The 71,448-nt window shown below is 44.1% G+C and overlaps 2 protein-coding genes across 3 annotated transcripts; both read left to right on the forward strand.

The window, feature by feature from the left end:
* The first annotated feature begins 5,641 nt into the window (after positions 1 to 5,641).
* Positions 5,642 to 35,358, forward strand: IYD (iodotyrosine deiodinase). The gene is made up of 5 exons (XM_027551837.1): positions 5,642 to 5,883; positions 23,165 to 23,356; positions 26,367 to 26,526; positions 32,229 to 32,385; positions 34,903 to 35,358. The coding sequence occupies exons 1-5, from the start codon at positions 5,712 to 5,714 to the stop codon at positions 35,083 to 35,085; spliced, it is 864 nt and encodes a 287-aa protein (XP_027407638.1). The 5' UTR covers positions 5,642 to 5,711; the 3' UTR covers positions 35,086 to 35,358.
* Positions 35,359 to 60,010: 24,652 nt separating this feature from the next.
* On the forward strand, positions 60,011 to 67,050 carry LOC113898576 (retinoic acid early transcript 1E-like). Of its 2 annotated transcripts, none has more exons than XM_027551839.1 (6): positions 60,011 to 60,626; positions 61,475 to 61,655; positions 62,402 to 62,665; positions 62,906 to 63,187; positions 64,028 to 64,167; positions 64,569 to 64,857. In XM_027551839.1, exons 1-5 carry the CDS (start codon positions 60,543 to 60,545, stop codon positions 64,135 to 64,137), a joined length of 921 nt encoding a protein of 306 aa, XP_027407640.1. In that variant the 5' UTR covers positions 60,011 to 60,542; the 3' UTR covers positions 64,138 to 64,167; positions 64,569 to 64,857. The 2 variants fall into 2 exon arrangements, with proteins under 2 accessions (XP_027407640.1, XP_027407639.1); XM_027551838.1 differs by lacking the exon at positions 64,569 to 64,857 and adding an exon at positions 66,595 to 67,050 and having other exon boundaries at positions 60,012 to 60,626.
* The last annotated feature ends 4,398 nt before the right edge of the window (positions 67,051 to 71,448 follow it).

The following is a 71,448-nucleotide window of genomic DNA, read 5'->3' on the forward strand; positions in this document are numbered from 1 at the left end:
GATTTCAGACTTCTGACCTCCAGAACTGAGAGACAACACATTTCTGTTCTTTCAAGTCACCCAGTTTGCAGGGCTTTGTTACAGCTGCCTTAGGGCTGCCCTGGTGGCTCAGACAGTAAAAAATCTGCCTGCAGTGCAGGAGACCCAGATTCGACCTGGATCAGGAAGATCCCCTCGAGAAGGGAATGGCAACCCAGTCCAGCCTTCTTGCCTTGAGAATTCCACGGACAGAGGAGCCTGGTGGGCTACAGTCAGTGGAGTTACAAAGAGTTGGATATGACTGAGTGACACACACACACACTAGGAAAGGAACACACCAGACATTCTCTTACATGCCAAGCAATCAGCGCATCTCCTACAAGTCACCTTGTTTTGTTAACATTCTGCCTCGTAATTTCTTCTTAGAGGAGAAATAAGATGGCGATGATAATTCCATCATCAGATGATAATTTTTTTATTGTGTAGAAAAGCAATAATGAATCTCTACTGGAAGCAAATACAGTATCACTAAATGCTAAGGAATGTTGCTCTGGAACATAACTTTTTTCTATTAAAAACTGTTTCTGACTAATATCACCACAGGGTTTTTGTCTTCTTGTCTAGAATGGATGCCATATCGTTTGTGGCTAAGCTCTTTCATAAAAAGGCATTGTTTTCAAAAGATAACATAATACAGAGGTTGAGGAATTGCTGTCATTTGTCATCAACGGGCCCCAACCCATAACCAGAAAGTACTGTTTGGCTATTGGCTTGAGTGAGAAAAGAAGCACTGAGGAAATCGCCCAGTCTCAGAAGTCGTGTTTTGATAGAGGCAGAGCCAGTCTCACTTGATGAATCACGTTCCGGAACAATCCCCAGTTTTGTGAGCGGTGTGTTGTCGTTTCAGCTTTTTCCCTGAGAGCTCTTTATAGAAGTCTCTCCACTTACATGCTCATTGGGTTAAATAACACGAAGTCCATGAAATCCCAAAGTCTTTTCCCAAACGAATGAGACAAAGTACAGACTGGAATATGCTGGGAGAAGGAGGGATGTCATTTCTGATTCCCGCTCTGTAATATCCCCACATCTGGACCCGGTCACTTCTACCACCTCCAAACTTTATGCCATCATTTCCTCCTCCTCCTCCCCCAGTTTTCTTCCCCGAAGAGTTGAGTCTTCAGTTAGCTCTCCTCTGGGTGGCTGCAATGGTTCTTTTTAGATTGTAGTTGATTTACAATGTTGTGTTACTTTCAAGTGTACAGCAAAGTGATTCATATACATGTATGTGACACACACACATATCCTTTTAAGATTCTCATTCCATATATAATATTACAGAATATTGAGTATAGTTCCCAGGGCTATGGCTTCCCATAGCAGAGTCATTACTTTGCCAACAAAGGTCCATCTAGCCAAAGGTATTTTTCCAGTAGTCATGTATGGATGTGAGAGTTGGACTATAAAGGAAACTGAGTGCCAAAGAATTGATACTTTTGAACTGTGGTGTTGGAGAAGACTCTTGAGAGTCCCTTGGACTGCAAGGAGATCCAACCAGTCAATACTAAAGGAAATCAGTCCTGAATATTCATTGGAAGGACTGATGCTGAACCTGAAACTCCAATACTTTGGCCATCTGATGGGAAGAGCTGACTCATTGGAAAAGACCCTGGTACTGTGAAAGATTGAAGGCAGGAGGAGAAGGGGATGACAGAGGATGAGATGGCTGGATGGTATCACCGACTCAATGAACACGAGTTTGAGTAAGCTCCAGGAGTTGGTGATAGACAGGGAAGCCTGGTGTGCCTGTGTCCATGGGATACAAAGAGTTGAACATGACTGAGTGAGTGAATTGAACTGAACTGATGGTGGCTCAGTGGTAAAGAATAGGTCTGCCAAGCAGACCAAACAGGAGATGTGGGTTGGATCCCTGGATCTGGAAGATGCCCTGGAGAAGGAAATGGCAACCCACTCTAGTATTCTTGCCTGGAGAATTCCATGGACACAGGACCCTGAAGGGCTACAGTTCATGGGGTCACAAAAGAGCCAGACATGACTGAGCAACTAAACAACAACAACAAGGGAATATGAGGAGAGAGCCTTTCTTGAGTCCAGTGGTTCTCAGACCTCAACAAGTGTCGGCACCACCACCTGGAGTGCTTCTTGAAAGCGAATGCTGGTCCCACCTCCAGAGTTTCTGATTCAGTGCATCTGAAGTAGGGCCCGAGAGTTTTTATTTCTAACAAATCTTCTGGGGATGTGGATGATGGGGATCTAGGACTACACTTTAAGGACCTTGCTTCCACTCATTCATGGTGCTTTAGGCACTGTTGTACAAGCTCTTCATTTTTCCTTCAGGGCAGAGATTTTTTTTTTTTTATTAAAATATTTTTGGTACAATATATACAACATTCAGGGCTTTTCTGGTGGCTCAGATGATAAAGAATCGGCCTGCAATGCGGGAAACCTGGATTCCATCTGGGGTCAGGAAGATCCCCTGGAAGAGGGCATGGCAACCCACTCCAGTCTTCTTGCCTGGAGAATCCCCATGGAAGAGGAGCCTGGTGGGCAACAGTCCATGGGGTCATGCAGAGTCAGACACGACTGAGTGACTAAGCACAGCACAGCACACAACATTAAATGTACCATCTTTGCTTTTTTTCAGTGTACTGTTCAACAGTATAAGTCCATTCTCTCTGTTGTGTAACCATCACCACTATCTACCACAATCCAGAACTCTTTTGGTCTTGCAAAACTGGAACTCTGCACACATTAGATAATAACTCTCCTTTTCCCCTCCCCCAGCCACAGTGAACAATCAGTTTATTTTCTATCTTTATGAATTTGGCTACATTAGATCTCATACATGTGATTTATACAAGGTCTATCTTTTTGTGACTGGATGTTTTTCCACTTAGCAGATGTCTTCAAAATTCACTGATGCTGCACCATGGGTCAGAATTTCCCTCTTTTTTAGGGTTGAATAATATTGTAGTGTCTCTACTATATTGTTTATCCATTCATCTGTCCATGGACACTTGGGTTGCTCCCATCTCTTGGCTATGGTGGAAAATAGTACTGTGAATATAAATGTGCAAATATCTCTTTGAGACCTTGCTTTCAATTCTTGTATGTAGTGGAATGGCTAGAGCAATGGAGTTTCTTATCAAGTGACTCATCCTGTGGATTATATGGGATAATCTAGATAAAGAATCAACATAGTGATCACACACAGAAATATAAACTTCTGCATCACACAGTCCTCTGGTCATTAGATCTATATAAACTAAATATCCTTTGATGGTGTTAAAGTTATTTGTGAGTATGGACTGTGTATAGGTGAGGTCAGTTAGGTTTAAAAGCATTCTGAATTTTTTCCTCTAACTTCACACTTGAACTGAGATAAGATTTTGGTGCAGACATAGGCACACCCTATTGTTTTTGTTATTTTAGCCATAAGGTTCTTCTTTAAAAAAAAAAAAAAACTTTTTATTTTGTGTTGGAGTATAGCTGATTAACAATGTTATAACAATTTCAGGTGGGCAGCAAAGGGACTCAGTGTGTACATGTCCATCCCAAACTTTCTAACTATCCCTTCCCCCACTCCTCTCCATCCTTCCTCCTGGCACCCACAAGTTCATTCTCTAAATCTGTGAGTCTGTTTATGTTTTGGCCACAACACGTGGCATGTGGGATCTTAGTTTCCCAACCAGGGGTTGAACATTTCCCTGGTAGTGGAAGTGCAGAGCTGTAACCAGTGTATCACCAGGGAAGTCCCAAGCACGTCCTATTTTAAGCCTTTAGTGTGAATACTTGATATAACACTTGTTAAATAAGTACTTAATAGAAATGCTTGTGACAGGTTGGTTGTGTGAATCATTAGAAATGGTGTTGCCTCACTCAATGCCGGGAAGTCTCTTTCCTGGAAAGTTCTCTTTCACCTCATTTCACTTACCCTGCAAATACACTTGCAGAATGTTACTAAAGCAGAAGGATTCAAGGACAGGGATAATTAGATTCACCACCAGCACTGGAAGTAAAGACTCGTATGTGTGTCTTGGGAAAATATGTTCTCTAAAGTAAGGATGTTCCCAGTGCGGTTTGCAGACTGACCAATCCATCCACTCTTGATCACCAGTCATGAAGTGAGACATGAGCACACAGCAGAATGGAAATCCAGGCAAAGCAACCATGTCACTACACAACACACTGCCTAGGTCAGCTGATCTTTTTTTTTTTTTTTTTGCAGCAAGAGTTTCTCAAGGGAGAGTGTATAGATTAGATTCTGGCGCAAGCTCCCTCAATTGCACTGTCCCAGGTCACACTGAGTTTGTTGAGACAGTAGAAGCTATGTCCTCTGTGGGGTCTTTCCTGTCTCAGATGGAATAAGGGACCAGGCATACTTGTCTAGTATAGCACTTATTGCACTGTATTGTAATGGTCTTCTTGTAAATGTAACATTTATTTAGTGTCTATTTTTTAAGTATAAAAATACATGTGCTGTGCCGAGTGCTCAGTTGTGTCTGACTCTTTGCAACCCCATAGACTGTAGCCATCCAGGCTCCGCTGTCCATGGGATTTTTCAGGCAAGGATGATGGCATGGATTACCATTTCCTTCTCCAGAGGATCTTCCTGATCCAGGGATCAAACCTGCATCTGCTGCATTGCAAGCAGACTTGTTACCTGCTGAGCCATTGGGGAAGCCCCCATAAAAATATATAGTACGAGCTAGCGATTCATGGGGTCGCAAAGAGTCGGACACGACTGAGCGACTGAACCATGAAAAAGAACGACATTCTGATCTGTATTAAAACATGGATGAATCTTGAAGACTTTCAGCTGAGTGAAAGTCATTACAGCCATTCACAAAAAGACAAATACTGTATGAGTCCACTTACAGAAGGCTCCTAGGACAGTCAGAATCATAATGTAGGAAGTGGGTTTGAGGTTACCAGGGCCTGTGGGAAGAGAAAGTGGGGAATTACTGCTTCACGGTTAGAGGGTTCCTGTTTGGGGTGATGAAGCAGTTTTTAGAAGCGTGGTGGTGGGTTTACAACACTGTGAATGTACTTAATGTCATTGAACTGGAGCCTTAAAAAGAGCTAGGATAGTAAACTTTATATTATTATATCTTATCACACAAAAAAAGTAGAAATAGTAAAAACTAGTACATGCTGGTTGAAAAGAATTGAAATAATATAGATATATATAAGACAAAATGTGCACGAGAGGCCTGAGATAGCCAATCCTTTGCCCAGTCTCTAAAACTGCAGGAAAACACCCCAGATTTGGGAACCGCTCAAAACAGGCATGGAGGTTGGTTCGAAGGGGCCAACACTAAGCGACTCCTAGCATCAGGCCAGTTGAGGACACACTGCTCTCAGAGAAAATCTACAGGAGAAAGATGAAATACCACCATGGCTGGCAAGATCTAGTGCTTTAAAGTATATCCTCAAATCCTGGCAGTGATTGTCTAAGAATATATTGATTGAGCACACAGTTTAAGAAAGTGCGCTCACCCATGCATTGCCAGACCCGAAACACACCCTGACTCACACAGCTGTGATATTTGCTCCTTGGCAAAGTCCTCGTGGAGTCAGCAGGTTCACTGTCCCTTCCCCGAGCAAACCCCTCCCTCTCTTCACTCATCTCCCAGCATTCCCCACACCTGTCCCTGTTTGTTTAAACCCCAGCCTGGGAAGTATGGACACCCTTCAGGATCAGTCTCACCACCATGTTTCTTCTGACTCCAGTCTTGGTAGCTGTCATCTGCATTTGGATGGTGTGGATCTTTAAAAATGCTGATGGAAGCACTGAGAGAAGGAAGGGGGAGCCTGGGGCTGAGGCTCGACCCTGGGTGGATGAAGACTTGAAAGACAGCACCGATGTCCACCAGGAGGAAGCAGGTAAAGACGCTGGCTCTGCTGCTCGGTTCCCACCTTCTGTATTTTTACGATGAGGGCAAGTGGCTGGGGGGACTCATGGAGAGAAATAAGTGCAGGCAGGTCAGTTTCATCGTCAACTTCTATCATGCAAACAAATTAGTGTGTGACAGAGACATCATTTATCTTGGGTGTCAGCTTGTCATTTACTGTGACCAAGTAAAAAGCTGGATCATCAGTAAAAAACTGTTGAAGGGCTGGCTTTCCCCAGCTCCTGTCCTGACTGGCTGCTAAAATCTTTCTGCAGGGGGCACATCACAGGCTGGTGCGGCCATGAGTTAAGTAGTCAGGTTTTGATCAAAATTTTGAAATAAAAAAGGGCAGCTGTGTAGGAGCTCACTACTACTCATTATAGCAGCCCTGTGGGTTACAGACAGGAGTGGCTGTGGCCCTCAAAGCCGAGTGTCTGATTCAATAGACAAGGCAATGAATGGACAACTGAAAGAGAGTAAAAAAAGAGACAGGCGGAACTGATTATAAGGTGTTTTGAGAAGGCTCAGGATCTTGGCAAGGCAGTTACAGAAGGCTGAACCAGGCCTGGTGGATTACTAGGATATGAATAGTAAGGGTGAGGAGGTTAAGAGGAACAGAAGGAGCCTGAATACAGAACCGCTAGGAAAGATGCTAAGAAGATGGAAGGACTATGCTGACCAGGGAAGGGGCAAAAATGAAGTTGAGGATGGGTGGGGGCATGGTTGACCTGAGAAAGACAAGGTGATGAAGGAGGCAGGCAGGCAGGGAGAGGTTTTTGGGAGCTCTGAGTGATCTGTGTTTGGGGTGGGTCTGAGGAGGTTCTGTGGGCTGGATTTGACTTGGAAGAGGCTCAGTGACTCTCAGCTGGGGTACTAATGGCCCCAGTTCAGTTCAGTCGCTCAGTCGTGTCTGACTCTTTGTGACCCCATGGACTGCAGCAGGCCAGGCCTCCCTGTCCATCACCTACTCCCAGAGTTTACTCAAACTCATGTCCCTTGAGTCGGTGATGCCATCCAACCATCTCATCCTCTGTTGTCCCCTTCTCCTCCTGCCTTCAATCTTTCCCAGCATCTGAGTCTTTTCAAATGAGTCAGTTCTTCGCATCAGGTGGCCAAAGTATTGGCATTTCAGCTTCAACATCAATCCTTCCAATGAATATTCAGGACTGATTTCCTTTAGGATGGACTGGTTGGATCTCCTTGCTGTCCAAGGGACTCTCAAGAGTCTTCTCCAACACCACAGTTCAAAAGCATCAATTCTTCAGCGCTCAGCTTTCTTTATAGTCCAACTCTCACATCCATACATGACTACTGGAAAAACCAAAGCTTTGACTAGATGGACCTTTGTTGGCAAAGTAAAGTCTCTGCTTTTTAATATGCTGTCTAGGTTGGTCATAACTTTTCTTCCAAGGAGCAAGTATCTTTTCATTTCATGGCTACAGTTACCATCTGCAGTGATTTTGGAGCCCCCCCCCCAAAAAAAATAAAGCTCCACCTTCCCTCCAAAAGAGGCCACCTGGAAGTATATGTGTGCATGTGTGTGGAAGGGTGTGTGTGTGTTCTGAGTTGTCCTAACCTTAGGATTTGGGAGTGGGGTACACAGCTGGCACTCCATGCTGGAAGCCATGTATCACTGGCTATGCCATGTACACTGAATATACCACACAGGGTCCAAGCCCAGGCAGCCTCCTAGCCGGGCTGTCTCTTACTCTCCTCCCTGGATGCCAACTATGCCAGCTGAGAAGCACTTCCATGAATGAGGGGAGATCCACTCTGAAGCTGGGTAAGGATCTGCTCCGGTAACAATGGGCGGGGCAGTGGGGATAGCACAATGCAAGAGAAGAGGTGGATCCAAGGGACAGACAAGGAAGAACAATGGGCTCTGGCAATAAGTTAGATGTTGGGAGAGGAAGAAGAGGGCAACAATTTGCAGACTGGAAGAATCAGAACAACACTGTCATACGAAGGTGAGGGGAGGGGACCCGGTTTAAAAGGGATGCTGTTGAGTGTAGTGCAGGGCGTCTAGGGCTTGAATGAACAGTGGCACATTGAAGCAGAAAGATAGGGAGCTTTCTAGGTGAGAGATCCAGGCCACAGACACTGACTGGAGAGTCACCAGCTTAAGGTGATGCTTGGAACTTGGGAAACAAATGAACTCACTAGGGGTATTGCTAAAGAGAAGGCTGAGGAGAGAACCTGGTGGGGAGCACATTCAGATGAGAGGAACTGCCTGGGAGGAATGGACTTGGAAGAACAGGTATAGGGAAGAAGGGCAGGTTAGTAACTAGCCCTTCCAGGTATTTTCTATATCCAAGGTCATTTTTACGTAGGGTGAATCATAACAATACAGGGAGCAGGCACTATTACCATCCCTATATTACAGATAAGGAAGCTGAGCTCAGATCATCTAAATCATCTGTCCAAGCAGCTAGTGGTGGAGCCAGGACCCAGCGGGGGCTGGTTCCTGAGTTCCAGGTCTACAAAGAAGGCTTTTCCAGGCTTTTCCAAAGAATGACCCATAACAGAGAGGGCAGGAGATGGCCCACAGAGTTAAACATTTCCTGAGAGATCAGAAGTAGTGTGTGCATTGAGAAAAGCCCACTGGCTTTGAAGACCCAAGGATTGAAGGGATACAGAGGGATCAATGTGGCTGGTGGGGAACCAGGGACCTGGGATCAGGGACCTGTGCCTGATGGTTGGGACCAGATACGAGAGCTATGTGGCCCCGTTCTGCTTCTCTGCCTGTTGATTCACTTCTCATTCTCTATTCTTTACAAGGAGGAATAAAGTGAACATGTAGCCCCCCTTCCCAGCAACCATGAGCAAATTTTCCCCAAGTGTAGAGTTCACAGTCTCTTGTTGGGATTTTCCTTGTCTACATAAGAGATACTTGCTGAGGTCACACGGGCATACAGGTGGTAGGTAGGGCTAATGTTTAAACTCTGGCACCCAAGTCCCTGCTCTTAACCACTGGGTGGGTGGACACAGTCTAAGAGAGGATACACTGCCAGTACTGTGGCTCCGATGGAGGTATAATTGGAGAGGAGAAAGCTACCATTGCCAAGCAAACACGAGATGGCTTTGATAACAGCCAATAGAGACCAGGGGCAAGCCATTTTGAAAATTAACAGAGACAAAACAGTAAAATAAGTATTGTAGGCCATTCTAGTGTGAGTTGAGGGAAATATGAGCACCGATCCAACCTCTGCCAGCTCTGACTCACAAGATTCCTGTTCCACATTCACAGGTCGGGGAATCAGCCTGTGTGGGGTGGAGGGCGAGGGGAGGAGAGGTGGGGGCAGGACATAGACAGGACATGCTGACTAGATGTCAGACACAGACTTTGTCTGGGGACCAGTCACACATGGTGTCTGATGAGGATTTTCTGTTCCCTCTTTATCTGTGGCAGAGGTCTGAGGAAGAGAAATGACCCATATTTAATCTCAAACAGGAAACTTCAGATTGTTTCCCCAAAATGAACTGAAAATACTGCACAAAAGTCCTCTAGTCAGTCCCAGATTCATGAAAGCTCATGGAACTGGAAATAGGAGAAAGACAGGAAACACATTGAGATGTGTCCATTTTAACATTAGTGGGGATTTTCTTTATTTGGCTTTGCCAGCCATCCAAAAGCTAGTATTCTAACTGAATTTTCATTGTCCCAGTCACTGCTAATACAGGCTTTGCCAAAATTTGTATCTAATGTGCTCAACACCTGAGAATAAAAATGTTCCTCAGACTTAGGAACAGATAGATTTTTATGTACCCATATGCAGCTGTTTCAAACCTGTTCATTGGATCAATGACAGCTCATTTCAGTAAAAGCTTAACAAGTCAGCCAATTAGAGATGGATTCATTCCAGTTCCAGCTCCTCTGCATGCCAACTAATCAACAACAGTCTCAACCAAGTAACACTGTTCCTACAGATGATATTAACCCTCTTACATGCCTGGAAGCCAACCAATGCCTGAACTCCATGTTTTCCAACCAAGTGGTGTGCAAGAACTAGCCTGAGGAGATCTTAGAGGTTCTGAAATTTTATGGGCCATTTGTTCACTTGCTAGTAGCTTGAAGTCAGGCCATGATAGGAGTGCTGACTCTATATTATAGCACTGGAAATTGGCCAGGGCTATAATTCAGTGCTCTTTTTCTCCCTACTCTCAGAGGGCTGGTTTGCCAGCACACCCCTGACAAAAACGCTATATAAGAGCAGCACTCAAGACCTGCCTAGCTTTCCTCTGCTATAAGAAGCAAGGAATTCAGCTTCATCTTTGCATTTCATCATCTTTTGACACCCATGCATACTTCTGCATGACTAATTTTAACAGGCTGGTTTACCAGGACTCCTGTAAGACATTATGGTCCTAGGACAAAGGAGAGGTAAGTTTGAATTCAGATGAGAGAAGATTGGGGACAGGAAAGGATTTGATGGAGATGTCATCCTTGGGATCAAATCTGGGTGGGTACTGCTGGGGAGAGTAAAGGTCAGCACAGGACACTGGGGACCCCAGAAGAGGTGGAGGGGCTCAGAAAACAAGTTCTGTCCACTTCACCTGGGATAGCATTGCTCTATTCCAGATCTTTCCAGCTGAACACCCCCAGACTCCCCAACCCCCACCCACCCTTGTTGCTAGTGAGTCAGTTTACACTGCAACAAATGGCTGAGAGGCCCACACAGAAAGGAAAGCGATGGCTGAGGAAGTGGGAAGGAAAAGTTCTCTGTGCCAATGCTGAGCCCCAGAGTTGTTCCCATTGTCAACTGGAAGAGCTGTGTCACCCAGAGCCTAATTAACATGGTTGCTCAAGGCTCCTCCAAAATTGCAGGGAGGGAACAAGGATGATACAACACAAATTGGCCTTAGCGGTTTCATAGCCGGAAAACATTTGGCCCGTTTGCCAAGATTTGGAAGTGGAACTGCAAAAACACAAAAGCAGTTCACATAGATGCAGCCAGAAAAATGCCTCCAAGTTAAACATTAAAGGATAGACATGACCTAGAATTACTTGGCCATTAAACCTAATTAGGGAGCAATTTGGCTCCTTGGCATTCAAGCCACGATACAAGGCAAGTTGGTTTTGGTGTCAATAGCAAACTCCATGTGTGATAGCACAGGACTTCTGTTAAACGCAGACCACAGTGGTGTGCATTTATTTTTGAATATGTGGGCTCTACCACTTAAATGAATCTGCCAGAGTGGTTTGGCTGGTCTGGGCTGGTGGCAGAAAAGCCACAGAACAGAGGCTCTTCCCTCTCCTTTGGTAAGCCCACATTCCCTGGAGGGGATGGTTAGGAGTTCAAGAGGAAGGAGAGAGCCGTGCCTTTTGTGTCGGTTCACTGCCCTGCAGTCCCTCAGAGCTTCTCTCCATCTGGCTCAGCTGACCCCTTTCCCCAGGTCGAGTGTAGACTTTCTGTCCTGGGAGAGGCTCCAGGAACAGCAGCTCCCCCTGTGCTCTGCTTAGAAAGCCCTTCAGGACAATCCAACCCAGCGGTGGTTGGGGCCGAGTGTCTGCCCCCCTCAGAGACAAGGCTGCCCTGATAAGGCTTGAGAGGCAGCCCCTTCATTCTGCCAGAGTAGGAATGCCTACCCTGGACTTCAGTGGCTGCAGAAACTGCTGAGTCATGCCCCTCTACTGCCTTTAGTTTCTGCAAATGGTGGACGGACCTAAAGTTAAGGAGGCCTTTCATGCATTCTCTCATTTACCACTGACTGACTAAACAGGTTGCTGGACTTTGTGACACATGGGTGGGGAGTAGCATGGTGTCGAAAGTCTTTGCTGATGCATTTGATAAAGTTGACCTGATGACATCTGGGTTTGGTTCAGGGTGGAATGCTGGAAAGCTGGTAGGTGTTAGTGGCCACTCCCCCATCACATCTAGTGCCTTTTGATTTAGTAACTGGGCCATCTCATTAAATGTGTACCATGTGGGCTCCCACTGCCCCTGGCTAGTGAAGTGTAAGAAGTTGCTCATTACTAGCAATGAGCTACCATGATCCCTACTAGTACTGTAGGTGAGTTCTCAGTCTCCCCCAAATCCCCTGTTCTCCCTCTTGCCTTCTTCTCCCCATCCGCACATATCCAGGAGTGAAATGTGTGGGTGCTCCCAGGGGCAGAGGACTCTCTCCTACCTGAATTCCACCTGGAATGCCCCAGATCCTCAGGGCCAGGCCCTGGATCTTCTTGCTCTCTTCCCTCTGTTTCGATTGTCATTCTTATCTTTATCTGAGGGCTCCCTAAGTGACATCTCACCTCCTGGACATTGACTGCAGTCCCCCCTAATCCTGAGGGGAAACCATCCAAGACCCCAAGTGGATACCTGAAACCACAGATAGTACTGAACCCTACATATCCTAAGCTTCTCCTATACATACATGCCTATGGTAAAGTTTAAATTAGACACAGTAAGAGAATATCTGAATTGCCAGCATCATTACTCATGTGCTTTGAGGTCATTATTAAGTAAAATCAGGGTTACCTGAGGACAAGCAATACCTCATCAGTTGACCTGATAACTGTGCTGTGCTTAGTCGCTCAGTAGTGTCCGTCTCTTTGCAACTCCACGGACTGGCGCGCACCAGGCTCCTCTGTCAGGGGCCCACCAGGCTCCTCTTTCAGGGGTCCATCAGGCTCCTCTGTCCATGGGGATCCTCCAGGCGAAAATGCTGGAGTGGGTTTCCACACCTTCCTCCAGGGGATCTTCCCAACCTAGGGATCAAACTCAGGTCTCCCGCACTGCAGGTAGATTCTTTACCATTTGAGCCACCAAGCCCTAAAAGGCTACTAAGTGTCTAATTAGGTGGATACGTGGACAAAAGGATGATTCATGTAGGTAGGGGGACGGAGCAGAACAGGCATGAAATTTCATCATCTTGCTCAGAATGGTGCATAATTTAAAACTTCAGTTCAGTTCAGTCGCTCAGTCGTCTCCGACTCTTTGCGACCCCATGGACTACAGCATGCCAGGCTTCCCTGTCCAACACCAACTCCCAGAGATTACTCAAACTCATGTCCATTGAGTTGGTGATGCCATCCAACCATCTCATTCTCTGTCATCCCCTTCTCCTCCCGCCTTCAATCTTTCCCAGCATCAAGGTCTTTTCCAATGAGTCAATTCTTTGCATCAGGTGGCCAAAGTATTGGAGTTTCAGGGTCAGCATCAGTCCTTGCAATGAATATTCAGGACTGATTTCCTTTAGGATGGACTGGGTGGATCTCCTTGCAGTCCAAAGGACTCTCAAGAGTCTTCTCCAACACCACAGTTCAAAAGCATAAATTCTTTGACATTCAGCCTTCTTTATAGTTCAATTCTCACATCCATACATGACTACTGGTATAAATTGCTTATTTCTTGAATTTTCTGCTTAATATATTCAGAACACAGTTGACCCTGGGTAACTGAAACTTGCCTCAGAAAGCAAAACCTCTGTACTTGGGGGGCAGGAAGGGAGGAACACTGATTTAGGAGTTAAGAAACCTAAGCTATAGTTCTGGCTCCATGAAGGATTGCTGCATGTTTAGGACAAATTAACTATATCCATTCATTCCATCTCCTACTTTTGCCCCACCTTCCCCAGATGGTTCATCTCTCATCCTTCTGTCTCACTTAAGAGACTGTGAAATGTCTTAACAGTTGTGTTCAGTTGATCTACCCTTGGGGTTTTTTGCACAATTCATTTCTATGGCTTTCTTATTAAAACAAAACACACGCACAAATCCCTTAATTGTGAAACGTAAGGTAGCGGTTGGTTTAGTCACTAAGTCATGTTGAACTCTTTGCAACCTCATGGACACAGGGATCGAACCTGCATCTGCTGCATTGCAGGTGGATTCTTTATACTGAGCCACCAGAGAAGTCTGTGATATGTAATATGCTGGCTGGGAAAGCGTATAAAACATAGATGAATGGCTTAACAAATAATTTGAAAGCAAAAATCCATATAATTATCACTTAGATCAAGAAGTATAAATTTCCAGTACTCCATAAATCCATATATTCCTAGTCACACCTCTTCATCCCACAGACATAACTACTATTTTTAATTTTATGGGAATTACTTCTGTGCTTTTCTTTATAGATGTATCACCTCAATATGCATTCCTAAACACTTTCATGCATTGGAGAAGGAAATGGCAACCCACTCCAGTGTTCTTGCTTGGAGAATCCCAGGGACAGAAGAGCCTAGTGGGCTGCCGTCTATGGGGTCACACGGAGTCAGACACGACTGAAGCGACTTAGCAGCAGCAGCAGCAGCAGCAGCAAACAGTAGAGTTCTATTGCATATATTCTTTTGACTTTGCTCTTTAGCTTAACATTTTATTTGTAAAATTCATTCAGGTTAGGCATGTGACCGCAGTTCATTCATTTTTGCTGCTGTATAGTATTCTGTTTCATGAGTATATCATTATTTATTTTACTGTTGATGAAGATCTGGGCTATTTCCAGTTCAGGACTATGATCAACTATGCCTCTAATAACATTTTAATACTTATTTCTAGGATACATATGCATGACTGTCTCTGAGGTATGCATGCGATTGCTGAGTTAGAGTGTGATGGGTATGGAAATGTATCATCTGGATCACCCTTCAAGGAAAGACTTGTTGCTCCTTCTGTTGGGAGTGTTGTAAACAAAGAGCCTTCAACTGTCTGCATATTCCAGGGTTTACCTTTGCTTTGCCCAAGATTCTGCCTTTCCCAGGGTGGTTTATATGCAATGACGATTGGCTTAGGAGTATAAAGGCCCAGTCATTTGGGCCTAGTTGGGGACAACTCTGATGGGCTATTTTTCTTCCAAAGAAGCCCTATTGTTGGCTAAGCCATCATACAAGGCTTACACTGAAATATGATGTCTTCTGTCCAATCGTGTTTCTTCCCTCTCCTTTCCACAAGTTTTGTTCCCAAAGGTACTTCCTGTAAACATCCTACACACTAGTCTCAGTTTGAAGCTGCTTCATGATCTGATAACTCCAATATCTCAAGTCTTTGTAGGTCTATTTCTGATGCCTGCAGTTTCTAGTTATTATTCATGACTTCTTATTTTCTTGAACACACTGTTATTTTTTATTGTACACTGGTTATTCTTTTGGAAAATTACTCATAATTTTTTTTGAGGCCTAAGATATAGTTAGGGCTTCCCAGGTGATATAGTTAGGCTTTCCTCAGTGGTAAAGAATCCACCTGCCAAGCAGGAGACAGTGGTTCTAATCCTGGATCAGGAAGATCCCTTAGAGAAAGAAATGGCAACCCACTTCATGGCCTGCAAAATCCCATGGACAGAGGAGCCTGATGGGCTACAGTTCATGGGGTCCCAAAAGAGTCAGACAAGACTTAGCAACTAGCCACCAACAACAAGATGTTACTCCAGGGAATAGTCACATTTGCACCTACAAGTTGAGCAACTTTGTAACACTGGGACAACTTTAATATGAGATCAAGTCTTATGGTTCCTTGGATCACTCACAGGATATTATCCTAGGCTCTAAGACACGAGGGCTGGATTAATTACATTTTAGTCTTACTGTTGGAACATAAACCTTCAAGCCCTGGATGGCCTTGGGGTTTTGACTTTTGTCACCATCTCTTTGTCTGAACTCAGCCTCATGGCTGTTTCTTGGCAACTGGAAAATATTCTCCGGACATTTGATTGCTGGTCTACCTCTACTGGTACTAACCTTCACCTAGATTTTTAACTATGATGTCCTATAGTCACAGATTGGTGGTGGTGGTTTAGTTGCTCAGTGGTGTCCACCTTTTGCAACACCATGGACCATAGCCCGCCAGGCTTCTCTGTCCGTGGGATTTCCCAGGCAAGAATACTGGAGTGGGTTGCCATTTCTTTCTCCAGGGGATCTTCCCAACCCAGGGATCGAACCCAAGCCTCCTGCATTGCAGGCGGAATCTTTACCACTGAGCCACCAGGGAAATTACAGATTAGCTCATTAATATGTAGAAGAAAATGTTCTAAATTATATTTTACTAAGCATTTTGCCTTTTTTTTACTTTAGAGAGTTGGTTTAAATTATGTAAATAACCATTACTGGAAATGAGAACCCTTTAGTAAATGTCACAACAACCATAATATAATCATAACTCCAACATCAGTTAATCCTTGGCATCAAAATGGATTTGTATCTACTCAAGAAAGAAAGTCACAACTGTTTTCTGTCACACAGCTGAAGGCAGGGGATATAATATGTCTTATCAGGTAAATATTCATTGGATTTTGTGTTGTGAATGAGGAAAATATATGATAACATCATATTCAGTTTTCTAAAGACACAGTTTAGGTAGTACAGTAATAATTCAGGTAAGCCATGCACACGCACACAGATAAATTTTATGGTTTAAAACAATCTAAATCTGTTACCTTAATGAAAAAGTGCTGAGCATTTTTGGGAATTTGATCATAGTGGATTCTGATTACCTGCTGTTATCTAAGTAGGAGTTGCCTTCTACTGGTTATGTGGCTTCTCTGTACCATCCCCATCAGGCTGAAAAATATCAGATCAAGTTTAGGAAAGACTTCAGCCTTTGTATAAAAGAACTATCTACTCATTAGATTCCACTGATATTTTCAGTGTCTATTTCTTTGGGAGCCTTCTTGGTGAAGCCTTGTCTATCTGATTTAAATTTCCCTGAAAAGTCCAACTCACATCAGTTTATTCTGATTTGATGTACTGAAGTCCACTTTCTGTACTCATCTCTTTTTGGCATCTTCTGCCTCCAAGATTCTAGTAGTTGGTGAGGCCCAACAATAACCAGAAGTCCAAGACTAATTCAAGTTAAGCATATGTATACATGTAGAATATATATATATTATATGGTAGAACATGATAGAAGCAGGCAGGTGTAAAGATAAATTTAGTGTAGGTAAGCAGAACAGATTTTTTCCTTACAGATAATCACGATGGTGTGATCACTCACACTCACCTAGAGCCAGACATCCTGGAATGTGAAGTCAAGTGGGCCTTAGGAAGCATCACTATGAACAAAGCTAGTAGAGGTGATGGAATTCCAGTTGAGCTATTTCAAATCCTAAAAGATGATGCTGTGAAAGTGCTGCAAAGTGTCAGCAAATTTGGAAAACTCAGCAGTGGCCACAGGACTGGAAAAGGTCAGTTTTCATTCCAATCCTTAATAAAGGCAATACCAAAGAATGCTCAAACTACCACACAATTGCACTCACCTCACATGCTGGTAAAGTAATGCTCAAAATTCTCCAAGCCAGGCTTCAGCAATACGTGAACCTCGAACTTCCAGATGTTCAAGCTGGTTTTAGAAAAGGCAGAGGAACCAGAGATCAAATTGCCAACATCCACTGCATCATTGAAAAAGCAAGAGAGTTCCAGAAAAACATCTATTTCTGCTTTATTGACTATGCCAAAGCCTTTGACTGTGTGGATCACAATAAACTGTGGAAAATTCTTCAAGAGATGGGAATACCAGACCACCTGACCTGCCTCTTGAGAAACCTGCATGCAGGTAAGGAAGCAACAGTTAGAACTGGACATGAAACAACAGACTGGTTCCAAATAGGAAAAGGAGTCTGTCAAGGCTATATATTACCTTGCTTATTTAAAATCACCCTGCTTATTTAACTTCTATGCAGAGTACATCATGAGAAATGCTGGTCTGGAAGAAGCACAAACTGGAATCAAGATTGCCGGGAGAAATATCAATAACCTCAGATATGCAGATGACACCACCCTTATGGCAGACAGTGAAGAGGAACTCAAAAGCCTCTTGATGAAAGTGAAAGAGGAGAGTGAAAAAGTTGGCTTAAAGCTCAACATTCAGAAAACGAAGATCATGGCATTTGGTCCCATCACTTCATGGCAAATAGATGGGGAAACAGTGGAAACAGTGGCTGACTATTTTTCTGGGCTCCAAAATCACTGTAGATGGTAATTGCATCCATGAAATTAAAAGACACTTACTCCTTGGAAGGAAAGTTATGACCAACCTAGACAGCATATTAAAAAGCAGAGACATTACTTTGCCAACAAAAGTCCATCTAGTCAAATCTTTGGTTTTTACAGTAGTCATGTATGGATGTGAGAGTTGGACTGTGAAGAAAGCTGAGTGCTGAAGAATTGATGCTTTTGAACTGTGGTGTTGGAGAAGACTCTTGAGAGTCCCTTGGACTGCAAGGAGATCCAACCAGTCCATCCTAAAGGAGATCAGTCCTGGGTGTTCCTTGGAAGGACTGATGCTAAAGCTGAAACTCCAATACTTTGGCCACCTCATGTGAAGAGTTGACTCATTGGAAAAGATTCTGATGATGGGAGGGATTGGGGGCAGGAGAAGGGGACAACAGAGGATGAGATGGTTGGATGGCATCACCGACTCGATGGACGTGAGTCTGAGTGAACTCTGGGAGTTGGTGAGGGACAGGGAGGCCTGGTGTGCTGCGATTCATGGGGTCGCAAATAGTCGGACACGACTGAGCGACTGAACTGAACTGAACTGAATATTTTTGTGTCTTATTTAAGAAATTCTTCTTGTCTACAAAGTCATTAAGATAGTCTCTCACATTCTTTTCTAAAAAGCTTCAAAAATTAGTCTTTCATAATTAAAGCTCTGGTGAGAACAGGCAATATTCATTCAGTTTCAATATCTGATGAAAGAGTTTAAATGTTTCACCATTAACTATGTAGCTGGTTCTGAGGTGTTTTGATTTTGTTTGTTCCCCATAGTTAAGACTTATCAGGTTAAGAAAGTTCCTTTCTACTCCCAATTTACTAAGAGATGAATGCCTAATTATATATATATATATATATAAATTATATGTGTATATATATATATATATACATTCAAAGCATTCCTATTTTTTATAATCTTTAATTTTTGAAGACTGTATCTTAGAATTTCTTTCAGTTGGCATCTTCGTAGTTCACATGTGAATCTTTGTAATTCAGACTGAAAATACTGTCTAGTTATGGTGAAAGGAATGAAGAAACACACATGTTCAGAGGTAGAACTGTGATATTTTGGATCTATAACCAACAATTTCAAGAATGTTGGAATGAAGCATCTGGGAATTCAGCAATAAGGTCTTCTGAACTCTTTTGTTTGAAAAGCCTACCAGGAACTTCACAGTGTTATTGACTGGAAAACCTTCTAAAATGAGGTGGTTGGGTCTGCCCTTGGTGAGGCTTCTAGTTCACCAGATATATCTTCCTTTTTATCTTCTACCGTATCTGTGAGTTCGTTTTCTTCATTTTACCATTTTCAGCTCCACTTATTGAATCCTCCATTGCATCTTTATCTTCTGTGGATTTTCACAGCTCTCTGAACAGGACGGAAGCAGAGGAAACCAGAAAAACATGGTAGAAGCAGGCAGGTGTAAAGATAAATTTAGTGTAGGTAAGCAGAACAGATTTTTTCCTCATGATTAGTATTTTTGTCTCTTGTTTAAGAAATTCTTCTTCTCTACAAAGTCATGAAGATAGTCTCCTACATTCTTTCCTAAAAGCTTCAAAAATTAGTTTTTCATAATTAAAACTCTGGTGAGAATAGGCAATATTAATTCATTTTCAATATCTGATGGAGAGTTTAAATGTTTCACCATTAACTATGTAGTTGGTTCTGGGTGTTTTTCCCCATAGCTAGACTTTATCATGATAAGAAAGTTCCTTTATACTTCCAATTTACTAAGAGATGAATGCCTAATTTTATCAAACACTTTTTCCATATTACAATGATTACTAGCTTGTAAATGTAACAAACATGGTTTTGCTAACGTTGTTAACTTGCATTCCTGGGATAATTCCAACTTGATCAAAGTGCACTGTTTTTTACATATTGTTGAATTCTGTTTACTAATATTTTGGTCAGGACTCTTTGCATCTATATTTATGAGGAAGTTGAATCTGTAACCTTTCTTTCTTTTAATGTCCTAGTCAGACTTGGTAACAAGGTTGTGGGTGTCATAAAATGAGTTGGGGATGATGTTTCCTCTATTTCTATTCTTGGTAAGAGTTTGAGAAAATATAGCAATAATTGCTCTTTGTGATAAAGAACCTGCTTGCCAATGCAGGAAACTAAGAAATGAGGGTTCAGTCCCCTGGAGGGGGGCATGGTAACCCACTCCAGTATTACTCAGGCTTCCCAGCTGGTGCCAGTGGTAAAAAAATCCTGCCTGCCAATGCAGGAGACATAAGAGACAAGGGTTCGATCCCTGGGTTGGAAAGATCTCCTGGAGGACAGCATGGCAACCCACTCCAGTAGTCTTGTCTGCAGAATCCCATGGACAGAGGCGCCTGGAGAGTTGGACACGACTGAAGGGACTCAGTATGCATGCACGCATGCATGTTCTTTGAGTGTTTGATAGAACTAACTCCCTTATGAAGCCATCTGGGCCTCTTCCTAAAGGAATCTTTTTTTTCCCTCTGGCTGATTTTGAGATTTTATACTTGATTATAAAAGATGTGGGCTTCTTTTCTTTTTTACTGCTGCTGCTGCTAAGTCGCTTCAGTCATGTCCAGCTCTGTGAGATCCCATAGATGGCAGCCCACCAGGCTCCTCTGTCCCTCGGATTCTCCAGGCAAGAACACTGGAGTGGGTTGCCATTTCCTTCTCTTTTACTACCTGGGATTGACTGGGCCTCTCGAATCTGTAGATTTGGCATTTTTCATCATTTTTTTTTTTAATCAGATGCATGCATCTGTCCATGGGATTCTCCAGGCCAGAACACGAGTGGGTTGCCATGCCCTCCTCCAGAGGATCTTCCACACCCAAGGACTGAACCTGAGTCTCTTGTGTCTCCTGCACTGCAGGTGGCTTTTTTTCTGCTGAGCCACCCTGGAAGCCCTTTTAACAAATAGTCTCCTTCAAATAGGGCCTCTGCCACATCCTCTTTCCCATTTCCTGCTGAGACTATCATAAGACATATAATAGACATTCTCATTCTGCTTTATTTTTCTTGATCTTTCTTTTATGTTTTCCATCTTTTGGTCTTTCCTTGTTCTGTTCAAGATATTTTTTCTAAGTTATCTTCAGTTCATTAACTCTTTCTTTAGGTATGTCTAACCTGCTGTTAAACTCATCCACCAAGTTCTTAGTTCTATTGTTTTATTTTTCAGTTCTAATCTCTATCTTAGACTATTTTCCATGTAACTTTTCATTTTTTCCTGTACTCTACAGATTTATAAATGCTTGTCTTTTTTTTTCCCTCTAAACCTAGCCATCAAAGTTTTTCTATCTTTTGAGTCTGACGATTCCATATTTGGAGACTTCAGGTGTCTGATTCTATTTTTAAAAATCTGCTCTGCTATATTTTGTTCAAGGTGTTTTGGTTTTGTGTATGTCTGGTTGTCTTTGATGGGTTGCTGACTATTGCACTTAAAATTATCTGTATGTTGGCATTTGCTTCTGTTGGGTGATGGCGCTATTTTCAGGCAGGACCACATTGTTCCAAGTTCAGGTTTGAGGCATGACTCACAAAAATGCTGTAACCCCTTGGGGGCTGACTTATTTACATTTCTTACTTTTTCTAAGGATGTAGTCTTGGGGTCCATGCTTGTCAGACTTCCCATTGTATATGGGTCTGGGCTTTGATTTCTGTCTCTCTTGATCTCTGAAAATATAAAAATAAACATGTAAATATATAGGGATTGGCAGATACTAACAGGGCAAATGTAGCTTTTGCACTTATTTACCTTCTCAGGTTCCTAATTTCCCTTAAGTTTTGGCCTGGGGATGTCTTACTATGCTGTTAGCAATTTAATGATTTTATGATAGGTTTTAAAGTAATACTTTTTTTTCAAGATCTTAGTGATTTTCGATGATTCCTAGTGGCTCAGATGGTAAAGAAACTGCCTGCAATGCAGGAGACCCAGGTTTGATCCCTGGGCCAGGAAGATTCCCTGGAGAAGGAAATGGCTACCCACTCCAGTATTCATGCCTGGAGAACTCCATGAACAGATAGCCTGGTGGGCTACAGTTGATAAGGTCACAAAAGGGTCGGACACGGCTGAGGGACTAACACTTTGGACTTCCCTGGTGGCTCAGACGGTAAAGTGTCTGCCTACAATGTGGGAGACTCGGGTTCAATCCCTGGGTTGGGAAGATCTCTGGGAGAAGGAAATGGCAACCCACGCCAGTATTCTTGCCTGGAAAATCCCATGGATGGAGAAGCCTGGTAGGCTATAGTCCATAGGGTCGCAAAGAGTGGGACATGACTGAGCGACTTCACTTTCACTTTAGTGATTTTCAGCTGGTGGGAGATAGCTTCAATAAGCTAGTTCACCATTAACAGAAATTTATATTTCTCATCTTTGGGGAAGCAAAAATTTTCTTTTTCTTGATTTGTAACCAGTCTGGGGTTTGAAGGACAGTCAAGATCAGAGTTCAGGATTCTCAGACCCTTTTCATTTTTTTATGATGTTTTTGAGCTCATATCCTTTAGATATTTTTGCGAACTTGATTTCCCTTTCTCTAGTGGTCACCTTGTGACTCTAAAGGAGGAAAAAGAATTTTCCCTCTATTCTTCTAGGTTTTTGGCTGAGACATCTCTTCTTAGTAATAAATACAGGTTAACAAGAGAAAAACAAACAGAAATTTAACAATATGTATATTTCTTGTGTACATGGGAGAGACCCAGGAAAACTGAGTAACCCCCTTGAAATGGCTCTAGAAAGAAAGTGAAAGTCGCTCAGTCATGTCCAACTCTTTGTGACCCCATGGATTGTAGCCTGCTAGGCTCCTCTGTCCGTGGAATTCTCCAGGCAAGAATACTGAAGAATGTTGCCCTTCCCTTCTCCAGGTAATCTTTCCGAGCCAGTAATCAAACACAGGTCTCCTACATTGCAGGCAGATTCTTTACCAGCTGAGCTGCCAGGGAAATGGCCCCAGCCACCACCTTAAATATCATTTCCAGATAAAGACAAAAGAAAGGTGTTGGGGGCTCAGCAGAGTCAGTTATGGGAGGTTATCAGAAAAAGCAGAGTAAATAAGGGTAAAGTTGTTACAGAGATTTACGGCCACACCTTCTCTATTGACAAGAGTTTATTGTGATTTAGAATCATCCCTCTCTTCCTGGTGCAGAGAGGAAGATACTTCCAAATGGAGAATTCCTTTATAAATGTAAACGTCCGCTTACCAAAGGGTGACTTCTACTCTGGTTTTCAGAGTTTCTCCTGTGTCTGTTGTTTCCTAAAAATAGTCAATGCAAAAGAATTCTTATGCTAATGAGGCTTATGGGGCCGGGGAGGGGGCATTCCCTTTCAAAACCAAGAGATCATTTAATTTGCTGTCTTGTTCCTATTTGCAGAGGCTGATGAATGGCAAGAGTCAGAGGAAGAGGTGGAACACATCCCATTCTCCCACAGTCGATACCCAGAGAAGGAAATGGTTAAGAGATCCCAGGAGTTTTATGAACTTCTCAATAAGAGACGGTCTGTTAGATTCATAAGTAACGAGCAAGTCCCAATGGAGGTCATTGACAACGTCATCAAAGCAGCAGGTCTGTATATGCGCAGTGGGTCTTTGGGAATGCCCACGGCAAGTGACAGTAAGAGAGCAATGTTGAAGTTCAAACACAGCAGATAAAGCCTGGAGTGATAGGTTTACCTGCCAAGTCTTGTTAGTGCAAGTTGCTATGCCCAATGCACAGTGAGGCCAAACACACCAACATGTAGGAGTTTGGAGCACAGAAGGGTTTATTGAAGAGCTATGCAAGGAGAGGGGTGGTTCATTCCCTAAAAGCCCCCTGAGTTCAAAGCATTTTTAAACAGCAGGTGAGGGAGAGCAGTCGCAGGGTATGTGATCCGCTTAGGTACAAGTCTCTGACTGGCTGATGGTGAGGTCGCAGGGTGGTGTCATAGGAGTTAACTTCATCAGACATTAGGCTCCAGGAAGCCTGGGACTATGAGCTCATGGGGTCAAATAGTTAACATCTTCCATTTGGTGGGGGGTTTCACATCAGAGAGTAACAAGGAAACTTACATTACCATATGTAAAATACATAGCCAAGGGGAATTTGCTCTATGCCTCAGGGAACTCAAACGGGGGCTCTGTATCAACCTAGACGGGTGCGATGGGGACGGGTGCGATGGGGACGGAGATGGAGGGAGGTTCAGGAGGGAGGGGACATATGTATATCTATGGCGGATTCATGCTGATGTTTTGACAGAAAACAACAAAAGTCTGTAAAGCATTATCCTTCAATTAAAAAATAAACTTAAAAAAATTAAGTGATGTCGGGGGAAAAAAAAAACAACTCTGGAAATGTGCATCAGATACTGTTATCCAGGTACTTCAAGAGGAGCTAAAGCAGAGGATATGGGAAAAGCCCATCCTAGGGTCCTTCTTGGTCACAGTCTTACCCAGATGTTGACTGACTGCTGGGGACATAACGACTTCCATTTTCTACAAACTTTTAACTATTACAGACTTCTTGGGAGCAGATGTGACAACAGTTCAAAACGTCTAAAATTATTCAACATTATAAACTTTTATGAAAAATGAAAATTTCTGAACATATTATTACACCTTGCAAGAGAAAAAACATCCTCTTACTTTCCCCTCCCCTTAAAACACATGCATACATGCATGAGTGCGCATACACACAGACACACACTCATACAGACACACACTCACATTTATATATTTCTCTTTTGGGGACTAAATTTCTTGTATTACACACCATGATGCTCTGTTCCAATGAACTAGCAAACTTCATGTGAATTCACAAAGTAAATCGAGGCAAGGTAAACCCATTTTTAATGTAAAGTAATAAATATCTCCTTAGAAGAAGAGATGAGAATTACAGACAAGAGGAAGGAGATAGAAAGGCCCCTATTTGAGAGCCTCCTCTGATTGGGTTCTTATTCTTATACAAAATCACATTTAAGTTAATTTTCAGAAATTATTGCATGACTATTATAAATCCATTGCCCGAATTAAAAGGAAGAAAGAATAAAACATTTTATTTCAGTTAAGAACACAAATGAACTAAATTGGTGAGTCCTTTATCTAACTAATAGAGGTTACTAAATATCTTCTGTGTGTTTATCTGTATTTAAATATGTGTGCACATGACATTCAAAGAAATTTGGCATAGTTTAAAACATTAGGGGGCAATTTATTTCTTGTGTTCAATGGCACCAATATTTAGTGAACAGACAACATGTACAAAGTGAACTGGAATCTCTCTGTTCAGAAATTTGGGCTTTATTTTGATTTGACTTGCATTTTACAATTCAGTATGCCCTCTCTACCACAGGGACTGGTGGATGGTGAACTCATGAAGGCTGGCAAGCTTGAGACCCCTTCTATAGAGTTTATGCCATTGAATTACTCACTAGGAAGAAAAAAAAATACTTCTGAAATATCCCACACTGTGGTCTGCTTCTAGAAACAGTGAGCGATTTCTAGGAGAGAGTGGTGACATCCAGACCAGAACCTGGCTCGCTCCTTAGCTGAAATCTTAAGGAGAACTGAAGCTCCTTGAGTCCACGATGCAGTGTGAAGCTTTGTCAGGGATAGCGGGACTGATCCAAGTGTGGTCTGAGGTTTCCCAAAGCCTGTGAGAGCTGAAAGACACACTGTTGTATGTCTGAGCGCCCTGGGCCAAGAAGTTCTCATGTATCCACACAGGACCACAACCCCACACTGCCATCCTCAGAACTGTGATATAGGCACTAAACGATTTATAGTTCAGTTGCCTTTCGGAGAGTGCTCTTTTAAAAATCTGTTAATTGATTTAGTGTCTGTGCTGGGTCTTCGTTGCTGTGTGTGCTTTTCTCTAGTTGTGATGCCCAGCCTTCTTGTTGAGTGGCTTCTCTTGTGGCGCACAGGCTCCAGGCACAGGGGCTCCAGTACTTGTGGCAAATGTGCTCAGTTGTTGCGGTTCCTGGGCTCTTGAGCACAGGCTCAATAGTTGTGGCACATGGGTTTAGTTGCTTCTTCATATGTGGGATCTTCCTGGATCAGGGATCAAACCCATGTCCTCTGCAATGCCAGGAGGATTCTTATCCACTGAGCCACCAGGGAAGCCCTGGAGAGTGCTTTTTACCATTTAAAAATTTTAAATGCTTTTTACCATTTACATTTTTCGAGTTCCAATAACCTTCACGACTTGACACTTTTTCAAGAATACCAAAACAAATATTTACCAAAACAAATAATGGATTTTGGGGGATTTTGACTGACAGAGCTTCCCCTCTGAGTTTCCTTACTGGTCACAGTGCAGTTTTCAAGTTATGTCTTCTCCCACATAATTAGAGAAGCAGTGATAAACTCTCATGGCCCAGGAACTACTGGCCTTGATCTCAGTTAGTTGGTTCAAAGACCCTGACAGTGAGGTGGAACAAAACAGGATGTCAGTAAGACCCCAGAGGCTACCGCTGGGGACTTTGTGTACTAGGTGATCTAACATTATCTTGAGCAAATATGAGTTATAGGAATTCTTAGCTGACAGTCTCACATTTCCCTGCAGTTTTAATTTCTGATGTTAATTGAATGTGCGATAGGAACAGCCCCAAGTGGGGCCCACACAGAGCCCTGGACATTTGTGGTTGTGAAGGACCCAGACATGAAGCATAAGATTCGGGAGATCATTGAGGAGGAAGAGGAAATAAACTACCTGAAGAGGATGGGACCTCGATGGGTCACAGACCTGAAGAAATTCAGGTACAAAAGTGGGGAGCATCAGGCATGTTTGGTTTGGCTTCTTAAAATGAGATAACTAAGATTCAATTTCCTGGTTTGTTTTAGGTGTTAAAAAGTTTCATTTTAACTGTGGGAGAAATAATGGAAGTGCAGTCAGGCCTCATGTCTGTGTTGCTTTGAGCACACATATTGGCTAGGTGTTAGAGATGCCAGCTGGGATCGCATCTCAGTTCATGTCTCAGCTCTGGTTTTTCCAAGTGCAAGACCTTGGGCGTTTGCTTTCAGTCTCTAAATGCATGAGTCTGGGTTCTCCAGAGAAACAGAATCAATGGAGAGAGAGAGACAAAGACAGAGAGAAATAGAAACACAGAGAGAAAGAGATTTATTATATTAATATATATAATAGATAATATTACTATTATAGAGCTTCCCTGGTAGCTCAGCTGGTAAAGAATCCATCTGCAATGCAGGAGACCCTGGTTCAATTCCTGGGTCAGGAAGTTCCCTTGGAGAAGGGATGGACTACCCACTCCAGTGTTCTTGGGTTTCCCTGGTGGCTCAGCTGGTAAAGAATCCATCTCCAAGGTAGGAAACCTAGGTTTGATCCCTGGGTTGGGAAGATCCCCTGGAGGAGGGCATGGGAACCCACTCCAGTATTCTTGCCTAGAGAATCCCCATGGACAGAGGAGCCTGGCAGACTACAGTCCATGAGGTTACAAAGAGTTGGACACGACTGAGAGACTAAGCACATTTTAGCACCTTATTTATTATAATAGACTATTTATTATTTATAATTGGCTCATAATTACTTGAGCCAACTTACTATAACTGGCTTAAGTGATTAAGAAGGCTGAGAAATACCAAGACCTGCACTCAGCAAGTGGGAGGCCCAGCAGAGCTGATGCTGCTGTTCTAGTTTGAGTCCAAAGGCCTGGGAATCAGGGGAACTGATGGTGTATGTTCCAGTCCGAGTCCAAGGACAGGAGAAGACTGATGTCCTCAAAGACAGGCAGAAGGAGAAAATTATCCCTTACTCCACCTGTGTTTTTTCTACTCAGGGCTTCAACAGATTCGACCAGGCCACCCACATTAGGAAGGTTAATTGGCTTTACTCAGTCTGCCAATTCACATGTTAATCTCATCCAGAAACATCCTTTTGACACACCCAGAATAATGCTTAACCAACTATCTGGGTTCCTTGTGTCCCAGTCAAGTTGGCACCTTAACTTAACCATCACATTAAGCTTCTATTTTTTTCACCCCAAATAATGTTAAAAACTTGGTATCAGGATTAAATAAGATAGAGGCTAAGAGTAGGGCCTTAGAAGCCAGAGTGCTTGAGTTCAAATACGAGATCTACTATTTATTAACTTCTCAGTGCCTTGGTTTCCTCATCTGCAAAATGGGAATAAGTCTAGTATCTATTTCATTATGAAATTTGGATGTGTTTTAAGCATGCAGAATGGTGATGACACATAGTAAGTCTGGTAAACAAACAGGCTCTGACCCAAATAATTATTGGAAAACAAAACTTTGAGGATGTACTTTTCTACTATCTGGAACATAAGACTGTGAAATCCTCAGGATCTTGTATGAAGTAAATGACATCTTGCTATAATGATCACATCTGAGCAGACTTTAGTTTTAATACATGCTCAATAAAAGTACAAATTTAGTGCAGGTTTAATATCCATTAGGCATTAGTAACTTTGCGGGCTTTCTTAACTCCAGGGGGGATTGGAATTCAGTGTAACTGGCTTTACCATGAGGCTTCAATGTATTAGAGCAGACACATGTAAAGTTTCATTTTTTCCTAGAACCTGCAACTAACTATGCCTTGTTGAGCCCATTTTCCCTGTTGAGGACCAGTCACCCTACATTATATCTAGGATGAATTCAGTAATTTCTCAGTCATTTTCATAGTTAAAAACACTCCATTTTTTTCAGACTAGGCCTTGTTATTTTATTTTTTAATTGAAAAAAATTTTTTAGTTTGTTTTTTATCTTTCCAGCTGCACTGGGTCTTTGTTGCAGCACATGAGCTTTCTCTAGTTGAGGCACATGGCTTCGCTTGTTGCAGAGAAAGTGAAAGTGAAAGTCGCTCAGTTGTGTCCGACTCTTTGTGATCCCATGGACTATACAATCCATGGAATTCTCCAGACCAGAATACTGGAGTGGGTAGCCTTTCCCTTCTCCAGGGGATCTTCCCAACCCAGGGATTGAACCCAGGTCTCCCACATTGAAGACATGTACTTTACCAGCTGAGCCACAGAGGAAGCCCCTCTCAGCCTTGTCATTTAGAACACCGGTCGCAGGGTCCCCTTTACAAACACTGCACTCCTCACAGGCAGTTCGTTTCCCCTCTGAACTCTTCTCAGGTTGAGCATGAGGAGGGGTGGGGTGCCAACTCTAGTCCTTGGCATGTAGAAGGTAGAGGTTCTTATGCCCCAGGCCGTCATCTGTGGGCCTTTTGTGGCCACTTCCGGCACCAGCCATCCAACACCCAGTGTGACAGAAGCCTGGGGAAAGGCACTGGGCTGGCCATCTTGCGGGGCAAAGCGGTTTCTCCTCTGGTAGACAAGGCTGGGTGATGAGAAGGCGGGCCTCTCAGTCCTGCTCTTTTCATTTCTTTGGCCTCAGAGGACACTTTTTTTTCCCCTGAGATATTATTTAAACCCTATCAAAATGGATGTCTATTGGCATTGTAACTTACGGTTGTGTTCTGGAATAAGTGCAGGGTATTAATAATAAATACATAAATCTTATGGCACATTCATGAGAAAACATAGACAGGGAAAGTCCAGTTGAGCCCGTCCCTCTTAGAGAGACGTTTTGCTCTGTGTGTGTAGTACCTACAACACACTGCCAGTCCCATCTCTCCCCAGTGAAGGCAGAATCGGCTGCTCTCTTGACTCTATGCGCAAAGGACTTAATACACACCTTCCATGCATCTGAAATAGCCATTACCACACAGGATTTTGGGCTTCCCTAGTAGCTCAGCTGGTAAAGAATCCGCCTGCAATGCAGGAAACCCTGGTTTGATTCCTGGGTTGGGAAGATCCCCTGGAGAAGGGATAGGCTACCCATTCCAGTATTCTTAGGCTTCCTTGGTGGCTCAGCTGGTAAAGAATCCACCTGCAATGCAGGGAGACCTGGGCTTGATCCCTGGATTGAGAAGATTCCCTGGAGGAGGGCATGGTAACCCACTTCAGCATTTTTGCCTGGAGAATCCTCATGGGCAGAGGAACCTGGTGGACTACAGTCCATGGGGTCACAGAGTCGGACGTGACTGAGTGTCTAAGCACAGCACACAGTACTTTAATTGCTGGCTTACTTTTCTTCTCATTTTCTAGTCCATATTTTAGAAACCTCTGTTGTACACCAAGATACTCATGAGAATCCAATGAGCATTAGAGACTTTCTCTGCAGACAATATGTACACACAGATATGTTTAGAAAAACTCCAGGGCCCAGCCTTGTATCACTTAGCACAGTGCTAATGCATAGTAGGTAACTGAATAAATATTTGCTAAATTGCATTGCAAATGAACACTCACCTCACTCACCTCCTGATATCCAATTTAGGTCAGCTCTGAAACTCAGAGCTGTCATTAAAGCCTCTAATATACAATCTGGTCCAACTTATCTGTTAAGCTTTGTTCTCCTCTGGTGGCATGAGGCCCTCCGCCCCAGGCAGAAGGTGTTACTTGTCCTTTCTTAACAGCCCTCAGCATGTCTCAATCTGTATTAGTTCTAATACAATGTCATAATACATTCCTGTAAAATTGAATAAATCAAAATACTAGCCAACAATGTATGCCCTGACAAATAAGTACAAAAATTGTAAAAAATTACTACCCTGCCTCCGAAACTAGTAAGTTACTTATTCTTCACCTTATATTTTAAAATTGTTTTGAATTATTCACTGTAAAATAAAATATAGTTGTGATAATAACACTAGCTAGCACATGCATGGCACCATGCCCTGGGTACTATTCTAAGCACCTGATCTATTTGGACTGATTTTACCATCACAAAACCTTTTGAGGTGAATACATTTTACACATGAGGAAGATGAGCTGTGAGAAAGAGAGAGGCTTACCTAACATGGCAAAGCTAGTTGACTCCAGAGTGTTCTGGTAAACTATTAACATTCTCCCTCCTTCTGAAGAGGAAAAGAACTGATCCTAGTCAAATGTGAGTAAGCTGGCTGAGGTATGGTGAAGTAGCTTTGAACAAGTAATCTACAGAAGTAAGTAGGGTAAAAGAAACCATAGAAAAATATACATGTGAGTTTAGTGTATTTTAAACAAGGAAATATTGTACTTCCTAGGTTAAAAATGAAATGAACAATTACTGTCTCTTGTTTATTGATGACATTATATACCCTAAGGGAAAATTCTAATACATAGCATTGTATGGGGTCTTTCCTTTGAATACCTGTGCTAGAATGAAGCATTTGTCAAAATGTGTGGGCAGGATACAGAGAAGGCGATGGCACCCCACTCCAGTACTCCTGCCTGGAAAATCCCATAGACGGAGGAGCCTGGTGCGCTGCAGTCCATGGGGTGGCTAAAAGTCGGACACGACTGAGCGACTTCACTTTCACTTTTCACTTTCATGCATTGGAGAAGGAAATGGCAACCCACTCCAGCGTTCTTGCCTGGAGAATCCCAGGGATGGCAGAGCCTGGTGGGCTGCCATCTATGGGGTGGCACAGAGTTGGACACGACTGAAGCGACTTAGCAGCAGCAGTAGCATGGGCAGGATAATGAAAGACATGCTCTTAGCTGGAAAACAAAAATGGAAACTCAGCATTTATACCTCCCATGGGTTATGTCCCTCTCCCACAAAGGTTTCCTTCCTTTTCTCCATAACTAGGCTAAGAGCATCACCATCTGGAGACTTGCTTCAACCTCACTGTCACCTTTTCCTTCTCCCTTTGCACTCTTGTATCATATCTGTCAGCTCCAGCCTTCATAGTTCCCCAGATTCTCCTGGGCCATGGCCATCATCTCCTCTCTGGTCTCCCCGGAGAGCTGGTCTTCACCAACCTGGCTCTTTCTGAAGCAGATTTGATCACATTTTGCTTCTGCTCAGAAACATGGTAACTTTTTATGCCCCTCTGAACAAAGCCCTGTGTAAAATCTGTATGAAAACTGCCAGCCCTCCAACACATGCTCCACCACGCACAGCATCCCCCAGCCTATCAGACTTCTGAAATACCTGGCCGGCCAAGGATTTTCCATCTGACTCTGCCCTTCACTCATCTCTTCACTAGGGTGCCCTCCCCAGTGCCCTTTCTCCACTTGGTCTTCAGCATCCCTCTTCAAGAGAAATTTTGCATACATTCTGACAACTTTCTTATTTAAAATTAGCATTTCATTTTTGAGCTCCTAAGGCATTTGGCTTATTTTTCTTTCATAAAATTTACCAAGTTTTTATTTTGCTAAACGTGACTTATTACCCTCTGGGTTATAAGATCCATATTTGTGTCTTTTCAGCATTTCACATGTCTTGCCATATGATTTTTATGAATATCTGTTTATTGACTTTGGCTAGAAAATGATGAATATGACAAAAGAATAATCCTGGTCTTTTTCAATTTAACCATAAAAGATGAGTAAATGTTTTTATTTTTCATGTCAGTAAGGTGGTAAAAGGGGAACAAAAAAAACCATTAAGAGAAAATATTCTTCTAAATATCTTTTTCTCGCCTTTAGGACCAATTGGATTAAAGAGTACTTGGACACTGCCCCTGTTTTGATTCTCATTTTCAAGCAAGTCCACGGATTTTCTGCAAATGGCAAGAAAAAGATTCACTACTACAATGAGATCAGTGTCTCCATCTCTTGTGGCATTCTCCTGGCTGCCCTACAGGTCTGCCGCCCTCCCTCTCTGTCCAGGAGAGAGACGTGATCCATGGGGCCGACTGCGGTTTTATTTGCAAATTTCAGCTGAGTTTCTAGTTCAGGGACTAGTAGAGTTCTATCTAAAGTTGAATTCCTAAGGCAAGTTACTCTGATGTATAAACTACCTCTGGAAAGCTAGGCTGGTGAGGATGATGGTTCAAACAATCCGGAATCCTTCCTGGAAGTTTACTTATAATATCAGTTAAGGGTCAACAAAATGGTCATTGTGTTTGCCTTCTTCTGTAAGGACATGAAACTTTAAGGGTTTTGGTGAACACACATGAGGAGCTTTGGAATCTGAAAGTTGCAGGGCCTGGCTTCTCAGCTGTGTTCACTGTTGTCTGAGCCAGTGAGATGATTAAAAAGCCATAAGGGGGACTCTATTACAGAGCTCCTACCCTGAGAAGTTATTTGCATATTGCATTAGAAACATGTCCATGACGAAAAAAAAAAAAAAAAGAAATATGTTCATGTGCTTAAAAAAAATCCATCTATACAGTAGCTACAGTAACACTAAGCATGAAGTAGAGCAGGATTTCACAAGATTCAAGTCATTCATATACCAGATATTTTCTGAGCTCCTTTTATGTGGCAGATTCCAGGAGGCACCAGGAACAGTTGCATCCCTGTGTGAACTGTATACTCTAGTGGGGACTGTGGTCCTGGGAAGGGGTGGAGAGCGATGGTCAACAAGCGAAATAAACAAAGCAAACAGTATTAGAAGAACGAATGAGCCAACCTTCAAGGGATCAAGGGACAGTCAATTGCAAAAACCTATGTTCTTCTTCATTATCTCAAAGGAAAACCTTGCTTGCTGAAAACCTGCAAAATAGTCACTGTGGCATAAAAGAGGGAAAAAACATAAAAAATAAAACATTGGGAAAAAAAACCCATAAAAAACACTTTAGATGACTTGAAAAATGGTTACAAAGTAGGTGGCGTCCGGTCTCCTTTCTGATTCTGAAACAGATAAGTAAAGGAGGTGCTGTACAAAGGCCACGAGGGTCAAACTGCAGGGCACCGCCGCTAAAGCGGTTTCCCCTAGTGCTGGCTTCAAGCGCAACGTCTGCGCGTTTGACTAGGCAAACTTCTCCACTTTACCGTGGAGTTTGCTGCCCTCTAGCGTTCTTTAAAGGGCTTCCCTGGTGGCTCAGGTGGTAAAGCGTCTGCCTGCAATGCAGGAGACCCGGGTTCTCCTTTAGCGTTCTTTAAAGAGTAATTGAGTGTAGGTTTTGTGTGGGTTTTGTGATTTGTAGACTTGTGTGAGAGGAAAGAATCTTCCAGGAGCCCCTGTCTGGACAGATTGCTTAGATACTGTAGGTATGCTTGATTCCCAAAGACAGTTCCAGAACATCCTTCTGGCCCAGGCTTACCGTTGACCATCTATCGGGAAAATCAGGGGGAGGATAGAGAGAGCCAACTGGAAAAGTGTCTTGAAACTACACGATTTTTATTGAATGTTTATTATTTAAGGGGACTGGGCAGAGACTGGTGGAATATTTCCTTGACCCCTTAATGTACTTCTTGGCTACTGGGTCCTCCATCACTGGATGCCAAGTATTCTCAGCTGGGGTGATGCTCTGCTTCCACTGGTTGGTTGTATAATCACAGGAAGTGCCTTCTGTTATTCCATTTTTTTGGTATGAGTCAGTTCAGTCACTGCTCAGTCATGTCCTACTCTTTGCGACCCCATGGACTGCAGCACGCCAGGCTTCCCTGTCCATCACCAACTTCCAGAGCTTACTCAAACTCATGTCCATCACATCGGTGATGCCATCCAATCATCTCATTCTTTGTTGTCCGCTTTTCCTCCCGCCTTTAATCTTTCCCAACATTAGGGTCTTTTCAAATGAGTCAGCTCTTCACATCAGGTGGCCAAAGTATTGAAATTTCAGCTTCAACATCAGTCCTTCCATTGAATATTTAGGACTGATTTCCTTTAGGATGGACTGGTTGGATCTCCCTGCAGTCCAAGGGACTCTCAAGAGTCTTCTCCAACACCACAGTTCAAAAGCATCAATTCTTCGGTGCTCAGCTTTCTTTATACTTCAACTCTCACATCCATATATGACTACTGGAAAAAATAGAGCTTTGACTAGACAGATCTTTGTTGGCAAAGTAATGCCTCTGCTTTTTAATACGCTGTCTAGGTATGCTGACTTATAATATGCTGTCTTGGTATGATTAAATACCTCAAATTTCTTTCCATGAAACAACCATTCCCATTTTTTAAGCACCAGTGAAAAATAAGACTGGTACTTTCTTCTCTGAGAAGCTTCACACTGTTTGGTTCGGAGATGGGGTCTGGGGAGGTCGAGGAGGGTAGGAAAGATTCAAGACATCATTGCCCACGTTGGTAGCTTCTTTTCTGTCCAACTATGGGAGAAACAGTGTTACAGGGACTAGAACGTGCCCATGCTACAAGCAGAGCTGGGGTTTTGCCTGCTGACTTTAAAGTGTATTTTCTTTTTCTCTCCTGTTGTAGAATGCTGGACTGGTGACTGTCACCACCACGCCTCTCAACTGTGGCCCCCGTCTGAGAGTGCTTCTGAACCGCCCCACCAATGAAAAGCTCCTGATGCTGCTCCCTGTGGGGTACCCCAGTGAAGACGCCATGGTGCCCAACCTCACACGGAAAACTCTGGATCAGATCATGGTGACTGTGTAGGAAGGACACAGGCAGGCAGATGCTGGAAGGTGATGCCCTGCTCCCCTCTCCGGTTCCTCTTTCCCTGGGTGTCCCATCTCCCTGGCACTCCACTCTGCAGGGGTGGCCACTCTGTGTGTCGAGAAACCTTCCCACTTTCTCCAGCACTTTGAGTCTGAGAAGGCCTGGTTCCACTAGTGAGATTAGCTGAACATACAGAATAAGGGACAAACAGGTATGTTCCTTTCCATTTCTTATCCACTTTGGAAATGCATTAAATATTTATTAAGAATATGCCCTGGTTTTTATGTTTTTCTAAATTGTTCCAGAAAAATCATGGGGGATTTTTTTTAACTCTTTAAAAATTCATAGAGGAAAGAGTTATCAGAAAATTTAGTGTGCTGCTGCTGCTGCTGTTGCTAAGTCACTTCAGTTGTGTCTGATTCTGTGCGACCCCATAGACGGCAGCCCACCAGGCCCCGCTGTCCCTGGGATTCTCCAGGCAAGAACACTGGAGTGGGTTGCCATTTCCTCCTCCAATGCATGAAAGTGAAAAGTGAAAGTGAAGTCGCTCAGTCGTGTCTGACTCTTAGCGACCCCAGCCCCAAGAATTCAGCTATGTGATGATTTCTGAATTTAAATTTAGACTGACCAAATGGCTTTCCACCCCATGCTTTCTGTAAAAAGGGACCAGAGAGCAATAAGGAAGGGACCTGCTGGTCTTTCAAGGGCCGAGAGCAGCAGGGAAGGGGCCTACTTCCCTTCAGCAGTAGTAAGAAGGGACTAGAGAGCAGTTCAGAAGGGACCTGCTGATCCTTCATGGCTGAGAACAGTAGGGAAATTACCTACTTCCCTTTAGCCCCAGTAAGAAGGGACCAAAGAGTCATAAGGAAGGACCTGCCACTCCTTCTTTTGCCAAGAACAGTATGTAAGGGGGCTACTTCCCTTCAGCAGTAGTAAGACGGGACCAGAGAGCAGTAGGGAAGGGACCTGCTGGTCCTTCAAGGGCTGAGAGGAGTAGGGAAGAGGCCTACTCCCCTTCTGCAGTAGTAAAAAGGGACCAGAGAGCAATAGGGAAGGGACCTGCTGGTCCTTCAAGGGCCGAGAGCTGTAGGGAGGGACCCACTTCAGTTCATCAGTAGTACAAAGGGACCAGAAGGGGCTCTGTGCACAGATCATCAAGTACTGAGTTCAGCTGCTCAGTCCTGTCCGACTCTTTGTGACTCCACAAACCACAGCATGCCAGGCCTCCCTGTCCATCACCAACTCCCAGAGTCCACCCAAACCCTTGTCCATTGAGTCGGTAATGCCATCCAACCATCTCATCCTCTGTTGTCCCCTTCTCCTCCTGCCCTCAATCTTTCTCAGCATCAGGGTCTTCTCAAATGATTCAGCTCTTCACATCAGGTGGCCAAAATATTGGAGTTTCAGCTTCAACATCAGTCTTTCCAATGAACACCCAGGGCTGATCTCCTTTAGGATGGACTGGTTGGATCTCCTTGCAGTCCAAGGGACTCTCAAGAGTCTTCTCCAACACCACAGTTCAAAAGCATCAATTCTTCGGCACTCAGCTTTCTTTATAGTCCAACTCTCACATCCATACATGACCACAGGAAAAACCATAGCCTTGACTAGACGGACCTTTGTTGACAAAGTAATGTCTCTGCTTTTGAATATGTTGTCTCATTTGGTCATAACTTTTCTTCCAAGGAGTAAGCGTTTTTTAATTTCATAGCCGCAATCACCATCTGCAGTGATTTTGTAGCCCCCCAAAAATAAAGTCAGCCACTGTTCCCACTGTTTCCCCATCTATTTGCCATGAAGTGATGGGACCAAATGCCATGATCTTCATTTTCTGAATGTTGAGCTTTAAGCCAACTTTTTCACTCTCCTCTTTCACTTTCATCAAGAGGCTCTTTAGTTCTTCTTCACTGTCTGCCATAAGGGTGCTGTCATCTGCATATCTGAGGTTATTGATATTTCTCCCGGCAATCTTGATTCCAGCTTGTGCTTCTTCCAGCCCAGTATTTCTCATGATGTACTCTGCATATAAGTTAAATAAGCAGGGTGACAATATACAGCCTTGACAGACTCCTTTTCCTATTTGGAACCAGTCTGTTGTTCCATGTCCAGTTCTAACTGTTGCTTCCTGACCTGCATACAGGTTTCTCAAGAGGCAGGTCAGGTGGTCTGGTATTTCCATCTCTTTCAGAATTTTCCACAGTTTATTGTGATCCACACAGTCAAAGGCTTTGGCATAGTCAATAAAGCAGAAATAGATGTTTTTCTGAAACTCTCTTGCTTTTAGGATGATGCAGCGGATGTTGGCAATTTGATCTCTGGTTCCTCTGCCTTTTCTAAAACCAGCTTGAACATCTGGAAGTTCAAGGTTCAGTATTGCTGGAGCCTGGCGCAGGAGAGCAGAGGCTGCAACGGCGCAGAAGGGCAGATCATGGGCTTGTGGTTTTCAGGGCGGCTCTGGGTCCCTTCCCTGGGCTCCAGGACTCCCACTTCCCAGGGCCGGGCTGAGCCCTGGCGGGCCTCAACAGCATTTCCTGTACGTTCTGGCCCCGTTTTCTCCCAAAGTCCCCGCATTACTGCTTCACCAAGGCACCCCTGTTCTGGCCTGGAGAGCCCGCAAGTAGCCCGGGGAAGCCACCGAGGTGTAAAGGACCCAGGGGAGGGAAAAGAGGAGAGGGCGGCGGCGCCACCCCCCAAGAAGTTTCGCGAAGCCCCACGCACCCAACTTCCCAGCGCCGCCCCCCTCACCCCCCCCCGCCCCCCCGCCCCTCTCACCACCCCCTCCCCCCGCCCCTCTCACCACCCCCCCCGCCCCTCTCACCACCCCCCCCCCCGCCCCTCTCACCACCCCCCCCCCCCGCCCCTGCAAGTTCATCCCGGAACTTACTGCAGGGCGTCCCGCTGAACCAGACAATGAGAAGCAAGTCCAGGAAGCCAAGACGGGTCTCAGGGCCACCCATCTCTCCCTTTGCCACCTGGATCTCGATTTTGCAGGAGTGGCGGATGGCGGGTCAGAGGATCGGATCCTTTCTGGGGCGCTGCCAGCGTTGCTCCGCCCGGACGCCCCGCCCCAGGGCCGGGCTGGTGAAGTCATTAACCTTAGGCTTTCCCAGACTGCTAGCTCTCGAGCAGGGTGTTGCCACTTCCTGTCTTCCCACTTGTTGGAGGCCTTTCGTGGTCTGATAGCCAGCATATTCCTAGTTAGGTCATCTTGTCATTTTGGTCTCCCTAATTAGTAGAAATTGATCAGAGGTCGTCAGGGAAGAATTTCTAGCAAGAAGGTCATGGAGGGGAGAGCTCAGGGCTTCGTACTTCCCCATCTTGAGCTTGCCTTGGATGATCACTGACCTTTTCACTGTATTGAGTTTCCTTAGGGTTTTCCATACCATCTTATGAAAACTTAAAGAAACTTTTCAGCCAGCCCAGTTACTGTTTCCGGTGCCAGTTCAGGTGGCAAACTTAATTGATAAACGTCGTCTGTGTCCTGACCGTTCCACTGATCTGCCCTTCTCTTATCTCTCTCCCTCTCCTCCAGCTTCCTGAGTCCCATAGACACAACAGTATTGAAATTAGGCCAGTTCATCACTCTGCAAGTTTGCTTCGGTCCCATTTGTTTATTTTTTCCTTCAAAATTTCAGTGCCAATGCATTTTGAAGAGGATTCTGTGTAATTCTACAGGTTGTTTGCCCCTCCTTTTTTTTTTTTTTGTATAATTGTACAACTTTGGAAATTACTGAAGTTATAATGATCCAGTATTATTTGTCATTCAAAAAAAAAAAAAAGCCAATTTTCTCTTCTTCCCAGCAACCATCCAAGGGGAATTAAAGTTCCTGAAAGAAGGCTGGTTCAAGATGGCTTCTACTCTGGTAGAAATAGAAAACAAAAAGATGAGGAAAAGCAATAAAGAAATGGGTCCTCATCAAACTTACATACTTTTGCACAGCAAAGGAAACCATAAAATAAAAAAGGCTAACTACAGACTGGGAGAAAAGATTTGCAAATGATGCAGCTGACAAGGGCTTAACTTCCAAAATATACGAAAAACTGTTACAACTCAGTAATAAAAACAGGGAACCCAATCAAAGAATGGGCAGAAGATCTAAATAGACATTTCTCCAAAGAAGGCATGTGGCATTTCATGCAAAGAAGGCCTATTGGCATTTCACATGGCCAATAGGCATGTGAAAAGATGCTCAATATCAATATTTATTATTTTTAATTAATTAATTAAAAATTTTATTTTCTATTGATTGGAGTATATAGTTGATTAAAAATGTGTGTTAGTTTCAGGTGTATAGCAAAGTGATTCAATTAAACATATACATGTATCAATTTTTTTACAAATTCTTTTCCCATTTGTGTTATAGAATATTGAGCAGAGTTCCCTATGCCACACAGTAAGTCCTTGTTGGTGATCTATTTTAAGTATAGTAGTGTGTATATATTAATCCTAAACTCCCAGTTTATCTCTCTCCATCACCTATCACCTCTGGATATATGCCTAGGAGTGGGATTGCTATATCATATGATAGCTCTGAACCTGCCTGCAATGCAGGAGACCTGGGTTTAATCCCTGGGTCAGGTCCTGACCCTGACAGTAGGAGCCATTTGGCTTTTTAACAAGTAGGATAGGCGTTTTATAAGGAGAGTGAGTAGGGCACAAGAGACCCTGATGCAGTAGCTTAGAGATGTTGGGTTTTAATCCCTGTTGATGTATTTGGGAAATAGGATATTGAGGTTGATTGGGAAACTTTGTTGGATCTTTTAGACAAATATAAATGGGAGTATGGTGGGAGGCGATGGAAGGGTTATCAGTATCCCAGACTATAGGGTTTACAGACGAGGAGGGTAATGGAGGAGGTAAAGAAATAGTAGGTTCGAGAATCAGTAGCCAGGCCAGGTCAGGAGAAAGATTTGGAACAGTGAGGAAAGCCTTGAATTTGGAGAGTAGATCCCTTCCAAGGATTGGAGTGGGGCATTTTGGGAGTACGAGGAAAGAATGAGAGAAAGGGGTATTTTGAAGTGTGCAAGGCAGAGGCTTGGTAATCTGTGGTATAGGCGCTAAACCGTGAACCCCCATGACAGAGATCTGAAAGACTTTAGTTTTTCTGGAATAAGCAGGCGTGGCAGAACAGGTGGCCCCTGTGTTGATAAGAAAAGAGATGGGCTTCCTTGCCACTGGGAGATACCTGGACTCCATAAAGGTGATGAGAGTTGGGGCCTGGGGCTCTGGGCATCTTCAGTCTTCAGTGGCCAGTCCAAGGAGCCTGGGCAGAGCTGGGTCTGAGGACTCCTGCTCGGGACCGGGAGGAGATGTCCGGATCCCTAGAGAGGGATTAGGGCAGTCCACCTTCCAATGTCCCTTTATGCCACAATTAGGACATGGACCCGGAGGGGGCCTGGGCTTTGGGCATGAGAGTGCCCTTCTTTACCGCACTTGTAACAGGGCCTAGATGATTTCTTTTCTCTGTCAGAGGATTAAGGTTTGGAGCTGTGTAGAGCAGAGGTTAAGAGATGATATTTAGCCTGATCTCTTTGAGCATTTACTAGTTTTGCCTGTTCTTCCCCTTTATTGAAAAATTTTAAAGCCAAATTTAAAAGATCTCATTGAGAGGTTTGAGAGCCTTCCTCTCTGCCTTTTTAAACTTTTTTTTGAATGTCTGGGGACGATTGGGAAATAAAATGGGTATTCAGGACAATAGTACCTTCTTTTGAAGTTGGATCTAATTTTGTTTATTTTTGTAGGGACAGAATTCTAGCTAGGTTAACAGAACAATGCCTTCTGTTAAACTAGCTAGAATTTGTGCTGCATTTTCATCTGGTCTTTGAGTTATTTCTCTGAGTTTATCAAAGTTAACAGCCTTATGTCCTGCTTTTTGCAAGTCACCATGTGATTATGGGCTGTTTACCCCAGATGCCCTGCCTGGTAGGCCCAATCAGGGTTGTCCCTGGGAATGGCAGCTAGGTCTACAGGTTTAGTACCATCAGTTTGATGTATTTCATGGGCATGAGCCTGAGAAGCTTGACAGACTTGTTCTTCCTCTTCTAGGAGGAGGGTAGAAGACAGTCTAGTGTAAATATCATGCCAGGTCAAGTCATAAGACTGGGTGAGGTATTTAAATTATTTTAAATAAAAGTGTCCCTTGAGAGTCCCTTGGACAGCAAGGAGATCTAACCGGTCCATCCTAAAGGAAATCAATCCTGAACATTCATTGGAAGGACTGACGCTGAAGCTGAAACTCCAATACTTTGGCCACCTAAACAGAAGAACTGACTCATTGGAAAAGACCCTGATGCTGGGAAAGATTGAAGGCAGGAGGAGAAGGGGATGCCAGAGGATGAGATGGTTGGATAGAATCACTGACTTGATGGACATGTATCTGAGTAAGCTCCAGGAGTTGGTGATGAAGAGGGAAGCCCAGCGTGCTGCAGTCCGTGGGGTCTCAAAGAGTCAGACATGACTGAGCGACTAAACTGAACTGAAACAAGTGTCAGGGTCAGAGGAAAAAGAGCCAAGACGTTTCTTGATTTGAGATAAATCAGAGAGGGAGACTGAGATGTGTACCCGAACAATGCCTTCTGTACCAGCCACCTCTACTAAGGGAAGGAGGGGAGCAGGAGGGATTCAGGGTCCTGTTTCTTTAAGGCCCTTTGCAGCCAGGTGTGAGGAGGGGATTTAGGGAGGTCAGGATGGGACTTGAGACTCTGGTAGCAGGGATGGATCAAAGCCCCAGAGCCCCTTCCAAACAGGCCTGGAGGGAGGGTGAGAAGTGGTGGCAGCCTGCACCTGAGAGCAAGAGGAGAGGGGGAACCTAAGGTGGAGGTTGGGGAACCAGGTCTGCTATGGTGGGATTAGAGGCGATTGGAGGTGCACTGTGGTCAGAAGGGTCAAAAGAAGAGGAGGAAAAATCCGAACAGGGATCAGGAGATATAGCACTGGGGGGAAGTGGCCCAGGATGGGCTAAAAGTATTTGAGAAGTAGAACAGGAAGTACAGAGAGAGGGCCAAGGGTGGAAAGCGAAGAAAGCCTGAACATAAGGGATCTCTGACCACTTGCCATTGCGGCGGCTGAAGTTATAGAGGTCCCATAAAGTACTGGAATGGAGAGTTCCATTTTCTGGCCATTGGAACCTAATGTCCAGTCGACATTGTGGCCAGACAGTGTTGGAGTGATAAGTGAGTCGCGTTGGCCTTATCTCTTCTTGAAAACCCAAGGTTTTTAGGTTTTGGAGAAGGCAGCCTAAAGGGATAGATTTTGTAGGTTGGGACTGAGAATTTCCCATTATAGACAAATAGGGAGGGAGGGCAAACTAGGGCGAGAGAAAAACGAGGAGAAAGGTCTCAGAGAAAAGGCACACCCACTCTCTGATGGGTGCCGGGGTCCAGCCCCGGCTGATCCAGGGTATTCGAAGGAGAGACGGAGTAGGCGACATATTTATTTAAATATTTATCAAAGATATAAAGAGTAATAGAATGAGGATAGCTCAGTAGGAAAATTCAGTGGAGAAAAGAGGCTGAGTAGCTTGGTTTACGCAGGAGACCAATAAAACTTCAAGACAAGAAGTTTGCACCACTTACGTGGGCCACAGGCGTCCTTCCGTTCTCCTGAAGGAGAGGAGACACTGAGGCCTCCCCGGTCGGATCTTAGAAGCCCAGGCATAATTAGTAAGCACGGTGGGTTCCGCGCTCCAGATGGAGACTCAGCCAGAATTTGAGAGAGAGAGTGACATGGGGAGACCAAGTTTCGGTGAACAAGGCCCACACTTTATTTTCCAAAGTAGTTTTTATACCTTAAGTTGTGCGTAGAGGATAATGAGGGAAGGGGTGGAGTCATGCAAGGACAGCAGTTCCTGGTCCTAATCGAAGCCAGGCTTTCAAACTTATCATATGCAAAAGTTCAGGTGAATTACATCATCTTCTGGCCAGGAGGCCTGTTAACATTTTAAGAAACTTATTTTTCTCTAAAGGTGATTATTCTACAGTCAGGCACCAGCCTCCAAAAAATCACTGGACAAAGCTGCATTCCTATAGGACAAAGGTGAGGTGGGCTCAATCAAGAAAAGAATTAACTTAAGGGTCCAAGGTTACAAACATTGAGGCTACTACTTACATTTCTATACACCCATTATATGAATCAATACACTGCCAAGGACACAGTAGGTAAGGGATATGGAGACTTAGCAGCAAACATTGGCCCAACAAGTGAAAAACCCTTCACCAATACAATTTCTAATCAATCTTTTAACTACTCAAAGGAATCTGTGTTTAGACAGTTTAGAACATCTCCTGCCTCTCACATTTGGGAGGCTCTGAACAATCACATGTGGCCAGAAAAACCTATTCAGGCAGGCTAGAGGATTTCCAAAGGAGTTTGTAGGTTGAAACACTGTCACACCCAGGAATTATTAACTGGAGCTGTAAGCTAACTCTTTATTTCAGAGAGAGGTAGTGGGGGATAGCCCCCCGTAAAGTCAGAGGTGTAGGTGAGAGCACAAAGCAGAAAGTAGACAGACTCTGGTTTTGGGGGTAGATGCTTGAGAATTTCCAGGGGGACTCCTGAGGCTCGATCCCACCTTTGTGTATGCTGAGCCTCCTTCCTCATGACCTTTGCCATGGGCGGAGTGCCTCACGCTGGCTCCCGGCAGTGATAGAATTCTAGTTGAGCTATTCCACATCCTGAAAGATGATGCTGTGGAAAGTGCTGCACTCAATATGCAATATGCACTCAATATGCACTATGCCAGCTCCCAGCACATGGGCTTCTCAGACAGCCAGACAGCAGCAGGGTCTACCTTGAAATCAGTTCAGTTCAGTCACTCAGTGGTATCCAACTCTTTGCGACCCCATGGACTGCAGCACGCCAGGCTTCCCTGTCCATCGAATCCGTGATGCCATCCAACCACCTCCTCCTCTGTCATCCCCTTCTCCTCCTGCCTTTAATCTTTCCCAGCATCAGGGTATTTTCAAATGAGTCAGTTCTTCGCATCAGGTGGCCAAAGGATTGGAGTTTCAGCTTCAACATCAGTCCTTCCAATGAATATTCAGGACTTATTTCCCTTAGGATGGACTGGTTAGATCTCTTTGCTGTCCAAGGGACTCTTAAGAGTATTCTCCAATACCACACAACAGTTCAAAAGTACCAATTCTTCAGTGCTCAGAATTTTATTTTTTTTGAAATGGGCATCCCCTATTTCAAAGTGAGACCGGGGCCCAAGGACCAAGGGGATCCTCTGCCTAGCTCTAGGGCATCAAAAACCAGACCAGAGAAAGAGGATCCCAGAGAGCAGGAATTCACTCACCCCTGTAGCTGATGAAATTAGAGCCTTCGTGTGGATGTCAATCCAGCAAGGCAAGTGGAGAGTCCCATCCTGGGGACTCCCTTCAGTTTCTTAGCAAGGTCCAAGGGAGGGAACCACCAAAGGTGGGCTCAGGAGAGGAGCCCACCTGGCCGCAGTGGGTCTTCCCTCCCATGTTTCAGCACCAGAAATGTAAGGCGAGCACGATGAAAAAGAGAGTGAGCCAGGCATTCAAACAGAGAAAGATTTATTATAGAAAGAAAGAAAGAGTGAATGGCTATAGAGAGAAACCAGTGCTCTTTTTATAGCCAACCCTTCTTATACCCTATCGATGGGAAATTGTGCCCTGGAGGAAGGGGGTCTCAGTTTATCTTTAGCCCGCAGCTGGGGTCTTATGGTCACTTAGTCGAAGGGGTCTCACAGTCGGGTGGTCACGTAGTCTTGAGAAACTGGCACCAGCAGGGAAAACAAGATATGGCCTTAAGGAAGGTACAGTCTGCCCCCAGGGCAATGTGGCCACTGTGACTTCATCCCTTGTTGGTCAGGGCACCACAGTGGGCCATATTTTAACAATACAGTATGAGCCCCTTGAGAACTGTAGCATGTGCAATGTTTTTCTAAGTTGGATCCCATCACAAAGGCCTATACATACATGTTCACACTTATTATGGGGGGCCTCCCTTTTTGACCTCCAAGAAGCCTTCCTGCACATGTGCACACAGGGAAGTCTTCCTTAACCTCAGGAGTGGGCACCTTATCTCTGCTTCAGCAGAGCTCAACTTTTGCCACTAACTTTGTCCTTGGAGTGAGAACAAAGCTTGAATTTTATTCCACCTGACAAATACCAGGTGTCCAGCCCAGAGGCCCACTGTTGCCTACCTTACCAGAACCCGGGTCAGTACCACTTCTAGGGACCCACCCCTAACAGCAGCACAGGACCTGGAAAGGCAGGAGGGGCTGCAGCTTCAGGCCTGGCCTCCCATCCCTGTGGCCTTAGGTGAAGCTGAGGCTCCTGCCACTGCCTTGTCTGTGGAGCACGGCTGCATGATGCCTTTTCTCTCTCCTGGAACTGGTCATCGTTCTGCAGAGCTGGGTCCCCTCAGCCAAGGAGGAGGGAACTCTGCCTTGGTGGAGGAAGAAGATGAGTCTTTCTCATCCTTCCCTCAATCTTCTGAGCCAGGTGCTTGGGGCTTTGCCTGTTTCTTTCTTCAGATGTGTGTGTGTGTGTGTGTCTGTCTGATTTCCAGGTGTGTTTAGAGGGGCCTGTAGATTAGCCAGGAGGTACCAGGAAAGTTGTCCCCTCCCAGTGTTTGAGAGAGAGCATGGCTCTCTGTCAAAACAGAAATAACAAAAAAACAATTTATAATAAGAATAGAAAAGAGTTCTATTGGAGCCAAACGAACAGCTAGCCCAGTAGCCAGCTTTCAGATTACTCTGAGAACATGCTCCAGAGAAGCAGAGTTTTCTGCACAGTCTTATGTCTTGTCAGAACAAAGAACATTAAAGAAGTGAGGCTTATATTTCTCCAATGATTCAAAAAAGAACAGACCAGCATGTACACATCCAGTCAGTACAGCCTTGGCCCCTGGGAAGGGCGTCTTACCATCAAAGAAGGACCAGCATTGGAATCCCAGGAGGAAGGGCATTTAAGTCTTCATTTTTAGCATGGACATTCTTTACTTCTGGCCAGGGTGTCCTTTTCCTTAGTAATTAAAGTAGACGTACAAAGTATGTTTGATAGGCCACAACCAGGCTATCTTAACTAACAAAACTCAAGTGAACTCATGTATAAGCCAGAATGACTTCCCTATATCCCAATATGTGAAAATCTCTTTCATCTCTACTCTGGAATCTTGCCTCTTTGACCCCAAGGTAGATCCCTCCTTGCACTGCGCCTCTCTCTGGATCTTCTGGAAAGCAGACCCTTGGTTTATAACTCCTCCCTCTAGTCTTCCTCTTCACTCTGCCTGTTGCTGTGTCCTACCTTCTTCCCCAGTAGGCTTCTGGCCACCCTGTGCCCTGTGTTCACTTACCACGTTTTCCAGGATGTTCCGCCTCTTCACTATCCGCTGAACGTCCTGTGTGTCCAGACAGACTGTGAGCCTTTGGAGGATACGTGTGTTAGTAGCTCAGGCATGTCTGATTCTTTGCAACCCCACTGACTGTAGCCCACCAGGGATTTTCCAGGTAAGAATACTGGCATGGGTTGCCATTTCCTTCTCCAGGGGATCTTCCCAACCCAGGGATCCAACTCGTGCCTCCTACATTGCAGGCAGATTCCTTATTGCTGAGCCACCTGGGAAGCCCTGGTGGAGGACAGACTCTGTCTTGTACTGTCATAATTTGTCCCATACCCTGCCTCACGCTCTGCGTATAGTAGCTGCTCCCCCAACGTCTGACCATGGGAATGCACCTGGCAACAGAGAACATGCTCTCAGTGATCTGCAGAATTTGCCAATTTTTCTGAACCTCAGAGAGTCAGAGGAGTTAGGGCTGAGGATTTGGGGGCTGAGACCGCTGGAACCCAGAATGGAGGCCCCTCCCACTGGTGGCCCAGCCCTTCAGAGGTTTCCTTGTGGTCCCAGGGTCACTGGGGACATAAAGCATCCTTTTCTCCCCACCCAGTGCTCACCTGAGTGTTCCTCTCTCAGCTCCTCACTCTCTGGACTAACTTTTCACTCTGTGTACTCGTTCTAAACCTGGACAATGCCGGGAGCCAGCGTGAGGAACTCCACCCGTGGCAAAGGTCATGAGGAAGGAGGCTCGGCATACACAAAGGTGGGCTCGAGGCTCAGGAGTCCCCCTGGAAATTCTCAAGCATCTACCCCCAAAACCAGAGTCTGCCTACTTTACTGCTTTGTGCTCTCACCTACACCTCTGACTTTATGGGGGGTTGTCCCCCACGACCTCTCTCTGAAAAAGAGTTAAATTACAGCTCCAGTTAATACAGTTCCTGGGCGTGACAAGTGTGTTTTAGTTCACAACCGTGAGAGGCATGAGATGTTCTAAACTGTCTGAATACAGATTCCTTTGAGCAGTTAAAAGATTGATTAGAAATTGTATTGGTGAAGGGCTTTTCACTTATTGGGCCAATGTTTGCTGCTAAGTTTCCATATCCCTTACCTACTGTGTCCCTGGCAGTGTATTGATTCATATAATTGGTGTATAGGAATGTAAGTAGTAGCTTTAATGTTTGTAACCTTGGACCCTTGAGTTAATTCTTTTTCTTGTTATAGCCCACCACACCTTTGCCCTGTAGGAATGCAACTTTATCTAATGCTTTTGGAGAGTGGTGCCTGACTAATCACCTTTAGAGAAAAATAAGTTTTCTGAAGAAAGGGTCTTAAAATGTTAACAGGCCCCCGGGCCAGAAGATGATGTAAATCACCTAAACTTTTGCATATGAATAAAGCCTGGCTTCCTGCTGACTCTACCCCTTCCCCCATTATCCCCTATGCACAACTTAAGGTATAAAAACTACTTTGGAAAATAAAGTGGGGGCCTTGTTCACCAAAACTTGGTCTCCCCATGTTGTTCTTTCTCTTACCTTCTGGCTGAATTATTCAGCCTCTTTTCTCCACTGAATTTCCTCACTGAGCTATCCTTATTTAATCACTCTTTATATCCTTAATTAAGGTTTAATTAAGCAATTGTTTCCTGATCCTCGAAGATGCCGTCCCCACTTCAAATTCCCTGGATCTACCGGGGCTGGACCCTGGCAGGACAGCCCTGCTTAATTTACGTGTTCCTCCTTCTCTTACTTTCCTCCTGATATTCAATAAATAAGATGCATTCAGTTCATAAATCCAGACGGTAGTCCAGGTTTGAGAAGAAAATTTCAAGATGGGATTAACCTACAGGGATTTCATTGAAGAAAACCCCTGTGAGAGAGAAGGAGGAAGTCTGAGGAGGCTGGAGAACCATTCAGATGGACGCAGTTCTGACCCAAAGTGAAGGAGAGAGGGGCGGGAGGCAGGGTGGTGGCATCCCACACTGCCATGTCATCTGGCGAAAGTCCCATAAGGCTCTCGAGGAATCCATGTCCCCCAGGAAGGGGCCTGCCTCAGCCCCCAAGACTATCAGGCTTACTTCTTGGCTGGGAGCAGACATGGGGAGAATGACCTTGACACAAACACAGTGATGACTTCAGAGCTCAGCTTGGGGCTTGCAGTCAAGGAAGCACACTGTAGTTCAAGACCTAAGGTACACCTTCTCAAGCCCAACAAGCAAAAGCCAGACAAAGCACTCAGCTTGAGAAAGAATGAGTTTTTTGTAAATACAGGGGTGTTTCCCTGCTGGCTCAGTGGTAAAAATCTGCCTGTCAATGCAGCAGACTGGGGTTCGTTGCCTGATCCAGGAAGGTTCCAATGCTGCAGAGCAACTAAGCCTTTGTGCCATGACTATTGCTCTAGAGCCCGGGAACCACAACTCCTGAGACCATGTGGTTCAGCTACTGACGCCCTCGCACCCTAGAGCGGTGCGCCACAGCAAGAGAAGCCACTGCAAGGAGAAGTCTGCGCACCACAACTAGAGAGGAGCCCCGGCTCTCCATGACTAGAGGAAAGCTCTCCGTAACTAGAGAAAAGCCTTCACAGCAACAAAGACCCAGCACAGCCACGACCACATAGATAGATACATAAAATTATTTTCTAAAATATTCGTATTGTAGGGGAGGAAAAATAATTTCTCCTTCACCCCTCTGAGTTCTAGGCTCTAATAAAAGACAGATTAACAAGAGAAAAAGAAACAAAAGTTTCAGTTCAGTTCAGTGGCTTGTGTCTGACTCTTTGGAACCCCATGGACTGCAGCATGCCAGGCTTCCCTGTCTATCACCAGCTCCCAGAGTTTATTCAAACTCATGTCCATCGAGTCAGTGATGCCACCCAACCACCTCATCCTCTGTTGTCCCCTTCTCCTGCCTTCAATCTTTCCCAGCATCAGGGTCTTTTCCAATGAGTCAGTTCTTTGCCTTAGGTGGCTAAGTTTATTAACATGTATACCTCATGTATATATGTGAGATACCCAGGGAAAAATGAGTATCTCCTTAGAATTCAGACTTAAATACTACCTTTAATTGTACAGCACAGGGAATACAGTCAATATTTTATAACTATAAGTGGAGAATAACATTTTAACATTGTGAATCACTGCACTGTACACCTGAAACTTATATAATAGATATCTCAATACCACAATACAAAAAAAATTAGTAAATAATAAGTTTATATCACACACACAAAATATCATATTAATAAGGAAATGAGAGAGGAGAGGGATGTAGGCTTAGGGGAGACAAAAGATGTTTAAGAAAGTGAGAAATGGAATATCTTCTGCCATACCAGCAAACGAGGATGCTATAGTCACCAGTGATTGCAGCCTTCCTACAAGAGCTGGTGAGCCCTAAGGGCACTCAGGAAGGAGAACACCTATGATCTAGCGGCCATCAGGCTGCAGCCATTATTTAAGGGGCTAGAAAAATTCACGTTTCGATATCTGACCAACAGTTATTTGGGGCAAGAGTTAGGCCAAGGGGCCTGACCATCTTGGCTCAACCCCACTGTGGGGATCCCAGAACTTTTTATATAAAACTAGATAAAATGGACAGGGAATGAAAGGAAAAAAAAAACTTCCAATGTGCTTCCCCTGTGGCTCAGTGGTAAAGAATCTGCCTGTAATGCAGGTGACATAGGTTAGAACGCTGGGTCAGGATGATCCTCTGGAGAAGGAAATGGCAACCACCCCAGTATTCTTGCCTGGGAAATCCATGGACAGAGGAGCCTGGTGGGCTACAGTCCACAGAGTCACAAAAAGTCGGATGCGACTGAGCTACTGAACAACAACAATGACGATAGAAACTAAAGTTAAAAGGTATACAAGTTAATGGAATTTAGATAAAAGTATGTAAAATTGGTATATTTAAATGGATTTATAGAAAATGTTTAAATTTCTTGTTTAATTATACTATGGGATAGACATGTTTCACTGGAGAATAGTTCTCCTGCATGGTATTATAAGATAAGAGATATAGATTGCCACCCAGGAGATAATAACTAAACGTACTAACCAATAACGTTACCTGAGCCATACAAGTAAGAAAAAAAAAAAAAACTGGGAACATACAAGGACTAATAAAAACAGTGATTTTGCTTTGGGTTTAATTTGTAAACTCAAAACTATCTTTGCTAAATACTTTATATATAAACCTTTGAAGGCATGGTAAATTAAACTCTAAAGTTCTAAAACAGACAATTAGTAAAAGAAATTTCAGTTTTGTTACAGATCTTATCTGACTGGTGTGAAATGGTACCTCATTGTGGTTTTGATTTGCATTTCTCTGATAATGAGTGATGCTGAGCATCAGCAGATGAATGGATAAGAAAGCTGTGGTACATATACACAATGGAGTATTATTCAGCCATTAAAAAGAATACATTTGAATCAGTTCTAATGAGGTGGATGAAACTGGAGCTGATTATACAGAGTGAAGTAAGCCAGAAAGAAAAACACCAATACAGTATACTAACGCATATATATGGAATTTAGAAAGATGGTAACGATAACCCTGTATGCGAGACAGCAAAAGAGACACAGATGTATAGAACAGTCTTTTGGACTCTGTGGGAGAGGGAGGGGGGATGATTTGGGAGAATGGCATTGAAACATGTATAATATCATATAAGAAACGAATCGCCAGTCCAGGTTCGATGCAGGATACAGGAAGCTTGGGGCTGGTGCACTGGGATGACCCAGAGGGATGGTATGGGGAGGGAGGTGGGAGGGGGGTTCAGGATGGGGAACACGTGTACACCCATGGTGGATTCATGTTGATGTATGGAAAAACCAATACAATATTGTAAAGTAAAAATAAAATAAAATAAAATTTAATTTAATTTAATTTAAAAATAAAGATCTTATCACTGATTTTAATATCTTTAGTTGACAGAACTGTTCTTTAGAAAAATATAAAAGCAACTGGCTTTCTCTTAGAAATCTCTTACAAACCAAAATGTAAATACAAGCCACAAGGACTGAGACTGAGCCTAATTAGCTCCATCAGACAAGACCTGAAACCAAGGGGAAAAAGTGGCAGCTTTAAAATTAAAAGCCCTGGGAATGTTCTGTTAACCAAACCTTACAGATAGCAAAGCTTTAGTCATCTGAGCAAACAATGTTAATGTATTTCAGCTGTTCTTTGTAAACTGCTGCTGCTGCTGCTCCTGCTAAGTCACATTAGTCATGCCCGACTCTGTGTGACCCCATAGATAGCGGTCCACCAGGCTCCCATCCCTGGGATTTTCTAGGCAAGCATACTGGAGTGGGTTGCCATTTCCTTCTCTGGTGCAGGAAAGCGAAAAGTGAAAGTGAAGTCGCTCAGTCGAGTCCGACTCTTTGAGACCCCATGGACTGTAGCCCACCAGGCTCCTCCATCCATGGGATTTCCCAGGCAAGAGTATTGGAGTGGGGTGCCATCGAATTTTATATTTTAATACCCGATTCATGGTTAAGCTTTTAAGTGAAGCTATGAGATCTATGGTTTTGCCTGTATATTTCTGTGTACACTTTGTACATATGAGATATCTCTACTTCTAAGAAGTTTTATCAACATTAAATTTATAAATCAGATCAGATCAGATCAGTCACTCAGTCATGTCCGACTCTTTGCGACCCCATGAATCGCAGCATGCCAGGCCTCCCTGTCCATCACCAACTCCTGGAGTTCACTCAGACTCACGTCCATCGAGTCAGTGATGCCATCCAGCCATCTCATCCTCTGTCATCCCCTTCTCCTCCTGCCCCCAATCCCTCCCAGCATCAGAGTCTTTTCCAATGAGTCAACTCTTCGAAGGAGGTGGCCAAAGTACTGGAGTTTCAGCTTTAGCATCATTCCTTCCAAAGAAATCCCAGGGCTGATCTCCTTTAGAATGGACTGGTTGGATCTCCTTGCAGTCCAAGGGACTCTCAAGAGTCTTCTCCAACACCACAGTTCAAAAGCATCAATTCTTCAGTGCTCAGCCTTCTTCACAGTCCAACTCTCACATCCATACATGACCATAGGAAAAACCATAGCCTTGACTAGACAAACCTTTGTTGGCAAAGTAATGTCTCTGCTTTTGAATATGCTGTCTAGGTCGGTCATAACTTTCCTTCCAAGGAGTAAGCATCCTTTAATTTCATGGCTGCAGTCACCATCTGCAGTGATTTTGGAGCCCAGAAAAATAAAGTCTGACACTGTTTCCACTGTTTCCTCATCTATTTCCCATGAAGTGATGGGACCGGATGCCATGATCTTCGTTTTCTGAATGTTGAGCTTTAAGCCAACTTTTTCACTCTCCTCTTTCACTCTCCTCAAGAGGCTTTTGAGTTCCTCTTCACTTTCTGCCGTAAGGGTTCTGTCATCTGCATATCTGAGGTGATTGATATTTCTCCCAGCAATCTTGATTCCAGCTTGTGTTTCCTTCAGTCCAGCGTTTCTCATGATGTACTCTGCATATAAGTTAAATAAACAGGGTGACAATATATAGGCTTGACGGACTCCTTTTCCTATTTGGAACCAGTCTGTTGTTCCATGTCCAGTTCTAACTGTTGCTTCCTGACCTGCATACAAATTTCTCAAGAGGCAGGTCAGGTGGTCTGGTCTTCCCATCTCTTTCAGAATTTTCCACAGTTGATTGTGATCCACACAGTCAAAGGCTTTGGCATAATCAATAAAGCAGAAATAGATGCTTTTCTGGAACTCTCTTGCTTTTTCCATGATCCAGTGGATGTTGGCAATTTGATCTCTGATTCCTCTGCCTTTTCTAAAACCTGCTTGAACATCAGGAAGTTCATGGTTCACATATTGCTGAAGCCTGGCTTGGAGAATTTTGAGCATTACTTTACTAGCGTGTGAGATGAGTGCAATTGTGCGGTAGTTTGAGCATTCTTTGGCATTGCCTTTCTTTGGGATTGGAATGAAGACTGACCTTTTCCAGTCCTGTGGCCACTGCTGAGTTTTCCAAATTTGCTGGCATATTGAGTGCAGCACTTTCACAGCATCATCTTTCAGGATTTGGAATAGCTCAACTGGAATTCCATCACCTCCACTAGCTTTGCTCGTAGTGATGCTTTCTAAGGCCCACTTGACTTCACATTCCAGGATGTCTGGCTCTAGGTGAGTGATCACACCATCGTGATTATCTGGGTCGTGAAGACCTTTTTTGTACAGTTCTTCTGTATTCTTGCCACCTCTTCTTAATATCTTCTGCTTCTGTTAGGTCCATACCATTTCTGTCCTTTATCGAGCCCATCTTTGCATGAAATGTTCCTTTGGTATCTCTAATTTTCTTGAAGAGATCTCTAGTCTTTCCCATTCTGTTGTTTTCCTCTATTTCTTTGCATTGATCACTGAAGAAGGCTTTCTTATCTCTTCTTGCTATTCTTTGGAACTCTGCATTCAGATGTTTATATCTTTCCTTGTCTCCTTTGCTTTTCACTTCTCTTCTTTTCACAGCTATTTGTAAGGTCTCCCCAGACAGCCATTTTGCTTTTTTGCATTTCTTTTCCATGGGAATGGTCTTGATCCCTGTCTCCTGTACAATGTCACAAACCTCATTCCATAGTTCATCAGGCATTCTATCTATCAGATCTAGGCCCTTAAATCTATTTCTCACTTCCACTGTATAATCATAAGGGATTTGATTTAGGTCATACCTGAATGGTCTAGTGGTTTTCCCTACTTTCTTCAATTTAAGTCTGAATTTGGCAATAAGGAGTTCATGGTCTGAGCCACAGTCAGCTCCTGGTCTCGTTTTTGATGACTGTATAGAGCTTCTCCATCTTTGTCTGCAAAGAATATAATCAATATGATTTCGGTGTTGACCATCTGTGATGTCCATGTATAGAGTCTTCTCTCGTGTTGTTGGAAGAGGGTGTTTGTTATGACAAGTGCATTTTCTTGGCAAAACTCTATTACCCTGCTTCATTCTGTACTCCAAGGCCAAATTTGCCTGTTACTCCAGGTGTTTCTTGACTTCCTACTTTTGCATTCCAGTCCCCTATAATGAAAAGGACATCTTTTTTGGGTGTTAGTTCTAAAAGGTCTTGTAGGTTATAAATAACTCTTTAATTTTAATAAAAAGCACTTACATTTAAAGACATTGGGTAAAGTAACTTTCAGGTTCACATGAACTGGCAAATATTCAATATTAAGTTGATATCTGGTATTAATGTTTGTTTGTTTATCTAATTAATATAGACATGTTGAGTCATAAAAATTATGTAACTCCTTATTTTACCTAGATTTAATATGTAAGACCTTACTAGATCTGTTACAAGAAAAATAACTTGATATTATGAAATCTGAAAGTAAATGTAAATGAGATAAAAACATTGGGATAAATTCTTTAAAATAATTATATTTTAGAAATGTCTACCTAAAATAATCTTTCTAAATATTTGATAACTGAGTTTGAGCAAGCTCCAGGAATTGGTGATGGACAGAAAAGCCTGGCATTCTGCAGTCCAGGGGGTCGCAAAGAGTCGGACATGACTGAGCAACTGAAATGACTGACTGAAAGTCCTAGAACTGTGTTAATTTGTGATAAAAGTTTATTAAATAAAATATACTGAAACATCAATTACTAAATAAAAAACTAAAGACATTTAGAAATATCAAAAAATGTTGCTATCACATCGAGATGTTCTCTATAAGAGAACAAAAGTTTTAAAATCTTATCACTGGTGTTTATGATAACCAGTCTATAAAATGCTAGTGTAAAAGACAGTTCATTGCTTAATTCTTAGCTTTTACTAAAAACTAAGGTTTTAAGTGTTGAGGATTCTAATTTAAACATGTCAGTAAAGCTGTAAGGAATAATACAGTAACATTTCAGTATATAGTAAGAAGTAAAATAAATGTTTTCAGTTAAAAAAGATATGAGAAATGAGATTATATTTTATGGAGGAAAAAAATTAGCTGGTTGATCATATTTAGATGGAAAAATGAGAGACAGGATGAATATAGAAAGTGATGAGAGATTATGCAAAGGAAGCCTGAGGAAGAAAAAATTTTATTCATAGTTAGGATGAACAACGCTTAAGTGCTAAGTAAGTTGCTCAGTCGTGTCCTACTCTTTGCAACCCCGTGGACTATAACCTACCAGGATTTTCCATCAATGGGATTTTCTAGGCAAGAATATTGGAGTGGGTTGCCATTTCCTTCTCCAGGAGATCTTCCCAACCCAGGGACTGAACCCAGGTCTCCCGCACTGCAGGCAGATGCTTTACCATCTGAGCCTTGAAGCTAACTAAATGGATTTTGTTAAGTAAGCTAATGCAAGACTGGAATCTGATTTCTCTTTCTGTTAAAAGTGCTCCTGTTTGAAAACAAATTGCATGAGTTTCTGTGCCCTTAGGGGAGCCATATTTATTTTAACTGTTTTTGTGACTTTGGTGAAGTGAACAAGTACTGTTTCAGTGACCTATGATCCTGTTGTGTTTTAAAACTTTTTTTTAATATTTCTAACAAACTTCCCAAATAGTAAAATCTAACTAAAGCTCCTTTAGCCTCCAGCTGACTCAGGGATGCTTCAAAAAAACATCTCTGAGACATCTCAGAGAGAATTAAGTTTATTTTTAATTCAAAAACATTGTCAAGTTATTGAAGGTAAACTTTAGGTTGTAATGTATAGATGCTGCTGCTGCTAAGTCGCTTCAGTCGTGTCCAACTCTGTGGGTCCCCACAGACGGCAGCCCACCAGGGTCCCCCGTCCCTGGGATTCTCCAGGCAAGAACACTGGAGTGGGCTACCATTTCCTTCTCCAATGCATGAAAGTGAAAAGTGAAAGTGAAGTCGCTTCAGTCATGTCCGACCTTTAGCGACCCCATGGACTGCAGCCTACCAGGCTCCTGCGTCCATGGGATTTTCCAGGCAAGAGTACTGGAGTGGGGTGCCATTGCCTTCTCCAATGTATAGATAAGTGTCATTAATATAGATATTCCAAAATTTATCCCTAACATCTGATATGTCCTGATATAATGTTATCAGTCATAATTCTAATTATTATCCTAAAAGGTTATATGTTACAGAAATACCCAAGTTTCCTGCTAATTACATTGTATTCAAAGTTTTAACTATACTATTTTAAATTTGTCCTTCATAGAGTATTATAATTTTATATTGCTTGTACAAAATAAAGATTTTCAAAAAGACTCATAAAAAGAACCCATTTAAACAAATGTAAGTTTCTGATAGCCTTTAGCTAATGCCACTAAATTGGGTAATAAATGACACACTCTAATAGAAAACCTGACTAATTCCTGCAGATCAATAAGAATTAAGTACATGAGACTAAATAGATAAATATAATTTATAACTTTTATAAAAGTTTTAAGAAAACTTTTAAAGTTTTAAAAAACTTAAAAGTTTTTTAGAAAACATACTAACTTGAATCTGTCTTCCAGTAAACCTTTTTCTCTGATACTGTCACAAGTTGATATATTAAGCCTTTGTAAATAAAGATGAAACATTTAACTTTTTCTCTCTACCTGATACTGGCAAAATTTGGATTCTCTAGCTGGCTCTTCTATGGATTTGATGGTTTATTACAACTGGATTACAACTAGTGATACTAATCTTTGTTTTAATTTATTTTTCATTTCCAAATTGTTTATGCCTGTGTCTCTACTACACTATGACTCTGTCAATGTTTCTATTAATAGCTACATTACTTATATTCTATTTTATAAGATTGTTGTCTCAGAGTGTATAACCAGGCTTCCAACAAACGTAACTGTGACTTAAAACAATTAATCAAATATTTAGTTCTGTGTGTGATCAATAATTATAAGACTGTGACTCTAGGTATGGGAAAAGAAAAGAAGGGAACTATCTCCTGGATCACAATAGGTTAAAAGACAGAGGACCCAGAAAATCTTTCATTGTCTATCAATGGGTCTAATCCAGAAACTAACACCTAGAGCGATATATCAATGAAAACCTTCACCTGACCTGGGATGAGCCTCCCAGCACCGTGGGACCAAAATTGGTCATGAAATGTCTCCCAAATATCGGTCGAATTTCTGACCAAGAGAAAGGACTGGAAAATGGAATATTTCCTGTTATGTCAATAAACAAGGACATCGCAGTCATCAGTGATTCCAGCCCTCCAGAGTACTCAGGAGGGAAAAGAACACCTGTGTGATATGGCAGGAATCAGGCTGCAGCCACTTGCTACTGGGAGCCCTGAGGAACTCGGAAGGTGAAAACACAGACATTGGCCTCAGAGAGCTGAGATGCATATGAAAGGAATGAATTCAGTTAGCCCAAACTCTTGCATCTTCCCATATATAGGAAAGCACTAAATTCCCTAACTTGAGATATCTGGTTTTCTTTAATTCACAAAAATACTTTTAATGTTCAGACTACCTGCCCTTTGTTGAAAACTTCTCCCCCTGCCTTCTTGGAAGAGTTCTATCAAGGCTACTTGAGATGCTACCTCCGGGATTCATGTCTTAAAAATTTCCACCAAATAAAACACAGCTCTCAACTTTTAGGTTGTGACTATTTTTAAGTCGACAATTGTCAATTGATTTTCAAGTCAAGGGCAAAGAAGAGTGTTTTCAGCAAAAGGTGCTGGGGCAACTGGAGAGTCACATGCAAAAGAATGAGGTTGACCCGCCCCCTTACACCATATACAAAATTAACTCAAATTGGATCATAGACATACATTGAAGAGCTAAAACTATGAAAGTCTTAGAAGAAAAGATGAGTGAATCTTTGCCTTTGCATTTGACAAAACTCTTCTTAAATACAATACTAGCCACAAATGACAACAGAAAAAAAAAAAGACTTTTTTCAAATTTTTTTTTAAAAATTGCTTTTTAAAGGATACCATGAAGAAAGTGAAAAAATGAGAGAAGATATTTGCAAGTCATGTGTCTGGTAGGGCTTCCAGGTGGCTCATTGGTAAAGAATCCGCCTGCCAACGCAGGAGACACAAGTTTGATCCCGGATCAGGAAGATTCCCTGGAGGAGGACACAGCAACTCACTCCAGTCTTCTTGCCTGGCAAACCCCATGGACAGGGGAGCCTGACGGTCTACAGTCCATAGGGTCGCAAAGAGTCAAACACAACCGAGCGACTGAACATAAGAACGAGCACGTATATATCTGGTAAGTGACTGACATCTAGAATAGATAAATAACTCACACTCCATAATGGGTGTGTTCTCTGGACAAGCTCCCAGGGAGGACCCATGGCAGATGATCTAAAAAGTGCTTACGAACCACAATGGATGAAATGACACTCGGTCACATCTTACATCATTCTAGTCTCAAAACAACTTTACCATGCAAAACTAACTTTTTTGTTTTTGTTATAAACAAGTGGACTAGAACATTTCACTAAGGTCATAAACAACTAGTACAACTTCATTTAAGTAAAAAGCAAGTGGATTTGAAATCAGATCAAACCAATATACAACAGACCTTCCCTGTGGGAGGCAGTGTGAAGTGAGGGGTGCTGGGGAAGACTGTCTCCCTCGGACCTTGGAGGTTCAAGATGAACGTGAAACCACTGTGGGGGAGGAGCAGAGAGGGACTGTTCCTAGAGGTGGGGTGGTGCCCTGCGCCCTCTAACTTGTCCGAGACTTGATCACAGACCGCCTAGAAGGGTGGTGGGAGTAATAAAACAGTCGGAGGAATAAACGGCCTGCTGCCATGTATTTTATTTAGCTCATCAATTTAGTTCAGTTCAGTCACTCAGTTGTGTTCGACTCTTTGTGACCCCATGAACCGCAGCACGCCAGGCCTCCCTATCCATCACCAACTCCCGGAGTCCACCCAAGCCATGTCCATTGAGTCGGTGATGCCATCCAGCCATCTCATCCTCTGTTGTCCCCTTCTCCTCCTGCCCTCAATCTTTCCCAGCATCAGGGTCTTTTCAAATGAGTCAGCTCTTCACATCAGGTGGCCAAAGGATTGGAGTTTCAGCTTCAACATCAGTCCTACCAATGAACACTCAGGAGATAGCTAGGATGGACTGGTTGGATCTCCTTGCAGTCCAAGGGACTCTCAGGAGTCTTCTCCAACACCACAGTTCAAAAGCATCAATTCTTCACTGCTCAGCTTTCTTCACAGTCCAACTCTCACATCCATACGTGACCACTGGAAAAACCATAGCCTTGACTAGACGGACCTCTGTTGACAAAGTAATGTCTCTGCTTTTTAATATGCTGTCTAGGTTGGTCATAACTTTCCTTCCAAGGAGTAAGCATCTTTGAATTTCATGGCTGCAATCACCATCTGCAGTGATTCTGAAGCACAGAAAAATAAAGTCAGCCATTGTTTCCCCATCTATTTGCCATGAAGTGATGGGACCGGATGCCACCATCTTAGTTTTCTGAATGTTGAGCCAACTTTTTCCCTCTCCTCTTTCACTTTCAAGAGGCTCTTGAGTTCTTCTTCACTTTCTGCCATAAGGGTAGGTGTCATCTGCGTATCTGAGGTTATTGATATTTCTCCCGGCAATCTTGATTCCAGCTTGTGCTTCTTCCAGCCCAGCGTTTCTCATGATGTACTCTGCATATAAATTAAATAAGCAGGGTGATAATATACAGCCTTGACGTACTCCTTTCCCCATTTGGAACCAGTCTGTTGTTCCATGTCCAACAGTTCTAACTGAGCTGCCCTTATAAGGAATGCCATCCATGAAGCTGGTCAGGTGGCCAGGGAAACACAGGATAGGGTAGAGAAGAGAGGGGCGGAGCCTGAGCTCCAGGAAACTGGCCCGGGCAGGACCGAGAAGTCGCCCGTGGCTCCTTGGCCGGGCCTCGTCCCAGCTCGTGGGTCCCCGAAGTCACCGCGGCGGCGCCCAGACTGACAACCTGAAAGAGCCTCGTCATCACCCCCCAACCCTGGGCACTTCCTTACAGAGACTCACTCACCGGCCGGGCGGGCCTCCAGGGGCGCCGTCCCCCGAGCGCAGCACCTCGGCCCGGGGTCTCTCTTCCGCGCCCGCCCGGGGTCCCCGCTCCAGCGACGCCTTTCCGAACGCCGCCGGCCGAGCTTCCCCCGAGCCGGGGCCACGGGGCGTCGGGCCGAGATTCGAAAGAGCGATTCAAACTGAAAACCCCGAGGAGAGTTTCGGAACTTCTCTTGTGGTTGCGAACTCGACAGTGTCAAATGCGCGAAAGCGACCTTGGCTGGACCGGGCAGGCGAGGACCGCACCCCGCCGATCGCAGGTGCCGGATGCGGAGGAGTGGGCGGTGAGTGCGATCCCAGGACGGGCCCCCGCAAATGTTCTGTCTTCTCTCGCCACCCCGAAGCCACCAGCCTGGAGACCGCGGGGCTGAGCCACCTGCGCGGCTGATGTCGTGCTGGAGACGGGTAGCGCAGGGGAGGGGGCTGGGAAAGGCGGGAGGGGGCCGCTGCTGCTTGACTCGGGAAAATCCGTCAATGTTTTGCGGTGAGCTTGCTCCTCCGGGACCCTAGAAGGACTTTGCCACTTGCCGGTGAGCAAATGATAATAAATTCCCGGCTGTTCTGGAGCTCGGCTCCAACAGGCCTATTGGATTCTGTTGTACACCCTCCTCCGATATGACAGACCTGGTGGGGTCGGCCGCTGCTGGTTTGATTAACAGAAGGGAATGACAACCCACTCCAGTACTCTTGCCTGGAGAATCCCATGCAGAGAGTAGCCTGGCGGGCTACAGTCCATGGGGTCGCAAAGAGTCGGACACGACTGAGTGACTAACATGTAGTGAATCGTAATCATTACAGAGAAGGTTTGAGAGGTTAGGATGGAAAGTGGATGTAGAAGAAAAGAAGGGATAACTGAGCAGGAGGTGGCCTCGGCGGTGGGGTGGGGGTGAGGGAGGAAGTGAGTTCAAAGAAAGATTAGAGCAGGAAGTGGTTCAAGGAATGAGCAGAAGAGCCAACAAAACGTGGGCTTTTCTTGCTCACACCAGAAAAGGGATTTTTTGGAGGGAGGATAGTTATTCAAAGTGAATTTGGCTTTGTGATGTCATGACTATTTTTTTTTAATGAGTAATTACATTTGAAACTTAAGAAATACTTCCTGGGTATAAGTGTTATTTTTCTTGTTTTTCAACAGGGCTTCCTCAGTCTAGGACTGAAGACTTTGGGCGGTGCCAGGAGACAGAGGTATAGACACACCCCAGGCTACCTTTTGCTAGTCACTCTCCTAAAACTGCAGGGAGGAATGTCGCTGGCTCGCACCACAGATCATCTTTTGCTGATACTGCTGCTGATAGAAGCCGGGAAGACTCTGGGCAGTGAGTGTCCTGGATCTGGGACTCTGGTGGGGTAGGGGGACATGAGAAAATGGGGAGGGAGGGGCCTCCACCCAGGTGGTGTGGTTTAGTTGGACTAGCTGCCCAGGAGGTGACACCCTGCCTTCCAGGACCCCACCCAAGGCATGGTGCCTGGGCTTGTGCTCCTGTAGCAGCTTTCGCTCTTCTGGCAAGTCCCACCTCCTACTCCAGTAAAACTTTCCTGATGACTAGGGACCCATAGTGAATGTGGCATGTGTCCTATGGCATCCTTCTCCCCATTCTGTTGAAAGTCTTGTCTGTTCAGACAGATTCTAAGTCTCTAGAAACCAGACACTGTCTTCTGTTTTTGCTGCCTCACAAGCTGGCATGTGCATATTTAGTCACTTATGGGTGTCCAACTCTTTGCCACCCTACGGACTCTGTAGGCTCCTCTGTCCATTCTCCAGGCAAGAATACTGGAGTGGATTGCCATTTCCTTCTCCAGGGATCGAACCTGGGTCTCCTGCATCGCAGGCAGATTCTTTACTGCCTGAGCCACCATATATCGAATAAACCTTCCTGCTAATAGTATATGGACGGAAAAGATCCACGGTGGCATCAAAGTGTTTAACTAAAGCTCAGACAGTTAAAGGTGAGGTAGGACTGAGGATACAGCAGAGGAGGGGGTCTGGGATAGAGACCCCTCCCTCTGCAACCAGGCCCTGGAGGAGGAAATTCCCAGCCATACCTGTGGTTTTCTCTCACAGATGCCCACTCTCTGTGCCTTGACTTCACTGTCAAATCTCAGTCCAGACCTGGCCAGCCCTGGTGTCAAGTCCAGGGCTCCGTGGACACAAAGCCTTTCCTCCAGTATGATAGTGCCAGCAACAAGGTCAAACCTTTGGGTTTCCTGGGAAAGGAGGTAAACGACACGAAAGCGTGGACTGAAATAAGCCAAACGCTTGTAGAAGCAGGAAAAGAGCTCAGGATGGTCCTGCCTGTCATCAAACTGGACGAAAATGAGACGAGGGGTAAGTATGGGAAGGGGGTGGGAGCTGGAGACAGCAAGAGAAAAAGTGCATGCAGGGAGGGGATTCCTGTGAAAGGACTGAACAGGATCCAGCCTTAGAGACCCGGTGGACCTGATGGGTAAAATGGGGCAGGTCATGGTCAGAAGATCACGAGCCCCTAGATGTGCAGACACACTTGAGTGACTGGGGAGGATGGACTGTGGAGAGTCCAGAAAGATTCATAGTGTGTGGGGGGCACAGGTCCTCCCACCCTGCAGGTAAAGCTGTGTTGTCAACGTGAAGCCGAGCAATGCTCTGGTGCATCCTTGCACTTCAGCCTCAATGGACGGACAGCTCTTCTCCTTGACACCATGAGCATAACCTGGACAGTCATCGATCCTGGAGCCACAGGCATCAAGGAGGAGTGGGAGAACAACCAGGAACTGGCAGAGTATTTCAGGACCATTTCAACAGGAGACTGCAGTTACTGGCTTAGGGAATTCCTGAAACACTGGAAGAAGATGCTGCTCCCAGAGCCCACAGGTAACTGAGTGGGGTGTGGGGGAGGTGGCAGCTCTCTTCAAAGGTCTAGTGCCTTCATGTGTGGATATGAGCACATATGTTAGTGTAATTGAAAATGTGATGATGGATGGAGTGACTGATCTCTTGGTGGACTTCCTGTCTGGAGAGTCAGTGATGGGCATAGCACAGAACTGGCCAGCATCCTCCTTTCCCAGCCCACCTCCCTCAGCACAGGAGCCCCCTTCCTCATTAACCAAGACCCCAGGCACTGCTCGATGGTCCCCAAACCTATATACGCATTATGTTTCCAGGCTTTCTTTCCCTTTTGTCGTACTGATCCTTTAACCAGCTCAAATGTCACTTAATGAAGCCCTTATCCCTTCCCAGACAGAATTAAGTGCCCCCAATTGTGTCCTCCTCAAAAAGGACTCCTCACAGTAAACATGTCCACCTGAAAGATAATCAGATGGACATTTGCTGTCTCAGTGACTCAGACAGTAAAGAATCTGCCTGCAAGTCAGGAGACCTGGGTTCGATCCCTGGGTTGGGAAGATCCCCTGGAGTAGGAAATGGCAACCAACTCCAGTATTCTTGCCTGGAGAATCCCAGGGACAGAGGAGCCTGGTTGGCTACAGTCCACGAGCTCGCAAAAGAGTCGGACATGACTGAGCGACTAACACAACTCAGGAGAAATATTAGCTCCACGAAGACAGAGCGCAAGCCCATTAATCTTTCCATACCCGGACCTGAAGAGTGGCTTCACATGAGGCAGTAACTATATGGGGAACATGTGCTAAGGACAGCAGGTACTGAGGAAGGTGTATTCTTAGATTTGACAAGGCTTTTGCTTTTTCGTTTTAGAATCACTAATAATGGCCGCAGATATCAGCCAGTCTGCATCCATCCGATTGGACTCTTGCATTATCCTATTGATCATCACCCAGTTAGTTCTAATTGCTTCATCGTCATGAATATTATGAAGAAATCAGGGACCACAGCAGGTGAGAAGCCAGCCGGCCTCTGGCTCCTAGGCAGGTTTGTTCTGGTCAGGACTTGGGAGAGGTGAGCCATGGGTTTCACCAAGCCCCTGTCCACTGGACCCATCTTTACCAAGATGATGTTCTGTCTCTGTCTTGGGCCCCCACACTTCCCTGTAGGGTTGGGAACCACTCTGTTGCTGGGGTAGAAGAGGCTGGTGTGGGCAGCAGGACAGTGCAGTGGGAGTGGGGATGAAGACAAGTGTCTTCTCCTTTGGGGGCCCCGGGTACAAGATGTAGATGTGGTGGGGTGGGGTGTTGTCCTGAGATCTTACTCAGGCTTTCCCAGCCCTTTGATGAAAAAAACCTTTTGTTCTCTGATGATAGCATTCTCTAGCTCAACATTTTCTCCAGTGTTCTAACAGCTATTCCATCATCTGGATGTTTCTCCCTGGACTATGAGAAGGTACAATGTTAAACCAACTCTGGGTGTCAAAAACTGACCCTTGATGACAGTCTGGCTGTTGATCTAATATACTACCTTCTACTCAGAGTGGGGTTTAACAAGAAGCTAAAGAAGCTTATGCTTAAGAATTCCTTCACTCTCCATGACTGTTGATGGGCCCTTAAGATGTATTAACTTGGTCATTTTGAGGATTTGCAAAAGTCAAATATTTGCTCACAATCAGTTAAGACTTCAATTCTGTTCTTTCCATCAGACTTGCCTTCATGTGGGGTGGAATTGGGGTGGGGGGCGGGGGTTGGCATTTTTAAAATTCTGTTAAGAAGATAATGCATTAGGGATATACTATGTGATTTAATCGGAGAAGGCAATGGCACCCCACTCCAGTACTCTTGCCTGGAAAATCCATGGATAGAGGAACCTGGTAGGCTGCAGTCCATGGGGTCGCTGAGAGTCGGACACGACTGAGCAACTTCACTTTCACTTTTCTCTTTCATGCATTGGAGAAGGAAATGGCAACCCACTCCAGTGTTCTTGCCTGGAGAATCCCAGGGACGGCGGAGCCTGGTAGGCTGCCATCTATGGGGTCGCACAGAGTTGGACACGACTGAAGCGACTCGGCAGCAGCAGCATTCTTTAAAGGGCTTCCCTGGTGGCTCAGGTGGTAAAGCATCTGCCTGCAATGCAGGAGACCCGGGATCTCCTTTAGCGTTCTTTAAAGTGTAATTGAGTGTAGGTTTTGTGTGGGTTTTGTGATTTGTAGACTTGTGTGAGAGGAAAGAATCTGCCAGGAGCCCCTGTCTGGACAGATTGCTCAGAGACTGTAGGTATGCTTGATTCCCAAAGACAATTCCAGAACTTCCTTCTGGCCCAGGCTTACCGTTGACCGTCTATCAGGAAAATCAGGGGGAGGATAGAGAGAGCCAACTGGAAAAGTGTCTTGAAGCTACATGATTTTTATTGAATGTTCATTATTCAAGGGGACTGGGCAGAGGTTGGTGGAATATTTCCTCGACCTCTTAATGTACTTCTTGGCCACTGGGTCCTCCATCACTGGACGTCAAGTATTCTCAGCTGGGGTGATGCTCTGCTTCCATTGGTTGGTTGTATAATCACAGGAAGTGCCTTCTGTTATTCCATTTCTTTGGTATGAGTCAGTTCAGTCACTCAGTCATGTCCTACTCTTGCGACCCCACGGACTGCAGCACACCAGGCTTCCCTGTCCATCACCAACTTCCAGAGCTTACTCAAACTCATGTCCATCACGTCGGTGATGCCATCCCATCATTTCATCCATTGTCGTCCCTTTCTCCTCCCGCCTTCAATCTTTCCCAACATTAGGGTCTTTTCAAATGAGTCAGCTCTTCGCATCAGGTGGCCAAAGTATTGGAATTTCAGCTTCAACATTAGTCCTTCCAATGAATATTCAGGACTGATTTCCTTTAGGATGGACTGGTTGGATCTCCCTGCAGTCCAAGGGACTCTCAAGAGTCTTCTCCAACACCACAGTTCAAAAGCATCAATTCTTCGGTGCTCAGCTTTCTTTATACTTCAACTCTCACATCCATATATGACTACTGGAAAAAACAGAGCTTTGACTAGACAGATCTTTGTTGGCAAAGTAATGCCTCTGCTTTTTAATATGCTGTCTAGATATGCTGACTTATAATATGCTGTCTTGGTACGATTAGATACCTCAAATTTCTTTCCATGAAACAACCATTCCCATTTTTTAAGCACCAGTGAAAAATAAGACTGGTACTTTCTTCTCTGAGAAGCTTCACACTGTTTGGTTCAGAGATGGGGTCTGGGGAGGTCGAGGAGGGTAGGAAAGATTCAAGATATCATTGCCCACGTTGGTAGCTTCTCTTCTGTCCAACTATGGGAGAAACAGTGTTACAGGGACTAGAACGTGCCCATGCTACAAGCAGAGCTGGGGTTTTGCCTGCTGACTTTAAAGTGTATTTTCTTTTTCTATCCTGTTGTAGAATGCTGGACTGGTGACTGTCACCACCACGCCTCTCAACTGTGGCCCCCGTCTGAGAGTGCTTCTGAACCGCCCCACCAATGAAAAGCTCCTGATGCTGCTCCCTGTGGGGTACCCCAGTGAAGACGCCATGGTGCTCAACCTCACACGGAAAACTCTGGATCAGATAATGGTGACTGTGTAGGAAGGACACAGGCAGGCAGATGCTGGAAGGTGATGCCCTGCTCCCCTCTCCGGTTCCTCTTTCCCTGGGTGTCCCATCTCCCTGGCACTCCACTCTGCAGGGGTGGCCACTCTGTGTGTCGAGAAACCTTTCCACTTTCTCCAGCACTTTGAGTCTGAGAAGGCCTGGTTCCACTAGTGAGATTAGCTGAACATACAGAATAAGGGACAAACAGGTATGTTCCTTTCCATTTCTTATCCACTTTGGAAATGCATTAAATATTTATTAAGAATATGCCCTGGTTTTTATGTTTTTCTAAATTGTTCCAGAAAAATCATGGGGGATTTTTTTTTAACTCTTTAAAAATTCATAGAGGAAAGAGTTATCAGAAAATTTAGTGTAGTCCCAAGAATTCAGCTGTGTGATGATTTCTGAATTTAAATTTAGACTGATCAAATGGCTTTCCACCCCACGCTTTCTGGTGGCTTTTAAGCAAGGATTATTTTTAAGAGGAACTCTTTCTGAGATTCATGGAGACTCTGCTAGTCTTCAGTAAGTAACCTTCAATATATTTAAAACATCACAAGCACAGAACAGAACAGTGTGTGCTTGTGCTGGTGAGTTGAACAGGCTGCCATCTGGGCATATAAATGGTTAGTCGCACCGTCCAGCCCAGTGTTTGTTGGAGCTGGCTCGCACCAGCTCATGGAAGCTGATGGTTAAATACTCAGGAATTTTTCATGCCAGTTATTAAACCATTTGCAGCTTGTAATTGCCGACGGTGGGAGTACACCATGGCAATTGGCAGACACGCAAATCAGGACTTGCTTTCTTTTTCTTAAAGAGCGCTGTTTTGAACCTAGGAACAAAACAGAAATGGGCCTATAGAGATCAGACTTGTGGTTGCCAAGGCGAGATGGGGAGGGAGAGGGATGGACTGGGAGTTTGGGGTTGGTAGATGCAAACTATTACATTTAGAATGAATAAACAACAAACTCCTACTGTACAGCGTGAGGAACTATATCCAATCTCCTGGGGTAAACCATAATGGAAACAAATATTAAAAAATGAAATGTATATATGTGTAAAACTGAGTCACTTTGCTGTATAGCAGAGACTGTCACAACATTGGAAATCACTTATACATCAATAAAAACATGAGATTTTGAAAAAAAAAAAAAAAAAAAGAGCACTGTTTTCCCGACACTAGGGGGCACTAGCTGTGTCCCTCTTCTCCACTCTCCTCCATGAAGCGCACTTACCCTTTTTCTCCAGATGGCAGTCACACTGTTTGGAACCCATGGGGTCAGAAGGTGCTGGCGGGGGAACCCCACCAGCTCCAGCCCTTCACCCGTCACTGCTGTCTCCCTCCCGGGGTGCAGCTCACACAGGCACAGGGGTAGCTCAGATAATTGCTCAGCAAGCAGCTGTGCTCAAACTCTCCTGCCTCATGTCACTTTGTATGTGAGTCACACAGTGCATTGATAAGATCATCACTAGTGTCACCGATAGGAGTCAGGGCTGGCGACAAATCTGTATCAGGGAAAAGGAAGACTTTTTTTCCTCTTTAAAACATAGAGGGAATTCCCTGGCAGTCCAGTGGTTAGGGCCCCATGCTTTCACTGCCAAGGGTGTGGGTTCCATCCCTGGTTGGGAAACTAAGATCCTGCAAGCTTTGTGGCTTGGCCAAGAGAAAGAAAGAAAGAAAACTTTATGCATATATATATATAGAGAGAGAGAGAGAGAGAGAGAGAGAGAGAGAATTAGTTATTATAAGAACCTGTGCTTTTGACCTTTGAAATCCTTTGAAGTAGCCAGATGTCTCTTTACTAGTCCAAAATCTTCCATCTAAATCTTTTTTTTTTCTCTAGACATTCTTTCCCCCAAATCTACACATTTTACTAAATGCATCCTTTCTTATATTTTGCTTATATTCTTTTTCAAACAATTATTAGTACTGTGATAGGTGCTTGTCCTGAACTCTTTACTGTAAACGAGCATTGTTTTAACTACATTGTGGCTTTATTAGACATAATCACAGTACTTCCAGTTGTTTTTAAAAGGACAAAGATACTCTTGAGTTCCAATAGGAGAACAATTGGTATCACAATGCAAAGAAACTGAAGTTGTATTTCTGAGCTTATGTTTCTTCCGTTTTGAAGCTGTTTGAACCCAGGGCGTTCTTTGCTACTTTCAGTGCTTCCTGCTGAAGAGGTGATGGTACGGGGGAAACTTGCCTCCTGGATGCGGGGTGGAGAAGGAAGCCACACCAGTGGTGGGGGTCTGGGTACAGTTGTTCAAGTGCGAAGTCCCCTGAGAGGGAAGGGGAAGTCCAGTCACGTGAGTTAGAGCACCTGAGCAAAGTGCTGATTGGTTGCCTTCTAATCACACCGTCCAGAAGCACAGCCCTGATCTGTCATGGATGCTGCATTGAGTTGCCAAGGTGCAACTCTGGGAACTGCTCCCGCCAGCTTTCTCTTTGGGGGATAGGATTATTCATAATCCTTAATCTGGATAGCTCACCATAGACAGGCCTAGATTCAAGTTCCCCTTCGAATGCTCCCCAGCTGGGTGGCTGTGCGAAACTGAATCTTTCTCAGCCTCATTTTCTTCATCTGTAAAATGAGGACAAGTGTAGTGCTTACCTAGGACTATTTTGATCGAGCGTGATGATTCACATTATAGTTCCTGTCATAGGGTATGTGACACCTGGTGCTAGCTTTTACTGAGGGCTCTTGATATTACTTCCCTGGTGGCTCAGACGATAAAGCGTCTGTCCACAATGTGGGAGATTTGGGTTCGATCCCTGAGTCGAGAAGATTCCCTGGAGAAGGAAACGGCAACCCACTCCAGTACTCTTGCCTAGAAAATCCCATGGACGGAGGAGCTTGGTGCATGCTACTGTCTGTGGGGTCACAGAGTCAGGCACGACTGAGCGACTTCACTTTCTTTCTTGATATTATTTAGTTAGGACTAACCTAGACAGCATATTAAAAAGCAGAGACATTACTTTGCCAACAAAGGTCTGTCTAGTCGAGGTTATGGTTTTTCCAGTAGTCATGTATGGATGTGAGAGTTGGACTATAAAGAAAGCTAAGTGCTGAAGAATTGATGCTTTTGAACTGTGGTGTTGGAGAAGACTCTTGAGAGTCCCTTGGACTGCAAGGAGATCCAACCAGTCCATCCTAGAGATCAGTCCTGAGTGTTCATTGGAAGGACTGATGTTGAAGCTGAAACTCCAATACCTTGGTCATCTGATGCAAAGAACTGACTCATTTGAAAAGACCCTGATGCTGGGAAAGATTGAAGGCGGGAGTAGAAAGGGATGACAAAGGATGAGATGGTTGGATGGCATCACTGACTCAATGGACATGAGTTTGAGTAAACTCTGGGAGTTGGTAATGGACAGGGAAGCCTGGCATGCTGCAGTCCATGGGGTTGCAAAGAGTCGGACACGACTGAATGACTGAACTGAACTGAACTTGATATTATTATGAATGTTATTACCACTCTGATTAATACTATGTGCTATGCACATTTGACCATGAAAATTAAAACCATAAAATGACACTCTTCAAGAGTCTTGTCCTTAATGCTTTGCTAAGTCGCTGCAGTCGTGTCTGACTCTGTGTGACCCCATGGACGGCAGCCCACTGGGGTTACCCCTGTCCCTGGGATTCTCCAGGCAAGAACACTGGAGTGGGTTGCCATTTCCTTCTCCAATGCATGGAAGTGAAAAGTGAAAGTGAAGTCACTCAGTTGTGTCCGACTCTTAATGACCCCATGGACTGCAGCCTACCAGGCTCCTCCATCCATGGGATTTTCCAGGCAAGAATACTGGAATGGGTTGCCATTGCCTTAATGCATTAAATCATCTTAAAACGTGAAAGAACGCTGTCTGCTGTCTCAGCTTGAGCCTGTTTTGAGGATGAAGGTTGGCTTGACTAAATCTGATGGGTTCTGGGAGCCTCTGGATAGGACTTCCTGCATGCATGCATGCTAAGTCGCTTCAGTCGTGTCCAACTCTGTGTAACCCCATGGACAGCAGCCCACCAGGCTCCTCTGTCTCTGGGATTCTCCAGGCAAGAATACTGGAGTGGGTTGCCATTTCCTTCTCCAGGATAGGACTTCGGAATCTCTTTAATAGTAAGATCTATAAACAGAGGTCTTTTTTTGTTTGTTTGTTTGTTTAACTTTTAATTTTATATTGGCATTAACAATGTTGTGATAGTTTCAAATGCACAGCAAAGGGACTTAGCCATAGATACACATGTATCCATTCTCTCCCAAACTCCCTACCCATCCAGGCTGCCACATAACTTTGAGCAGAGTTTCCTGTGCTATATGTAGGACCCAGGTGATTATCTGTTTTAAATATAGCAGTGTGTACATGTCGATCCCAAACTCCATATCTTTTCCCCACATCCTCCTCCCCCACTAGCCCAGTAACCATAAATTTGTTCACAGAAGTCTATTTAATAGTAGGGAAAAGCATCCTTGGAAAACTTTTTTCAGGGAAGAGACAATGAAGACACATAGTAAGATACCATGGTGACAATCAGCGTCAGAAAAAAGAAGCAAATCTGAATGTGGTGAAGACAGCTGCTCCCAAGAAATATGTTGTCCCCATTTGTTAAAGAATCTGCTTGCAATGTGAGAGACCCAGGTTCGATCCCTGGTTGAAAAGATTCC

The sequence above is a fragment of the Bos indicus x Bos taurus genome, chromosome 9, assembly GCF_003369695.1.
Source record: "Bos indicus x Bos taurus breed Angus x Brahman F1 hybrid chromosome 9, Bos_hybrid_MaternalHap_v2.0, whole genome shotgun sequence".
Classification (NCBI taxonomy): Eukaryota; Metazoa; Chordata; class Mammalia; order Artiodactyla; family Bovidae; genus Bos; species Bos indicus x Bos taurus.

Excerpts from the sequence above, each read along its gene's own strand:
- LOC113898576 (XM_027551839.1), top strand. The coding sequence starts at position 60,543 with ATGCGCGAAAGCGACCTTGGCTGGACCGGGCAGGCGAGGACCGCACCC. Across the intron at positions 61,656-62,401 it reads AGCCGGGAAGACTCTGGGCA|ATGCCCACTCTCTGTGCCTT; the intron begins GTGAGTGTCCTG and ends TTTCTCTCACAG. Across the intron at positions 63,188-64,027 it reads GCTGCTCCCAGAGCCCACAG|AATCACTAATAATGGCCGCA; the intron begins GTAACTGAGTGG and ends TTTTCGTTTTAG.
- IYD (XM_027551837.1), top strand. The coding sequence starts at position 5,712 with ATGTTTCTTCTGACTCCAGTCTTGGTAGCTGTCATCTGCATTTGGATG. Across the intron at positions 23,357-26,366 it reads CAACGTCATCAAAGCAGCAG|GAACAGCCCCAAGTGGGGCC; the intron begins GTCTGTATATGC and ends AATGTGCGATAG. Across the intron at positions 32,386-34,902 it reads TTCTCCTGGCTGCCCTACAG|AATGCTGGACTGGTGACTGT; the intron begins GTCTGCCGCCCT and ends CTCCTGTTGTAG.